This window comes from Callorhinus ursinus, unplaced genomic scaffold, assembly GCF_003265705.2.
Source record: "Callorhinus ursinus isolate GAN/ISIS: 27379988/994484 unplaced genomic scaffold, GSC_fseal_2.0 scaffold12, whole genome shotgun sequence".
Classification (NCBI taxonomy): Eukaryota; Metazoa; Chordata; class Mammalia; order Carnivora; family Otariidae; genus Callorhinus; species Callorhinus ursinus.
This window is the reverse complement of record NW_027397074.1, coordinates 80,303,300-80,375,388: the sequence shown is the minus strand read 5'-3', so window position 1 is coordinate 80,375,388 and position 72,089 is coordinate 80,303,300. Positions and strand designations below refer to the sequence as shown.

General features: G+C 38.4%; 4 protein-coding genes, 1 long non-coding RNA gene and 1 pseudogene across 6 annotated transcripts; 1 reads left to right on the top strand and 5 right to left on the bottom strand.

Annotated features, from left to right (window-relative positions):
• Nucleotides 1-17,340: 17,340 nt before the first annotated feature.
• Nucleotides 17,341-53,228, top strand: LOC112811060 (uncharacterized). Of its 2 annotated transcripts, XR_012380387.1 has the most exons (5): nucleotides 17,341-17,402; nucleotides 18,259-18,440; nucleotides 46,496-46,631; nucleotides 52,473-52,602; nucleotides 53,157-53,228. It is a non-coding gene; the product is annotated as an uncharacterized lncRNA (long non-coding RNA). The 2 variants fall into 2 exon arrangements; XR_003204958.2 differs by lacking the exons at nucleotides 46,496-46,631; nucleotides 52,473-52,602; nucleotides 53,157-53,228 and adding an exon at nucleotides 21,480-21,766.
• Nucleotides 19,495-20,426, bottom strand: LOC112811059 (olfactory receptor 2A2-like; annotated as a pseudogene).
• LOC112811056 (olfactory receptor 2A12-like) lies at nucleotides 29,431-30,361 on the bottom strand. The gene is given in 2 exon segments (XM_025854973.1): nucleotides 29,431-29,749; nucleotides 29,751-30,361. Coding segments are annotated over 2 exon segments (930 nt in total).
• On the bottom strand, nucleotides 43,086-44,018 carry LOC112811058 (olfactory receptor 2A12). The gene is given in 3 exon segments (XM_073898628.1): nucleotides 43,086-43,783; nucleotides 43,786-43,987; nucleotides 43,989-44,018. Coding segments are annotated over 3 exon segments (930 nt in total).
• A 5,966-nt stretch (nucleotides 53,229-59,194) lies between the features above and the next one.
• Nucleotides 59,195-60,142, bottom strand: LOC112810958 (olfactory receptor 2A25). Its single transcript, XM_025854836.2, has one exon. It carries the CDS (start codon nucleotides 60,125-60,127, stop codon nucleotides 59,195-59,197), a length of 933 nt encoding a protein of 310 aa, XP_025710621.2. The 5' UTR covers nucleotides 60,128-60,142.
• A 9,405-nt stretch (nucleotides 60,143-69,547) lies between these two features.
• On the bottom strand, nucleotides 69,548-70,480 carry LOC112810975 (olfactory receptor 2A5). The gene has a single exon (XM_025854870.2). The coding sequence runs from the start codon at nucleotides 70,478-70,480 to the stop codon at nucleotides 69,548-69,550; it is 933 nt and encodes a 310-aa protein (XP_025710655.1).
• Between the last annotated feature and the right edge of the window lie 1,609 nt (nucleotides 70,481-72,089).

The window sequence follows — 72,089 nt, the reverse complement described above, 5'->3', positions numbered from 1 at the left end:
TTGAACTCAATCACAAGAGGAAATTTGGAAGAAACTCAAATACTTGGAGGTTAAAGAGCATCCTACTAAAGAATGAATGGGTCAACCAGGAAATTAAAGAAGAATTTAAAAATTCATGGAAACAAAAATGAAAACACAACTTTTCAAAACCTTCAGGATACAGCAAAGGCAGTCCTAAGAGGGAAGTATAATGCAATACAAGCCGTTCTCAAAAAAATTAGAAAACTCTCAAATACACAAGCTAACCTTACAACTAAAGAAGCTGGAGAAAGAACAGCAAATAAAGCCTAATCCAAGCAGGAGAAGAGAAATAATAAAGATTAGATCAGAAATCAGTGAAATAGAAACCAAAAGAACAGAACAGATCAATGAAACTAGAAGCTGGTTCTTTGAAAGAATAAATAAGATCAATAAACCCCTAGCCAGACTTACCAAAAGAGAAAGGAACCAAATTAATAAAATCCTGAGTGAAAGAGGAGAGATCACAACACCAAGGAAATACAAACAATTTTAAGAACATATTATGAGCAACTATATGCCAACAAATTAGGCAACTTGGAAGAAATGAATGGAATCGTTCTGGAAACATAAACTACCAAAACTGAAACAGAAAGAAATAGAAAACCTAAACAGACCCATAACCAGCAAGGAAATTGAAGCAGTAATCAAAAATCTCCCAACAAACAAGAGTCCAGGGCAAGATGGCTTCCCAGGGGAACTCTACCAAACATTTAAAGAACTAATACCTGTTCTTCTAAAGCTGTTTCTAAAAATAGAAATGGAAGGAAAACTTCCAAACTCATTCTATGAGGTCAGCATTACCTTGACCCCAAAAACCAGACAAAGACCCCACCAAAAAGGAGCACTAAAGACCAATATCCCTGATGGACATGAATGCCAAACTCTTACCAAGATAATAGCCAATAGGATCCAACAGTACATTAAAAGGATTATTCATGGGGTGTCTAGGGGGCTCAGTCAGGTAAACATCTGCCTTTAGCTCAGGTCATGATCCCAGGGTCCTGGAATTGAGCCCTGCGTCAGGCTCCCTGCTCAGCAGGGAGTCTGCTTCTTCCTCTCCCTCTGTTGCTCCCCATTCTCATGCTAACTCACTCTCTTAAATAAATAAAACCTTAAAAAAACTAAAATAAATTAAAAATAAAAGGATTATTCACCACTACCAGTTGGGGTTTCTTCCTGGGCTGCAAGTGTGGTTCAACATTCACAAATCAATCAACATGATACCTCACCTTAAAAGAAAGGACAAGGACCCTATGATCCTCTCAATTGATGCAGAAAAAGCATCTGACAAAATACAGCATCCTTTCTTGATTAAAACTCTCCACAGTGTAGGGATAGCGGGAACATACCTCAGTATCATAAAAGCCCTCTATGAAAAGCACACAGCGAGTATCATTCTCAATGGGGAGAAACTGAGAACTTTTCCCCTAAGGTCAGGAACATGACAGGGATGCCCACTCTCACCACTATTGTTCAACATAGTAATAGAAAACCTAGCCTCACCAATGAGACGACAAAAAGAAATAAAAAGCATTCAAACTGGCAAAGAAGAAGAAGTCAAACTCTCACTTTCTGCTGGTGACATGATACTCTGGAAAACCCAAAAGACTCCACCCCAAAATTGCTAGAACTCACAGAATTCACCAATGTGGCAGGATACGAAAATCAATGCTCAGAAATCAGTTGCATTTCTATACACTAACAATGTAACTAAAGAAAGAGAAATTAAGGAATCAATCCCGTTTACAATTGCACCAAAAACCTTAAGATACCTAGGAATAAACCTACCCAAAGAGGTAAAGGATCTGTACTCTAAAAACTACAGAACACTTACGAAATTGAGGAAGACACGAAGAGATGGAAAAACATTCCATGGTCCTGTACTGGAAGAACAAATATTATTAAAATGTCTATGCTACCCAGAACAATCTACACATTCAATGTAACCCCTATCAAATGACCATCGACATTTTTCAGAGATGGAATGATCCTAAAATTTGTATGGAACCAGAAAAGACCCCAAATAGCCAGAGGAATGTTGAAAAGGAAAACCAAAGCTGGTGGCATCACAATGCCAGACTTCAAGCTATATTACAAAGTTGTAATCATCAAGAGAGTAGGATATTGGCACAAAAACAGACACAAAGATCAATGGAACAGAACAGAGACCCCAGAAATCGACCCTCAAACTCTATGGTCAACTAATCTTCGACAAATCAGGAAAGAACATCCAATGGAAAAAAGACAGTCTCTTCTATAAATGGTGCTGGGAAAATTGGACAGCCACATGAAGAAGAATGAACCTGGACCATTCTCTTACACCATACACTAAGATAAACTCAAAATGGATGAAAGACCTAATGTGAGACAGGAATCCATCAAAGTCCTAAAGAACACAGGCAGCAACTTCTTGCTAGGCATGTCTCTAAAGGCAAGGGAAACAAAAGCAAAAATGAACTATTGAGACTTCATCAAGATAAAAAGCTTCTGCACAGCAAAGGAAACAGTCAATAAAACTAAAAGTCACCCTATTGAATGGGAGAAGATATTTGCAAATGACATGTCAGGTAAAGGGCTGATATCCAAGACCTATAAAGAACTTACCAAACTCAACTCCCCCCAAAACCAAAAAATCCAGTCAAAAATGGGCAGAAGACAGGAACAGGCATTTCTCTAAAGAAGACATCCAAATGGCCAACAGACACATGAAAAAAATGCTCCACATCACTTGCCATCAGGGAAATACAAATCAAAACACAATGAGATACCACCTCACACCAGTCAGAATGGCTAAAATTAATAAGATAGGAAACAACAAATGTTGGCGAGGATGTGGAGAAAGGGGAACCCTCTTGCACTGTTGGTGGGAATGCAAGCTGGTGCAGCCACTCTGGAAAACAGTGTGGAGGTACCTCAAAAAAATTAAAAATAGAGCTACCCTATGACCCAGCAATTGCACTAGTGGGTATTTACCACAAAGACACAGATGTAGTGATCCAAAGGGGCACCTGCACCCTTTGGATCATAGCAGTAATGTCCACAATAGTCAAACTGTGGAAAGAGCCAAGATGTCCATCAACAAATGAATGGATAAAGAAGAGGTGGTGTATACACACACACACACACACACACACACACAATGGAATATTATTCAGCCATCAGAAAAGATAAATACTTACCATTTACATCGATGTGGATGGACTTGAAGGGTATTATGCTGAGTGAAATAAGTTAATCAGAGAAAGACAATTATCATATGGTTTCACTCAAATGTGGAATATAAGAAACAGGGCAGAGGATCATAAAGGAAGGGAGGAAAACTGAATGGGAAGTCATTAGAGAGGGAGACAAACCATGAGAGACGCTTAACTATAGGAAACAAACTGAGGAGTGCTAGAGGGGAGGTGCGTGGGAGGATAGGGTAATTGGGTGATGTGATGAATTATTGAACACTACATCTGAAATTAATATACTATATGTTGGCTAATTGAATTTAAATAAGAAAAAAATATTTTTGTGTAAAAATACAAAGGATAATCTTATTTTCCAAGAGATCCCAATTATAAGACTTTTACAATTGAGAAAGTTTTTGTTCCCAAACTTGAAACAAAAGCATTCTCATTTTTTTATGCCATGGTGGAGAATTTTCCAATAGCTTCTTTAATGTAATAATTGATCATTGACTTCTATATGGCATTGTTTGGCACTTGGTTAGCTGACATTTGATTATGCCCATAACAATGAATTGCTCTCTTAAATCAATGAAAATCATACATAGCATGTAGTTAGTTAACAGCCACAAATCAACCTGCTTAACATTTACTTCTCTGGTATATGAATCTATATATTTTTTAAGATTGTATTTACTTATTTGAGAGAGAGGGAATGAGAGATAGAGAGCACAAGAGGGAAGAGGGTCAGAGGGAGAAGCAGACTCCCTGCTGAGCAGGGAGCCCGATGCGGGACTCGATCCCAGGACTCCAGGATCATGACCTGAGCCAAAGGTAGTCGCTTAACCAACTGAGCCACCCAGGCGCCCTGAATCTATATTTCTGATTAACCTTATCTTTTGGACTCAGGATTATATTGCCCCTGTTCTTACCTACCTACTCATACAGACAGGGCAATAAAGCTGTAATTGTTCATTGGAACAGTTTGATGCTTGTGTAAATTACATGTATATATCCTTGCCAAACCCTCTTCAAACTTGTGCAATTTATTATTTTCTTCCTGCTTTACCTATTAATCAGCTTGAAAAGCATTTGTTATATGCTAAAGGATAATTTTCCAAAAATGTCACAGTATTTAGTGTTTTGAGCAAGCTAAAATTGTTTAAGTAATCAGAAGTGAGTTTTTAAGCTTTGAATGAGTGGGTCTTTGATGGATAGTATAAGGTTGTGATGCTTGTTTAAAGTGAAGTACACGTAAGCCTCACATTCACACAGGCTTTCTTACAAGAGGTATCTTCCAAACAATAAATCAAGAAAATGGAGGCCAAACATGGAGCTGAAATTTCACAGGGTGTAAGCAACAGGGGTTGCAGGTATGAGCTAATAAGAAAGCTGTGGTTTGGGGGGAGGAAATTTGAAGGAGGAAGTATATGTGCAAAAGGAGTCCCAAAAATACATATAGGAATTTCTTAGGCATTGCCCAGGTCCTCCTAAGTTGCAAAAAATGTGAATGGCCCAGCAAAAAAAAAAAAAAAACAAAAACAGTTGTTGGGAGGCTAAGAGCCAAAAAAAGATGAACAGAGATGAACAGGTATTCCACAGAAATAGCAAAGTGTTCATGAGATATTGGAGTTACAATCTAGCTAGAATGGAAAGATCTTCATAAAGACCTTGATATAGGCACAGAAATCATGCAATAAAACTGAGTACAATAAAACTGAGATATACCAGTTTTAACAAATGTAAAACCAATTCCCAAAAGGAATAAGGATATTTTCAACAGATTTCTTTTAGGGAGAAAAACAAAGCCTCAATAATCTTTATATGATAACATAACCTATAGCCTCCACAGTGATATCATTCAACATGTGAAAAAGCAGGAAAAGTTAATAAGAGATTAAAGATTCAGTAGAAGTGGTCCCCGATCTAGCACAGATATTGAAGTTACAAAGACTTCAAAATAACTATAATTTATGTCAAAGAATATAGGAATATTTTTGGTACATTTGCTTCATAACTTCATTATTTGCTTAGCATATCTTTTTGTTGAATATCAGGAGTTCTTCAGTACTGAAAGGGCTATCCATGAGCAAATACTGTGATAAACTTAACAGTATGACTGTTCATCAACACCAAGCACAGACCACCATAATAATTCATCATTATGGTCATTTTCCTCACAGAAAAAAATAGATAGGTCCTATTGATGAAGAAACGGACAGTTTTGCTTCTGTGAACTTCCCTCCCCTACCTGTAATCAATCCTACTTTTTTTCATTTACTTCTGGTTGGGGGTGAGGGGGAAGTAAGGGTGTGGATTTCATTTTTAACTTAATAAATCTAAATTTCTTCCCCACTATCCTCTCCCCAAGACCTTGACCTTTTGGCCCCAGTCTTCATTTTCAGCTTTGTCTCCTACTACTCAGTCAAACAATACATGACTTCAACTAAACTTACTACATCTCCCCATTCTTTCTCTATCCATATTTCATTCTGAATCTGGAAGATCCTGTTACAAATATACAAGAATTATAGCAATATACACAAGAACCCAACCCAATCCCCACATGATCAGGAAGGTTTAGGGAAGAAAGGTTTTTTTCTCAAAATTCCCTCTGGGAGATCAGAGGTCAGCAATCACTATTAACACAATAAAAAGAAGATGAAGATGTTCATTTATAGAGAGTGAACATTAATAGAATACCATAGGATAAAGTAAATCACTTAAGCGCTACCTTTTGTCCCCAAAATAATTGTAACAGCCCCAGATGTCCTAATAATTCTCTCTTAATGGTTAAATACAGTATAGAAGTACAGCATAAAGCCGTCTATCCACCCATCCATCCATTCATTCACTGAAGCAATATTTTAGGCACCATTCTAGGTTGTAGTGATACAATAATAAGCAAGAGAGATGAAGTGTTGTTCCTCCAGGAATTTACATTTTAATAGGGAAGATACACACTTGAACAATAGGTATAGGATAAAATAGAGCAGTGTAGGTGGATGGAGAACCATTTGTTCAAGGGTGATCAGAGCTGGCCTCTCTGAGAGGTGACATTTGGGCTAACCTCTCAATGAAGAGAGGTTTTTATTTTGTTGTATCAGTTATCAGACTAAAGAATTACTTCCTGCTACCCATATTCTTTTAAAACCATCCATTTCAGATTGTTTTCTCATATGGAAGATACTTTTTCTTAGATTCTTGGGGCTGCTCATTTTAATAAGCTATAGGAATGCAGAAAAAGAAGATTCATTAGAACTCTGAAGACACACATAAACTCAAAGTGAAGGGATGGAAGCAGATATTCCCTGCAAGTGGAAACCAAAACAAAGTAGCAAGTGGGGTAGCCATACCTATGTCAGACAAAATAGACTTTAAGCCAAAGATGCAAACAAGACACACAGAAGGTCATTATGATGAAAGTATCACTATAGTAAGAAGATAAAACATTAATATGTATATATTCACCTAATCTACCTAATATCATAGCACTGAAATATATTAAATACCAACAGATCTAAAGGGAGAGATAGACCACAGTACAATAGTAGAGGACTTCAGTACTCCACTGCTAGCAATGGATAGTTCATCCAGACCAAAAAAAAAAAAAAAAAAAAAAAGGGCAAGCAAAAAGGAAACATTGAAACTGAACCACACTTAAGAACAAATGGACCAAACGGATGTTTATAGAACATTTCATCCAACAGCAGCAGGATACACATTCTTCAAGTGCACCTGAAATATTCTGCAGGATACATCAAATGACAGAACACAGAACACAAAACAAATCTTAGCAAATTTAAATTTGAAATCATACCAACTTTCTGACCACAATGGTATAAAACTAGAAATCAACAAGAGGAAAAGTGGAAAATTCAAATATGTGGAAAGTAAGCACATTTCTAAATAACCAATGGGTCAAGGAAATCAAAGGGAAATAAAAACTATCTTAAAACAAATAGAAATGGAAATATGACATACCAAAACTTATGGGATGCAGAAAAAGTGATAAATACCTATGTTTAGAGATTAGAAAGATCTCAAATAAACAGCCTAACTTTATACCTCATGGAACTAGAAAAAGAACAGATTAAGCCCAAAGTTACCAAAAGGAAAGAAAGATGAGAGTAGAAATAAATGAAATAGAGATCAGAAAAACAACAAAAAGATCAATAGACATAAGGCTGGTTCTTTGAGAAGATTAACTGACAAAACTTTAAGCTAGACTAGTAAGTCTCACAATCAGAAATGAAAGAGGGTACATTACAGGCCTTCTCTCACCATTCAATGTAGTACTGGAAGTCCTATATAGAGCAATTGTGCAAGACAAAGAAAGAAAATGTGTCCAAACCAGAAAGAAGTAAAATTGTTGCTATTGTAGATAATACAATTTTGAATATGGAAAATTCAAAAACTCAACAAAAACTGTTGAGACTAATCAATGATTTCAATAAGGTTGCAAGGTACAAAAGTAACATGTAGAAATCAATTGCATTTCTATACACTAATGATGAAACATCTCAAAAATTAAACCATCCCATTTACAATAGCATGAAAAACAATCAAATACTTTGGAATGAATTTAACCAAGGAAATGAAAGTTCTGTATTATGACAACTATAAGATTTTGTTGAAAGAAATTGAGGAAGAGATACAAAAACATGGAAAGACATTCATGGATTGGGAGAATCATTGTTAAATAGTCCATGCTACCCAAGGCCATCTATAGTTTCAATGCAATTCCCCTCAAAATACCAATAGAAATAGAAATAGACAAAACGATCCTAAAATTCCTATGGAACTACAAAAGACCCAGAAATGCCAAAGCAATCCTGAGGAAAAAGACAAAGCTCTCCTTTCAAACTATTTTACAAATTTATAGTAATGAAAACAGTACGGTACTGGCACAAAACATAGACACATAGACCAACAGAACAGAATAGAGAGCACAGAATTAAACCCCAATATATATGGTCAACTAATATTTGACAAGGGAGAGAAGAACACCCAATAGGGAAAGGATGAGTTCTTCAATAGGTGGTATTAGGAAAAAGGGACATCCATATGTCAAAGAAAATTGGACACTTATCTTATATCAGTCAGAAAAATTAACTTGCGGTGGATCAAAGACTTAGATGTAAGACCTAATACTATAAAACTCCTAAAAGAAAATATGGGGAAGAAGCTCAACATTGGCCTTGGCAAGGATTTTTTTTTATTTGAGTATAGTTGACACACATTGTTTCATTAGTTTCTGGTGTACGACTTAATTGTTTGACGAGTTTATACATTATGCTATGTTAACAAATGTACCTACCATCTATCCCACTCCATCACTATTACAATATCCTTGACTATATTCCTTATATCCTTGACTATATTCCTTATGTCACATTCCCGTGACATACTCATTCCATAACTGGACCTGTATCTTCCTCTCCCCTTTTGCCATTTGGCAATAAGTTTTTGGATAGGATATCAAAAGCACAAACAGAAGCAAAAAAAAATAAAAAATAAATAAAAAAAATGGGACTACATCAAACTTAAATGCTCTGCACAGCAAAATAAACAATTAACAAAATGAAAAGGCAACCTATAGAATGGATGAACATTTTTGCAAACAGTGTATCAGACAAAAGGTTAATACAGAAAATATATAAAGAACTCATACAACAGAACAATGACAATGAAAGAATCCAATTTAAAAAATGGGAAGAACTAAATCGATGCTTTTCCAAAGAAGACATCTAAATGGCCAACAGGTACATGAAAACATGCTCAACATAACTAATTGCCAGGGAAATGCAAATCAAAACCACAATGAGATATCACTCATACCTTTTAGAATGGCTACCAAGAAGACAAGACAGGGGCACCTGGGTGGCTCAGTTGGTTAAGCATCTGCTTTCGGCTCAGGTCATGATCTCAGGGTCCTGGGATTGAGCCGCACATCGGGCTCCCTGCTCAACAGGGAGTCTGCTTCTCTCTCTCCCTCTGCCCTGCCCCCCCCATTTGTGTTCATGTTTTTTATATTACAACATATAAATATAACAAGTTAACATTGTACACCTTAAATTTACACAATGTTATCAGTCAAATGCATTTCAATTTTAAAAAATAATGAAAGAAAGGCAATTTATAGAAAAGAATATAACCTCATCAAAGAAGTTTCTGAGAATCAATCATTAAGAAGAACTGGAAGAAGCTTAATTCACTTCCTCCACCTCATTTAACAAGTTTATATTTCAGTCCCTACTGTGTGTCTAATATCATACAAAGTAATATCCAGATTACCAAAATTTAGAAAGGGTGTTTCTATTTCTGAAACTAATAATCCAGCTACGGAATTTTTTTAAAGATTTTTTTTATTTATTTGACAGAGCACGTGCAACTGAGTGCAGCAAGGGGGAGCAGCAGAGAGGGAGAAGCAGACTCCCCACTGAGCAGGGTGCCCGATGCGGGGCTCGATCCCAGGACCCTGGGATCATGACCTGAGCTGAAGGCAGACGCTTAATGACTGAGCTACCCAGGGACCCCTACGGAATATTTTCTAGATATATTATTTTTATCTTAAAAAATAATTTGTTATTTGGGTTTATCTCCTCTCTCCTTAGGATTCTTAGTAATTTAAATGAGAAAAGCTGCTCTTCACAAGACACTAGATACATTTTGTTTGCAGGATTATTGCTAAGTAGTAATCAAGTTGCCACCTTGCAGCTGACAAACATTAACTATAACGCCCATCAAAATGGTTGATTAGAATAGCATACCTGTGGTGCCATATTGGCCTTGAGATTCAATTTCTATCTGTGCTCCTTCTCCCAAACTCCTATACTTTTCTATCTCCAAGTCACTTTTTACATTTAAAAATGTATTCTGTGGGCCTTCCCTCCTTCCGCATTGATTCATGCATGCTTCCATTCAGAAATATTTATGAAGCCCTTACTGTAGGTTAAGCATTGTGAAAATTATTCAATCACTGAGAATAAAGATTGAACACGAAAGCAGACAGAAACGTTTTTAAAAATTTTTTAAAGGTTTTTAGAGTTTTTTTATTTAATATTTTTACATGAGTGGTTGGAATATTGACGTTTCTCCCAGTGTCAACGGGATTTTAAAAGTTCTGTACCATGACTAAATATTACATAGATAAAATAACATGGTAATCTGGTCTACTTCATTCTCACAGCCCCGGTGGATAAATATAAACATACTCAAAAACATTTATTGACAGGACATTATGTGTTTAAGCTTAGGTTCACTTCTAGGTGTATGGAGAGAGATGACTGAGAAGACAGGCAGGGGAGAAAGAAGCTACAGCTCCCCTCCTTTCAATTCCTTATGATTACTTCACAATGTCTGTGCGGGGGGGGCCTGAGGCAAGTCTATACAGGGGATGAAAGGGGGCAGATGACACAGGAAAGTAGAAATTTAGTGCTGAACAGCTATAGAGAGGTTAGAACCATAACTACTTCTGAAAAGTTAATAGGATTTAGATGGTTAATGTCAAACACAAAGCTAGATTTGAGGCACAATTTTAAAAGGCTCTTTATTCATAGACTTTTGGCAAGGCAACCCATCTGCTCTTGCTTTATGTCAGTAGGGGTTCAAATGAGTTAGCAAGGAGAGTAAGTTTTAGACAGTAAAAAGTGGAAACACTGTCTCTGGTTGGCAAGTGTTCTATTCTGGTGGTTTTGGGGGGAAGTCAAGGAGTCCACTGGGCTTCAGGGGCATTAGGCAGTCCTTGATTGGGTGTAAGGGGCTAAACACACAGTTTAAGGCCAAAGGCAGAGGATTACTCAAGGTTGGAGGGTCAGTATTTTCCATGGCCAGCAATTTCCTGGAACAAGTGGGTCAATGGGAAGCTTTTTTGGCTGTCAAGTGGTCATAACAGTCCTATTGCGGTTGCTGGCTGCCACAGCCAGCAGTCCATTGCTGGTAGAGAGGTGAGGGCCATTCCAGCATGGAAACTACATAACTTAAGTCCTCAGGTGAGGATGAGCAGGCAATGGTCTCGCCATTTATATAGTGAGAAGACCACCCTGGTGAAAGATCATGAGAAATGAAACCTGTGCTTCCAGAAGATGAATTCTGAATGTCCAGAATTGGAATTTGCGTTTGATAGAAGAGAACTTGGGGTATCATTTACAGGGTTTTGAAAACAGGTGTGAAGAAAGAACAAGAATTTAAAGAAGGTTTGGAGAGCACCTCGTTAATATGAAGGGACCAAGTGGCTTATAAGTGAGTCATGACTAAGCACAGGGATGTTACTTTGAAAATGATTCTGGCCTTGATGATCCACCTGTTCTTTGTGAGAAGGAAAAGCACACTTAATATTTAAAAACTGGAGGAAAACACTCACCTACACAATTTCTGAATACCAGAGACCAACAGAAAATTCTGCCCAATCTAATTAGTCGAAAATACAAAGCCAACTCTATGAAGAGTTTGTACAGGTTAAGAAAAATACTTAAGCATTACATGCTCACCCTAGGAGCCCATCTTCTAGAAACTTTTGGGGGACTCTTTGGATCAAAAAGTTAAAAAGCAGCTAAATAGGAGAAAGCCTTTAGAAAAGAAATTGCTGCTTCTATGCCTACAGATGTGGGGTTTATTCACCATGTGGGTCACTGGGTTTTATTTTCTTAAGTCCACAAATAAGCAGAGATTTTAACCAAATATTTCAAATTCGTGTTCTATTCACCATGTAAAAGGCACAAATGATCAACATTATCATCCATGCATTCTGTTCCCCTCAAGGAGAAATTCGAACCACAACTCTCTTAGTAAAGTTAAAAACCAAAACCATCATCTTGTGTGAAATAACTATTGTCTTCTCTAGTGGGCATCCTCCAAGCGCTGATACCTTTGAGCCCCCCAATTATAAAGAAGCCATAATTAGGGCAGCCTTTAGAATCACATAAACTATGTCCTATAATACAGGGAGACGTTGGAGGGGAGTTTCAAGCACTCTTCAGCCTCTCCCTCACCCCAGTGCAGACTCAGAGCTGGAGTGAAAGTTCAGCCAACTTGGGAAAGCTGAGGTTTTCAGTCGTTACACTACTCCAGAGATCATGATTGAGGTCACGGGTAACTTTCCAAAGTTTCTTACCAAATTTCCTTGGTCTGTGATGGCGGCTCCTTTTCTCAGGAGCGCCCTCACTTTCCAGCAAAGAATAATGATCTGCGCGCAGCACCCTCATGCAGCCCCCCTGCTCCGAAACCAGCCCTGGGGTAGGCATTTCTTCACTGCCCAGAGCAAAGGAGCTCAGCGCTCACAGAGATCTAACTGGCTATTTGATTAAAACAGGGATGTTTTTACCCTTAGAGGGTCCATTGGAATCACCTGGGAACTTCAGCCTCCTGATTCTGATGATGTGGGTCCGGGGTGGAGTCCTGACTTTGCGGTTTGTAAAAGCGCCCCATGTGAGGCTTATGACCAGGAGCTGGGGCTGGGAACACTGATAAAAACAACTCCCAAGATGTTAATGATGTCATGAGGGTTGGGGCTGAGAAAGAGGAGCCGTGTATTTGTAAAATTAAGCTTGTTTCCCAAATAACCTCTAGCCAGGAGAAACTTTGGGAGGATAGTTTTTGATCTCTCACCTAGAGGAATTAGAACATGGGGAGAAGGAACGCACATTACAGTCAAACTGCATTCATTTTCCTCTCCCCTTGTTTGTGGAACAAGGCCTGTGCGGAGGTGGGGGGAGGGCCGTGGGGGGAAGGCGGTGGGGGGAGGGAGTCTGGATGTCGGGGAGCACCAGTGGGAATTTGGGGCCAAGCCGGGCTCTCTGGGTCTCCTCACTCCTTCCCCTGGAGAAATGGGCTGCAGCTCAAATAGAAGAACGCCTCCACCTTTTCCTGAGAGTCTCAACCTTCAGCCAATCCTTTTCTCCAGCTTAAATGGATACAATCCATCCTCACAAAAGCACCCCTTGGTGTAGATTCAGAAGTGGCTTTTCAGGGTGAAAACCCGATCCTCACAGGGAACTTTCCCTGCATCCCTCCCCCAACATCCTTTTAACAGTATCTACTCAGCAGCCTCCCCTCCAATGGGATTGTCTCCCAACCTCGTGGGTTGGGATTATGAGTCTCTCTGAGTACATCCCCTGTCTCAGGGGGAGGAGAGCTTTGGGATTTGGAGAAGGAAAGAAAAGGTGTGGCTGGTCTGAAGGTCATGATCAAAAAGGAATTTTCCATTTATGTAGTTTATCTCATGTGTTATTCCTTGATTGGCACCATCTGCTCCACCAGGAAATTTAGCAACGCAGACTGTCAGACCTCAGTCTAGATTTACAGAATCAGAAACTCCAGGGGTGGAGCCCAGCCATTTGAGTTTTAACAAACCTTCCAGGGGATTGTGGAGCTCGCTAAGATTTGAGAAGAACCACAGGCTGTCTCAGGTTTTCTCTGGGCTTTTCCTTTTCGACCTTTGGTTACTTTGTTTAAAAAAAAAGAAAAAAAAAAAAAGGAACTGGACGAAAGGGGGGATGGGAAAGAAGGGAAGAGCAGGGGAGAGAGAGAGGAGGGAGAGTGACTTTGAGCTCATCTCAGGATTCTATTTCAAACAAGCTGCGCTAAGAGAGGTTGCTGCGTAAACCAAATTCAGTGCTGCCTCCTGCTGGTAAAAACATTTTGTAGGAAAAAAGGAGCCCGGATACAATATGGAAATGTCTGGTTAAAGATTACAGGCAACTAATGAATCACTGAACACTACATCAAAAACTAATGATGTACTATATGTTGACTAATTGAACATAATAAAAAAATAAAATATTTATTGGAAGGTTAAAAAAATAAAGACTATTAGGCTAGTCACAAAATGGATTAAAGATGAGGCAAGTCCCAAAACTGACAGTCAGCTGAGTGGGTAACACTGCATGCCCAAAAAGGCTCTTGAAATATCATGAACGTGTGTTAGAAAACTCAGAATTATCAGGTGCTCTAATTACTTTTCAGGTGGGTCTGTGAATGGCATCTTGCAAAAATGTTCTGTCTCATAGCAGGTTTGGGAGAACTGTTTTCTCAGTTTCTGATCTCTTCTTACTAATTTTCTTTTTCTCTTTTTCATTTTTAGTAAATAATTTAAACTTTCCAAATCTCAGTTGCTTCATCTGTTAAGTAGGGAAAATGATTTTGAACCCAAATGAAAGAATAAATCTAAGAAAAAAATTATCTTTTTAGAGTCTTCCGAGATCTCTGACTCACTAATCAACATTATGCATTAAAAGGGAAAGGTAATATGAGCTATTTTCTATTCTCGGATTCCAATAGGAGCTGTAACACCAAGGCCATGGTAGATGTATTTATTCTGTCATTTATCAATCATACACTTAAGATAGTTCCTGCTCTGTATTATGCATGCCCTATGCATTTATAAAAACTCAGTCCACGTGATTACTCTGTGAGGTAGGTACAATTATCTCCATTTTACAGATGATAGAATGGAGACAGAGAGGTTAAAGAACTAGCCCAGGGTCAACAGCTGGTAAGTGGCAGAGTCTGGATTTGGACTCAAGAAGGCTTCTTCTAAGACCCTGTTCTATAAGCTGCTCACTAGTTGATGTGCTGTCATTCTGCTTGATTCTCCAGCAATCAGGTTGACCTTGTCAGGGGTCAAAGGACCTTAGATAACCTTAAAGAAGTTGAACTTGAAAGAGCCCCAGTGGGAGGGAATGAAACACCTAGTTCAGGTAACTGAAGCTAGGTCATTTCCTTGTATTGCAGTGTGTGCTGACTGCCCCCTCTGATGCTTGTCCATCTATATTACAGCCCTCAGTCCCTGGCTGAACCTTTTCCATCAGATCTGAGCATAGGCACTGTGCTTCACCCTTGTTATTCCTCTTCTGACAAAGGAGGGTTCATATGTTGCTCATCCCCTTAGCAGGTTCTCTACGTTATTCCTAAGGCGAAAAAAACGTAACCTCACAGGATGGAAGATATTACTGCCTTGATGTTTTGAGAGCCCCTGACATTTTCTTGAGGCTTTAAAAAAAGTCACTGTCTCAGGGAGTAGGAGAATGAAAGAATCCATGTTGGGGACTTTGAGGGCTAAGAATAATGATCAGGTGTGCTAGTGATAAGTAGTTAAGTACAAGACTGCCGCTGACAAAACTGTTTTTTCAAGTTTGAGGGGCCCCACGGTGGGATCCTGCTGTTTGAAGCAAAGCTCAAGAGGAAAAGCCTTCCTTCCGAGCAGTGGGACACCACATGATTCTGATAATACCGTGTCCACAATTGGGAACAGTCTTCAGTCTTCATGCCTGACCAGTGGTCTCTGGATACCGTGCATATGAGCGTCATTTTCTCAGGGTGTCTTTGTGTCCAGCCCTGTGCTGATGCAGTGTCCTGCTGGCAGGCCTTGATCTTCTGGGGCAGAAGTATTATTCCTATTTTAATGGCGAGGGCTCTGTATTTTAAGTACTTGCGCCAGCCACACAGTAAGTAGGGGAAATGAGATTTGTTCCCGTCTCCTTGACTCCAATCTAGTGGTGGTGTCTGCTCTTTTAACCTCATGTATCTCTGAATTCTTGACCTCTGCTAACCTCTGGGGTATCTTATTGCTTTCCTCTAATTCCAGTGTTGTGTCCAGGTGTGTGTGTGTTTTCCCTCCTCCACGGCTTTCTCTCGTGAGAAGGAGAGATACCAGTGAGCTTGCAGGGCACAGCTTGTCCCTGCTGTGACTCAGCAGAAACTTCGTAACTTTTGGAAGACCCTCTGATCACTAGAAGGCTGCTACTGCTGGTCTTTTCCTCTGATAGAAGGTTCTAGAGGCTTTCGTATAATGCAGCATACAGTACAGGACTCATGATGACATCAGAACAGCAAAAACATAGCTCAGACCCCTCCAAAGTGTATAGCTAAGTACAGGGTAAAAATGAAATTCTACTCTAAAAATGATACCCTAAAAATGATTTTGAACCAGGTAATAGTTTAGAAACAGTTTTTTACTGCCTTATTTTAAGAGCTTTAAATAATTTTATTTCTGTTTTTCCATTCTTTTAAACTTTTACGTAAAAGTGCATCGTGTTTAATATGACAACCATATCACTTTTCCTATTTTCAAGGATATATAGAAAATAAATATTTGATTCACTTGAATAACTTTATAGTTTACAGTTTGCTTATATTGCTGAATATATATAAACTCATTCCAAATATACAGCCTGACATCTTAGAATCTGAGGTATTGACTTTGGGCAACAGTTAAGCCAATTTTTAAATTCTCATTGGAAACACTGAATTGAAACGCTGTAATCTTCTGAAGAACTAACTTCTACTTCATGTTTCAGCAAAGACTTAATTGTTGTTTCAAGAATTTCTAACTCTAAAAATGGTGGCAATTTATATTCCAAGGAAATACGATTATCTAGCTCAGAAAAGGGAAGAAGCATAGAATTGCCTTTATTTTTATAGTTATGATCATGTATTGACAGCACATGTGAACAATTTAGACATAAAATTATGATGGAAAAAACTGGCAACAAAGAGGCAGTGGACGTAGATAATAGTCCTCTGCCAAGTAAAGTGAATTCTATTTATGTGTTTATTTACTTAGGCATATTAGATGTCTTGAGCAGCAATCTGGACTTCACCTTTTTCTTTTTGTTTTTTTTCTCAGCATATATATTTGCTTACATTGTTGAATACTATATATTATATGCTTTGAGTAACATATATATATTTTTTAATGGTGTACTATGTATTTTTAAATGAAAGTTAATTACACTTAATTTTGTACATATGCTAGAATTTTATAACTCTTGAGGTTAATGAAGTTTTCATGACTTGTCAAAAAATAGAGAATAATTAACGTCATGATACATTTTAAGATAAAACTAAAAAGCTTCTGCACAGCAAAGGAAACCATCAGCAAAATGAAAAGACAACCTACTAAATGGGAGAAAATATTTGGAAATCATTTATCCAATAAGGGTTAATATCCAAACTATATAAAGAACTCATATAACTCAGTGGCAAAAAACCAAATGATCTATTTTAAAAATGGGCAGAAGATCTGAATGGACACTTTTCCAAAGAAGACATCCGGATGGCCAACAGGTACATGAAAAGGTGCTTTACATCACATGTCATCATCAAAATCACAATGAGATATTACCTCACACCTGTTAGAATGGCTATCATCAAAAACACAAGTGATTACAAGTGTTGGTAGGATGTCGGGAGAAGAGGACCCTCGTGCATGTAAGTTGGTGCAGCCACTACAGAAAACAGTTATGGAAGTTCCTCAAAAAATTAAAAATAGAACTACTATTTGATTCAGCAATTTCATTCCTGGGTATTCACCCAAAGGAAATGAAAACACTAACTCAAAAAGATCTCTGTAACCCCATGACACTGCACCACTATAGCTAAGACAAGGAAACAAAGTAAGTGACCATCCGTGGAAGAATAAAAATGTGGTATATATACGATGAAATATTAATCAGACATTAAAAGGATGGAAACTTTGCCATCTGTGACAACCTGGATGGACCCTGAGGGCATTAGGCTAGTGAAATAAGTCACACAGAAATAAGACAGAGAAAGACAAATACCATAGGATCTCACTTATATGTGGAACCAAAAAGGGAGGGAGAGAGAGAGAGAGAGAGAGAAGGAAGAAAGGGAGGGAGGGGGTAAGGAGAGAGAGAGAGAGAGGGAGGGAGAGAGGAAGGAAGGAAGGAAGGAAGGAAAGAAGGAAGGAAGGAAAGAGAAAAAAAGAAAAACTAGCTCATAGATACAAAGAATGAATTGATGATAACCAGAGGCCAGTGTGTGGGGAGTGAGTGAAATGGGTGAAAAGGGTCAAGAGGTACAAAGTTCCAGTTATAAAATAAATAAGTCATGGAGATGTATGCACAGCAAAGTGACTATAGTTAATAATACTGTATTGCATGATTGAAAGTGGCTCTTAAGAATAAAAAGTGGAGAGTGACTCTAAAAATAAAAAAAAGTGGCTCTTAAGAGAGTAGATCTTAAAAGTTTTCATTACATGAAAAAAAAATTTTAACTATGGTGACCAGTGTTAACTATACTTATTGTGGTGATCATTTTGCAGTATCTACAAATATTGAATCATAAAAAAAAGCAGCTCTTACTTATTTTATCACCATTAGCATCGTGAAGACAGTTGTTCAATTCTGGTAAATTCAGAGGAATTTCCACTACCATGAAAGAAAGATGATGTTAGCTAATCATAATTGTCTCATGGTGTTTGGTGCTACCCCAGACCATCTTCAGGTAAGTAGATTCAAACATTACAAAAGATATTGGTGGAAACTATCTGAAGAACTTTAACAGGTAATTCAATTTTATTAGAAATTATTTTTTAAATGAAATTATTATAACCCAATAGTAAATGTAATGTTTGAGCAGTGCTCAAGACTCTGACCTCTAGAACCATTTAAACATTTACTAATGAATTTCCTTCATTTCACCAAATCCTAAACATTTAATATATTTTAGGATTTTTTAACATAGCTTCTCATTGCACTAGAGCCTTCCATAACTTTTCCCCCTTGCTTCTAAATTATTCCATCAAGGAATTTAGAATTTCTCTAAACTCTTACTTCATTGGCCTCACAATTGGAGAGATAGAGTCATATAATTCTGCAATATTTTCTGTATTGAAATTTCAGATCTACTTTGGAAGTTCTGTCTTATGGTATTAATCCTACTGTATTGTTTCTGGCTACCACAAGGTGATTAAAAAGTCACATATGTCTAAATACATAAGCCAGAGAAATGCACTGAGGTAATTTTTTACATTTAATTGTTTTCTCCTTACACTAATATTCCTGGCTTCAAAAAATAAAGAACACTTAATATTTTTTAAAAGAAATAGGGGTGCCTGGGTGGCTCAGTTGGTTGGGTGACCAACTTGTGGTTTTAGCTCAGGTCATGATCTCATGGATCATGAGATTGGGCCAGTGTCAGGCTCTGCACTCAGTGGGGAGTCTGCTTGAGATTGTCTCCCTCTGCCCCGTCCCCTGCTTTCCCCCCACCTCTCTCAAATAAATAAATAAATAAATAAATAAATAAATAAATAAATAAATAAATCTTTTTTAAAAAAGACTAAATATTCTGATAATTTAGATGTCCCAAATCCTAATGTGGTCCCTCAATTTTAGAAGATCCACTTTTCATGGAACTTTGCCCTATTTTTAAAGCTAAAAGATGGACAGTAACCATTTTTAATTCAAACTTCTAAGCGGGAACTTCTTCTGTGTTTTTGCTTCAGCAAACCACATAAATTTAAAAGGAAACCCTACTCAAACAACATTCTATCTGTGCTTCACATGGGTCTTTTCTGCAGTACTCTATACAAAGAAGCCTTCACCTGAGCATTCCTCAGGCTGTAGATGAGGGGACTCAGCATTGGATTAAAGAGACTGTGAAATAGAGACAGTATTTTCTCCAGCTCTTCTCATTGATTGGAGTCTGGGACCATATAAACCACCATGGCTATGCCAAAAAAGAGCCCCACCACACAAAGGTGGGAGGAGCAGGTGGAGAAGGCCTTTCTTTGGCCCTCCTTTGACTGGATCTTTAGGATGGCCCAGAGGATGCACATGTAGGAGACTAGCATTAAGCAGAGTGGCCCGACTAAGACAAACATACAGGCAGGCAAGGATAACCACGTGGTTGATTCACGTATCAGCACAGGGCCAGTTTGAGGACAGACAGAATTTCACAGAAGAGGTGGTTCACTTCCCTGGGTCCACAGAAGGGCAACCTTAGAAGGAGAATTGCATGTACCAGAGACAGAATAAATCCACATGACAATTAAGTGACAGCCAGAACCAAGCACACTCTCCAGTTCATGATCACAGTGTCCTGGAGAGGACGACAGATTGCCACAAACCTATCATAGGACATCACCACCAAAATCAGGCACTCTGTAGCAGCAAAACCCAAATACAAAAATGTCTGCATTATGCATGGGACAAAGGAGATGGTTCTCTTCTGAGTCACTAAGTTTGCCAACATCTAGGGGACATTATTGGGCGCATAGGACATGTCAATGACAGCCAGGTGTGAGAGGAAGAAGTATATGGGGGTGTGCAGTCTCAGGTCCAGACAGATGAGTCCAAAGATCAGGCCATTTGCCAACAGACTGAAGATACAGAACAGGGAGAAGATCCAGAAGAGGAATCCTTCCATCTCTGCACTGAGCTGGAGTCCCACCAAGATGAATTCTGTGACCCATGACTGGTTGCTTCCCATTTCTTAATGACAGTTTATCAAGGACTGAAGTGTGAGAAAAGGTAGAGCTGGAGAATCGACAAAAATTAGAGTTACTTATCTCAAAATGAGCTCAGAGAAAGGTTGTATCTTTGGCCTCACTTGCCACATCCCGCTATTCCCAAAATTGGTTACCTTCTTGATTTGAACTTTTGATGAGGACTACGTTTAAACTCACAGAAAAGTGTCAAGAATTATACCAAAAAAACCCATGTTCCTTTACACAGATTCAACATATTTTAATATTTCTTTCATATTTACCTTTTTCTCTTTTTCTCTACATCTATGCTACCTTTTCTGAGTGTAGGATGAATTCAGGAATTTTTTAAATACTGGGAATTATTGTATATCCCTATAGAGCATACTAGGGTTAGAGAATTGTAAATTCTCAATCTAGTATATATTGGGCCAGAAAATGCATCTGGGTCATTCAAAAATATTAGTGTGGTTATAAACCGTGTGCATCACCACCCTCATTGTATAATCCTGATGGGGTGTTGCCATGGGGTCATAGTCCTCCTCATTTGAACCATTTTATTGTAGGTACCACTAGGTACTACAAAGAGAAAGAAGGCAGCCTACTTGATCTTCTCTAGGCCCCATTGGGAGGCTAATGATAAAGCAGCCTGTAAAAAGGGTCTTTTCTACTCTTGTGAATCAGAGCAGATGCATATGAAGAAGCTCTTCAGGTACCTATTAAATGTATGGGCTTGGTCCATATTAACAGTTAAGAGGTAGATCCTCACTATGAAGATCTGGATAACCCTCAAGATAAAATCAAAGATAAAAAGGGGGTTATACCAAATGTCGTGTATTTGAACGGAGATTCTCTTTCCCAAATAGGAAGTCTTGTGGGTATGTAATATGTCCTGAACATCTTTATATCTCAAAATAGCAGGTAAAGCTCTCGATGAAACAGGCACTCAGGAAATGTTTGTTAGATGGATCGTTGTCATTTTAGTTCAAAAATGGATGTGCTAAGTGTCTTCTATTTGCCAGTTTCATTTGACAAAGACATGGTTTCTCCTTCCTTAGAGAACTTCACAGAATATGATCACTGGAAAATTAAAGAGAGACAAAATCACAGATTCTTTCACTTCCATGAGTATGATTGCATTTGGGAAGCTTCTACGTAAATGTGTCTTAAGGTTCGGACATGGATTTTTTTCTACAATTAAAGACTATGCCTACGTTATGTAAAGTGGAAGACAGCAACATCAGTATTGCAGAATTCTAGGGGCACAGTGGGATACAATAAGCAACGTCTGAACCACATTTACTCTGTGAACAGAAAGGATAAAAATACTGTTGAAGGCACTGAATCCATCGCTCTTCAGTGGGAACATTTGTTTAATAACTTTTTAGCCTAGTTATTTTTGTGTCTGAATTAGTATATCTTTTCATTCTCATTTTCATTACCCTATTACCATCTTGCTGTTAAAAAAATGAACAACATAAAAATAAGACTGAAACTACGTCAATACTGTTAGGCAGTGGGGCTCCTGGGTGACTCGATCAGTTAAGCATCCGACTCTTGTTTTTGGCTCAGGTCATGATCTCAGGGTCCTGACATGGAACAGCACTGGGCTATGTGCTGGTAGTGGAGCCTGCTTGAAATTCTCTCTTTCCCTCCCCACCCCCCCCCCAAAAAAGAAAAAATTAAGCAAATACAGTACTGGCATAGAGAAGAAAATGTCATGGCAGTGATACCTAAAATTTCATCTCCCCAGTGGAGTAAATGAAACAATAACAGCTCAAATTAGGAAAGCTTTGCTCAGTCAGTAGGAGCAGCTCTCTCTGGGCTGTCCTGGACTCCAGAATGTTTTTTGATCAAGGAAGCTATACCTATTTCTCCAACTCTCATCAGGAACATTGGCACTCCTTTTATCCTACTTTGTGATAGGAAGGACATGTATATAAATTCAGTGATTTTTTCTTATTTTATTATGTTATGTTAATCACCATACATTACATCATTGGTTTTTGATGTAGTGTTCCATGATTCATTGTTTGTGTATAACACCCAGTGCTCCATTCAATAAAAATTCAGTGATTTTTAAGTCTGAAAATCATCACAACAGAGTGAGAACCTGGGATGGTTCCACAAAGGATAACTATATGGCAAACTTACATCTTCCAGTGTTTCAGCAAAGACTTACTGTAACTGTTACTAGAATATTCTTTTCCAATAAGACAGATTGCTCTGCATATGAAGATCTTCTGGGCGCCTGGGTGGCTCAGTTGATTAGGTGACCATCTCTTGATTTACATTCAGGTCATGATCTGGGTGTACCAGGATCAATCCCCTCCCTGGGCTTGCTCTCTCTCTCTCTCTCTTACTCTGTCTCTAAAACCAATAAATAGACACTTAAAAAAAAAAAAAGATCTTCATTTAAGCTAGGTGATATATAAAGTCTTTTTATTAATTTGGCCATTTGGGAACCTTGTTCAGAGAAAATGGCTGCATAAGGCTTCTCATTGTCTGAGCCACCTCACACTGCCCTGAGACAGCTGTGCTAACTCTGCCCACCACCACTCAGTTACATTAGGAGGAAATGGTGAGAGATCCTGGGGGAGTTCAAGGATGCCTGCCCACCACCCAGTGGGCAGATGGTCCCTAAGGTACAGGAGGGAGACATCCAGGTGCCTATTGTGTCTACCTACAGTGCACAGTGTGAGTCGGGAGGGAAGTTCACCCAGGAATATCATTTTTGTCCACATAGCCTGCCCTTTATCAACTACCTATACTGAAAATCATCTCCCAGCATAAATTAATAATCTCTTCTGCATAAGGACATGTTAGCACTGAGTTTTCTCACAAGGAGCAACTTTAAACTCTAGAGGGTTGAGAAATATACCTCTAAAACGGATGTAGGGTCCTGTTCCCTTCATAGCTTTCAGAGGATTGAATCCCAGATACAGAAGGAGTCACTCACTAGACTTCTGAAGTTTCTTCAAAGAACCTCAGGAGCATAGCTTTTATTTTAGAGTCAGATGAATTAAAAACATTCTTGAGTTTCTATTGAGAATTCAAATTCCCAGAAAGATCATACAATATTAGACCTATTTATGTTCTTCCTAAGATCAGGGAGGGAAATCCCTGAATTTTCTCTCTGGGGGAGAGGTTGGTTGTGTCTGATGGTCCTTGGAGGAAAATTCTGGTGAGGAAACAGGGTGGATATTGGCATCACACTGTGTGTACACCAACTTCCAACTATCTCAAGGGTTATAAGATGAGACAAATATCACAAATTACTATACCAAAACTCTCAAATTGATTACAGTTTTATGAAGTCATGCTTCTTTACAATCCCCATCAAAGCATCTGAGGGACTGGGATTTTTAGATGCTTGAGAAGTGGATTCCCGTGGAACCTGTTATGGCAACTCTGAGAGAGAATAGATCCCCAAGCCAAGATGTATCTCTATCTGCAGCAAGGATTGGTAAATACAAATGAGGAAGGTTTCTACTATTCATAAGCAACAATTATTGAGCCCTTATCTTGTTTCAGAAAATGTGCCAAATGCTCTATACTGACTACATGGTTTAATCTGATCAGCATTACCATTTGATGAATGTGGAGACTAAGTTTGAATATACTAAGTTATTGGTTCTTTAAGTGTGGTCCAGAGGCTGGGGAGAATGTCTGAGAATCTCTCAAAGGGGCCATACGATCAAAACTATTTTCATAATTATATTTAGACTTTTGGTCTTTTTCACCCTCCCTCTCTCATGAGTGCCCCATGGAGTTTTCCAGAGGTAACATGACATGTGATATTGCATCAGACAGAGTACAGCAAAAATATAAAATTCAGCTTTCCTTGCTTAAGACAACATATAAGATTGTTCAAAATGTAAAATGGGGGCACCCGGGGGCCTCAGTTGGTTAAGTGTCTGAATCTTGAATTCAGCTCAGGTCATAATCTCAGGGTGGTGAGATCCAGCCCCGTGTCACACTTCGCACTCAGCGTCGAGTCGTCTTAGGATTCTTCAACTCCCTCTTCCTCTGCCCTTTCCCTGCTCTGGTGCCATTCTGTCACTCTCTCTCTCTCTCTCTCTCTCTCTCTCTTTCATATTTTTAAAATGTAAAACATACCTACTCTCTTCACTGTTTTGTAAGATGTCTTCACAGCAGAGCCCAGACTAGCACTTGATTAAAAAAGAGTGGGGCAGCTACCTAGGGGGCCATCTTGAGAATCCTGCCACCTGCAGTCTTTTCTCTTAACTAAGGAGCAGCCCTTGGATCCCGTGTTTTTCCTCAGACACATGCTATCCTGTCACTGCTCTTCATCATCTGCCACATGTGCCTCCAGGACTCCTACCCCTAATTATCAAAGTAATTCTGAGTCCCAACTCAGAGGGACACAATTTCCAGTTCTGTGGCTCACTCTAACTGTTAGGATCAGAATATTTTAAAGTTCCTTTTAATTCCTAACTTATATAAATTTAACTGAGTTAACCCTTTTTTATTGCACAGTCCACACACCTGGACCTCAGCCTAGGTGCTCCTACAGCAAAATGACCATATTTTTCTAAGCCTCTACATTTAAAGAGCACTTAGGTAGCAGGTACAGCAATGTTTTACTTAATAGGATAGATACAGCAAGAGCATGAATATGCCCCGTATTTGGAGGAGCCAGTGGAGACTAGGGATAGACTCAAAGAAACAGTGATATCCTAGAAAGCCATGGCATACATTTTCACTTTTTGTACTAATTTGATTACTTGCTCCCCTTGGAGCTATGTTGTTTGTACCTTGTAATAACCTTGAGCAGAGCTATTTAGCATAGAAATGAGCTGATGGTTAGCCAACTCTAGTGCTTCCCCACACCAGCCATTTTCCTTTGGTATTACAACTTGAGGAGGCTTTAACGTGATCTCCCAGTACATTTGGTCATCAGTATCAGCATTGACGTATCATTTATTTCCATAAGGTGGTTGAATTTTATCAATAATGCCAATGGTACCCCACAGCAGAGTACAGTCATGGTACAATTCAGTTTCAATACAAAACAAATCAGTAAGAATTACAGAAGTATTTGCTGTGACATTCCAATAGATTTGGCCCTTGTCCATACACCAGATTATTACAATGACAGGTGTCCTTACAATTAGCCATGGTTCACTGATTTCTGAGTTCCAATCATTTGAAGACAAAACCAGTTACCCTACCTCAGTTTAAAGGCTTGTGCTGAAGTTAGTTTTTATTGTGTGTCATTATATATCAGTGAGGACATGGTGTTATTCAGAGCAGTTCCTTTTCCTCCCAGCTGATGACCTTCAAGCATCTTAAAAACTCATGGGTTTTGATAGGGATTGCATTGAAAGTGTAACTTGCTCTGGGCAGCATAAACATTTTAACAATGTTTATTCTTCCAATCCATGAGCATGGAATGTTTTTCCATCTCTTCCTATCTTCCTCAATTTCTTTTGTAAGTGTTCTATAGTTTCTAGAGTATAGATTCTTTACCTCTTTGCATAGGTTTATTCCTAGGTATCTTATGGTTTGGGGATCTGTTGTAAATGGAATGGATTCCTTAATTACTCTTCCTTCAGTTACATTATTAGTGTATAGAACTGCAACTGATTTCCATGCATTGATTTTGTATCCTGTCAAGTTGCTGAATTGCTGTATGAGTTCTAATAACTTGGGGTGGGGTCTTTTGGGTTTTCCACATCAAGTATTATGTCATCTGTGAAGAGAGAGAGTTTTACTTCTTCTTTGCCAGTTTGAATGCCTTTTATTTCTTTTTGTTGTCTGATTGCTGAGGGTAGGATTTCTATTACTATGTTGAACAATAATGGTGAGAGTGGGCATCTTTGTCATGTTCCTGACCTTAAGGGAAAAGCTCTCAGTTTTTCCCCATTGAGAATGATATTCTCTGTGGGCTTTTCATAGATGGCTTTTATGATATTGAGGTATGTTCCCTCTATCCCTACACTTTGAAGAGTTTTAATCAGGAAAGAAAAGACCCCGGATTGCCATGGGAATGTTGAAAAAGAAAATCAAAGTTGGGAGCATCACAATGCCTTACTTCAAGCTATATAACAAAGCCATAGTCATCAAGACAGTATAGTATTGGTACAAATACAGAAACATATATCAATGGAACAGAATAGAGACCCCAGAAATGGACCATCAACTCTATGGTCAACTAATCTTTGACAAAGCAGGAAAGAACGTCCAATGGAAAAAAGACAGTCTCTTCAATAAATGGTGCTGGGAAAACTGGACGACCACAGGCAGAAGAATAAAACTAGACCATTCTCTTACACCATACACAAAGATAAATTCAAAATGGATGAAAGACTTCAATGTGAGACAGGAATCCATCAAAATCCTAGAGAAGAACACAGGCAGCAACCTCCTTGACATTGGCCCCTGCAACTTCTTTGAAGACGCGTCTCTAAAGGCAAAGGAAACAAAAGCAAAAATGAACTTTTGGGACTTCCTTAAGATAAAAAGTTTCTGCACAGCAAACAGTCAACAAAACTAAGAGGCAATCCATGGAATGGGAGAAGATATTTGCAAATGACATGTCAGATAAAGGGCTGATACCCAAGATCAAGATCTATAAAGAACTTATCAAACTCAACACCCCAAAAAACAAATAATCCAGTCAAGAAATGAGCAGAAGACATGAACAGACACTTCTCCAAAGAAGACATACAAATGGCTAACAGACACATGAAAAAATGTTCAACATCACTAGCCATCAGGAAATACAACTCAAAACCACAATGATATACCACCTTACGCCAATTAGAATGGCCAAAATTAACAAGACAGGAAACAAATGTTGGCAAGATTGCGGAGAAAGGGGAACCCTCTTACACTGTTGGTGGGAATGCAAGCTGGTGCAGCCACTCTGGAAAACAGTATGGACGTTCCTCAAGAAGTTAAAAATAGAGCTACCTTGTGACTCAGGAATTGCACTACTAGGTATTTACCTCAAAGATACAGATGTAGTAAAAAGAAGGGGAACATGCACCCCAATATTCATAGCAGCAATGTCCACGGTAGCCAAACTGTGGAAAGAACTTAGATACCCTTCAACAGACAAATGGATAAAGAGGTGGTCCATATATACAATGGAATATTACTCAGCCATCAGAAAGGATGAATACCCACCTTTTGCATCGACATGGATGGAACTGGAGGGGATTATGCTAAGTGAAATAAGTCAAGCAGAGAAAGACAATTATCATATGTTTTCAGTCAGATGTGGAACATAAGGAATAGAACAGAGGACCACAGGGGAAGGGAGGGAAAACTGGGAAGAAATCAGAGAGGGAGACAAATCTGAAAGCCTCTGTACTCCAGAAAACAAACTGAGGGTTACAGAAGGGAGGGGCTGGGGGTATGGGATAACTGGGTGATGGGTATTAAGGAGGGTATGTGTTGGGGTGAGCACTGGGTGTTATACACAACTAATGAATCGTTGAACACTACATCAAAAACTTATGATGTACTATATGCTGGCTAACTGACTATAATAATAATAAAAAAACTCATTGGCTTTGTGGCTCTTTGAAAATGCTGTCAATAGGGCCTGGAGTCTCTATCACCACAGCATGGTTGTGGATGCCTCATGAACCTTCCCTTTTCAGCAGTTGTACTGAAAAGCCCCATTACTGTTTTCACCCTTGGTAATTACAATTTGGTGACAAAGGATTGGGTTTTGTTTGTTTGTTTTACTTTATTATCATAGTTGGGGGCAGTGTATTTTAGAAATTTACTTTGAGATCTGAAGAGATTATCTAGTTTATCAGTCAAGGTTTAAAAGGTATTTATTTTCATTTTGTTTTTGTTTTTAGAGATCAGAGATTCAACATTTCATGACTTTGAAGTTTACAACTGTAAGCTGTTCATTTGAAAATGGTTTATTATAATTCTTTTTTAATACCAGGAGATTGGCAGACCTGAGAGGAAATCCATCCCAGTTGTATGAATGTCAGAATTGGGCATGTTGATTTTTGAGAAAGAAAGGGCTAACAGCAGGACATACTATTATATAGCATTCTATAGCTCAAGGCAGAAGAGAAGCCAGATGGATTTATTTATTTTTTTAAAGATTTTATTTATTTATTTGACAGAGAGAGAGAAAGCACAAGTAGAGGGGCAACAAAGGGAGAGGGAGAAGCAGGCTGCCTGCTCAGCAGGGAGCCCAACCTGGGGCTTGATCCCAGGACCCTGGGATCATGACCTGAGCCGAAGGCAGATGCTTAATGACTGAGCCACCCAGGCGCCCCATGAAGCCAGACGGATTTAAAGGAGATTATTGGAAGTAAGGTAACTTCGCACTCTGAAGATCACAGAAATTCTCGGCTTTAGAATTCTCCTGGACCATCAGTCTCCATGATGCCCTTTCTCTACATAGCAAAGATTTGCCTATTATAGGAACTCCAGCTTGTTCTTATACAACCCTTTATTGGGTGTTTTCTGTGGAAATGCCTATGAAGGCAATGATGTAAACCTTCCCTTAATCCTGTCTTCTGTCTCCTGAGCACCCTGGTGTCTTTCCTACACGGCCTTGCAAGGCGTGCATGCCTCCTTCTCCAGGACCTGTGAGGACAACAAACTTTGTGTTTCCCTGACATTTCCCTGTGTCTCCTCATGTGGACATACCCAACTCACCGTTGCATTTAAAAAATATAAAACACTTCATCTGTGATTTGCATTTCTTGTTTCTTCAAGGTGACTTTGGTCAGAAGGATTAATCTTGAAAAGGCCTAATATTTATCAATTCTTCACATTCTGTGTCTTGTGCTTCTTGAATCATCTCTAAGAATCTTTGCATACATACAGTCATGAAGGTATTCATCTATTTTATTTTCTAAAGTCTACATGGCTTCAGGTTGTATGTTTAGGTCTAAGATATTCTATCTTAATGTGGCATTTATTATAGCATAAGGTGAAAAAATGCCACCTACCATATTTCATGGGGAGCAGAGTGCCCCTCACTATGTTGATTTTTGTTATCCTTCACATGTGCCTCTGCTTATACAGGGCTCTCCTCAGGGCACCCTTGACCTCTGCATTCCTCAGGCTATAGATCAGTGGGTTCAGCATAGGGTTGAAAAGGCTATAAAACAGGGAAAGGATCTTCTGCTGCTCCTCAGGGTGGTGGGATTTGGGGGCCATGTACATGACAATGGCACTGCCAAAGAAGAGCCCCACCACACAGAGGTGGGAGGAACAGGTGGAGAAGGCCTTTCTGCGGCCCTCCCCGGACCGGATCCTCAGGATGGCAAACAGGATGGGTATATAGGACACCAGCACCAAGCAGAGGGGCCCCAGTAAGATAAACACAGGCCACAAAGATGACCACTTGGTTGAGCCTCGTGTCAGCACAGGCCAGCTTGAGGACGGACAGGATTTCACAGAAGAAGTGGTTGATTTCATGAGGCCCACAGAAGGGCAGCCTCAGGATGAGAATTAAATGGACCAGAGCCAAGAGGGAGATAAACACCCAGCAAGTCACAGCCAGGACCATGCACATTCTCCAGTTCATGATGAGCGTGTAATGTAGGGGATGGCAGATTGCCACAAACCGGTCATAGGACATCATGACCAAAATCAGGCACTCTATATGAGCAAAAGCCAGATACAAAAAAGTCTGCGTAATGCAAGGAACAAAGGAGATGGTTCTTTTCAGATTCACAAGATTTGCCAGGATCTTGGGGACATTGTTGGAAGCATAGGCCATGTCAACAATGGCCAGGTGAGAGAGGAAGAAGTACATGGGGGTGTGCAGTCTAGAGTCTAAGCAGATAAGCCCTAGGATGACTTCATTCCCTAGAAGGGTGAGCATATAGAAGAGGCAGAAAAGTCCAAAGAGAAAGAGCTCCAGTGCTGGATCGACCTGGAATCCCAGCAGAGTGACTTCTGTGATCCATGTCTGGTTGCCTCCCATGCTCCTATGCCAGAGACTGACAAGTCCACATTCACAACAGGAAGGTCAGAGCTCTAGGGTAATCACGACTCAAAATAGCACTAAATGTTACAGAATGAACATTTAGAAATATATTACCATGGATCGATATTCTGTCATTTATTTTTAGATGTCTCTAAAAAACTCAGTGTGCTAATATAAATCAGAAAAAAATTCCCCTTCCATCAATGGAGTGATAGGCTATATCTGTATATAATTTACTGCAAATAAAATATGTTACAAGATAATATTACACATTATTATATACAGTACCTAATAGCATACACATACATACATGCACACATATGTTGTTTTGGAGAATTAAAGTGCTCTGGCTTCCTTTCAAGGGTGTGAGTCTTGATTATTAAGGTAGTTAGAAGAGAGATGCCCTGACAGAATGTATGGAACAGAAGGTAGTTTTGTTTCCTAAGCTTGCTTGTCTCCTTGGTCCAAGATAGGAGGTGATAAGGGCCCTCTGTTCTTTATAGGTTGCTTACTTAACAATTTCCCTTCTCAGATGCTTTTCTACCTATTTGTTTCAGATTTGAAGTGCCTTCTAAATAAAGTCTCATTTTATAGTGTCTTTATAACTTTGTAAGCCCCTCATTTTCAGCTACTAAGCCTCTGTACAAGCTTCTTCTAGTACTTCTTTTCCACTTCCGGCGTTTCCAGTTTTATCCTGAGAGTTTTATCGACTTTTTATCAGCACCGGATACCGAAATTTAGGCATAGGTAAAAGAATTCTTTGGCCCCATGCAATGAACACGTGTATATATCCTAAATTCAGGTAAACAGGAGGACATTTCTGCAACTTTCTCAACTATGAATCTCAAAAGGGAAAATGAGTTAACATTAACAGCTATAGTGTAACTGTATTTTCTTTGGGTGTTTTCTCTTTTTCCTTTTATAACATAATACACAGAAAAATCTGTGTGTGTGACAGAATTGTCATCATGGTATCTTCCCAGCTTTGGTAACTCCTATGGCCATCAACTCCCCTCAGACCTTCTTCACCTGCTACCATGCTGACTGCCCCCTGCTGTTCTGATGGATTCTGAGCAGGTCACAGGGAGTGGGAACAGGTGGGGCATTGGTTGGATATTTTTTTCTAGGAAGCTCTTCCTGGGAGGTGGCTGGGTCTATCCAGGGGGAAAAATGGTCATGGAACAGCCAGATGGTGACATTATGCCTCGAAACCATGTAAACTGGTGCTTGCTGTCCCTTTACCCTCTCTTCACATTGTTCCCAGAAACAACCTGAGAACTATCTTTACTTTCAAATTAGGCTGTAGTTTCAAATCCAACAAAATATTTTACAAATAATTTCATTTTTTTCTTTGTAAAAACTTGAATCCTCAAATTCATATTTTAAAATCAGGATTATATTATAGAGACTATTTTTAACTAACATTTCCCTTAATATAATGAACATTTTTCTTGTATTAAAGGTAATATTTTACAGGTATTATTTAAAGCTAATGCAATATTCTATTATATTACAATTTATTTAATTTCTCATTGTTGAAAAATTTGGGGTTCTTATTTCTCTTATTAGCATCAAGATAAATATTCTTTCAAACTGAAGTTTGGTCTATGTTCATAATTATTTAGGATATATTCTAAAAGTCAAATTGCAGATGCTAAAATATATAGACATTTCAAAGCTTGTGATACCTATGGCCAGCTTCCCTGCAGGAAAAATGTACCAATGTCCCCCTCTTATCAACTTTGAAAATGGAGTATGTGAGTAGTTTTTTACAATTTAAATTTCTATTTCAATAATTCTTTAACACATATTCCTTGAGTGCATCATCTGTTCCAGCCTCTCTTTTAAACTCTGGAAGAACAGCAGAGGGAAAGTAGATGCATTCTGAAGGGGATACAGATAGTGAAGAAGTTGGGTGGTGTATTTGTCATCTACTCTTCATGTTTCCATTTAGGGGAGAAATCTCTCTCCCCCTGGATGGAAACACGGGAGGATACCTGCCGCTCTCCTGCTCTCTTATTTATAGGATTTGTAGAACAGGAAACTGGAAATGAGGACGCCCCTTCTCTGCTCTCTTTTTGGGTCATATGCATTTCTATTCTTTCAGGCTAAAGCCTACAGGAGCACGTACTGTCCCATTTAGGGAGTGGAGGTGGGGGCTAATGGTTGTGATTTTAATTTGGAGAGACATTTTGTTAAAGCTATAGATCATGTTTTCCAATAAACCTCACTAAGAAAGCATATATTTTTAATTCCTACCTGATTCCTGGGTCTATTTCTCTATTTCTTTAGACTAGGAGCAAGGAGACATCATGGTTGATTACCATCCATAAAACAACAGGAGCAAAGTAGTAAAATATTTGTTGATAGTGGAAAGTAAAATGACGAAAATGAACAGGGTAATATGATTGAAAGTGACTTGGTGTGAAGGGAGGTCCTTTAGATGGGATTGTCAGGAAAAATCTAACAAGGAGACACATGGGTAGAGTCCAAATGATGAAGGGGAGTCCACTCTAACTATTGCCAAAGTAGACTGCTCCTTGCTCAGGGAACAGTAAAGACAAAATCCCTGGCAGGAAGGACTTAGTGAGGTCTGGGAACAGAAAAAGTCCAATGTACCCGAACTATAGTGACTAACAGGTTGTAAATATTCATTATAACCCTGCTTATATTTTAAAAATTTTGGAACTGATATAAAGGTTATAAGTTGGAGATGGATTAAGATATTTGGCTACTTTTATAACATACAATGCAATGCAACCATTAAAAAGGTTGATATAAATCTTTATATAGTGAAATGAAAAAATTTTCCACATAAAGTAAAAAAATGTGCATATATGATCCAACTTATATTTTAACATAAAAATATTTATACACATGTCTTTTGTGCCTACATACATATATGTATAAAAATTCTTTGCTTTAACCATGAAACTGTTTATATTGATTATCTGTTGATATTGATTAACTATTATATTGATGATATGATTTTTCTTTTATATAAATTGTTTGCTTATTTGCTCATTTCCTTAATAAACTTTATGCATTACCAGGAGTAAAAAAAAAAAACAAAATATTTTCATTTTGGAAAAATCTACAATGTAATATACAACTAAAGGTGCACATTATTCCTACTCATCTTCAGAGTAATCCTCACCAAATTTTAACAGGAATCTCAAATCAAAGCAGATTTTCTTACAGCTTCATATGGGAGAAATCAATCACTACCATTATGAAAAATAGTTAACCTTTGACAGGAAAGGGGAAATTGAAATCTCAATCTCATTTTTCTTTATACAGATTTTTTTCCCCCTGAACTATCCTAACAGAAAAAGATCAAGATCTTCTACTGACTAAAAATAGAAATAGATCATAAATTAGGTTGAAAATTATTGCAACACTCACCAAAATGTGAACAAGACACAGGCAGAGCTGTGATGTTGCAGCGGTCAAAGAAAGTGGCCTTTGTCATTCAGAGAAGCACAATGAGATGCCCTTTTAATTTCCTCATCTGCAAGGTAGCTTTTAGGGGTTTGTAGTTAAAAACCCAAACACTGAAAACAACAATGAAACCAGTCCCTGTAAGCAGAATCAGAAGTGACAGAGAATTTACCAGTCAGCTAGGAATCTTCCCATCAGTATCTTAGAAAAAGTCACATAGGATCAGCCTGTTTACTAGTGGGAACTTTTTATCCCAAGCCAGTTCATGAAGGCCTCCTCTTTCCCTGGATACTGCTCAAATGTTGCGTACTAATATTTGCCTCTGTGAATTCCCTTTGTTTATAATCATGTGGTTGACCAACATGCTTACTAGCAGACACGTTTGTGCAGAGTGCAATGAAATTGCAATTTGCTCTCATGTGAACTTATGTGTCTATGTCTGTGAATTTGGTGTTTCTCTTAAAAGGAAGTGGTTGTCTTAAGCCAACTTCCTATCTTCTGTGTGGACATTCACTGGAGGTCCCAAGAAATAGCAGCAAATTATGATCAGTAAAATACCTTACAAAGTCACTCAAATATTGCTGATTTTATATGGGCTTATCTACTTTTGACTTACTGACTTATTTTTAAATTCATGCAAACGGAGAACAAAGGATGTATACTGAACTACCGATTAGCAGATATGAAATAGGAAACTGTCCAGCTGTCTGGACAATACAAATTATGTCTGAACAGAATATGGCATTTTGTGGACAGACCAAATATTGTGTTAATGGGTCCCAGGAAATCAAGCCAAATAGGAGGGCTCAGAGAGCTCTTAATGCCCTAGTCCTCTGGGAATATGGACATTTTGTAAATTTTTAAGGCTCTTCTGAAATAAACACATTCTATTCCAACACCATGGGAAGCAAGGCACAAGTAATGACAGAAAATGAGATCATGCTTTCAGAGAAAGTCTTGTATGAACGTCTTTAGAGCTAATAAAGACACAGGAAGCCAAAAGACTAAATTTTGTTCCAAAGATCGCCTTTGGATGAGTCCTACGAGATCTCCTGGAGGTGAATGTGATAACAAGCTTGAGGAGGACGGGCAGGCAGGCTGAGCACAGAGCCCATGGCCAGGGAAGCCTGTCTGGGCCTGGATGGGATCCTGAGAGTGGATCCAAGGGCAATCCCAGGGGGCTCATCTGTGATGTGTCCCTGTGTTCCTCCTGCACCCAGACCAGTGACCTAGGACAGCAGACACTTGGATCCTTCAGCTATCAGGCCGGGCTTTAGCTTCCCTTTCCCAAATGATTAGAATTGTTTAACTCATCAAAGTTCATACTTAAAACAAGCTGGAATGATAGAGTTTTATGTGTAATTTTTTTCCCTAAGATATTTTGAGAGAAACCAGTAACTAATTTCCAAAATGGCAGGAATGAAGGAGGCAAATAGAATTCTTAGTGAAACAACTCGTTTCGCCAAATGTGAGCTACTAACAAACTATAGGTCCTACTGGATGCCAATCTCACCTTTGTGCAGTCTTGTAGGAAGGTCACAAGGAGACCACTCTATAGCACACACTAATTGTCCATCAGTTCATTTGTTGAGAACAAGGAAAGTAGAAAAATACGAGATAAGGTGAAAGCATTATTTCCTTTTAAATATTGGCATGGTTTTGCATTTTGAATTTCACAGTTCAAGAAGCCAGATTTGCTTTTTTCCTCTGAGAAAAAGCCTGGGGCAGATAACAAAAAAGAGAGAGAGATCTCAAATTACTTAAGTGTCCGCTCCAGCTACATATTAAAGAAAAGTCTTCAGTGCACAGAATAAGGGATGTTTCATGGATACATTTCTCCGTTCTTCCATAGCATGAAAATTCACAGGGACTGAAAGCAGCAAGATCCCTGAACCAGGATGAAAACAGCATGGTTAACAGTGTTAACAGTGCTGGTCAGAGCATCGTTCCAATCTCCATTCTGCAAGGTGAATGGTAGGACCTGGAGCCACTTACTCTAGTCACCACCTCATTGTTTTCATCCATAAAATAGTGACAACAGGTGTCTAAAAGGGCTGATGTGAAGGATAATGACCACTAAACCGGCATATAGTAGGAGTTATATAAATGTTAATTGTTAACAGTATTAATAAGACCACAAATTTCAAGAAAGAGTCCAAATCATTAGGATTAGAGATCTAACAAAATCATGGCATTGTAAACCTTTTCACATTTATTTTGTCTTTTCTTCAGGTTATTTTTTGACTTTAAATAGAAAACACACCAAATAAATAAATAAATAATAAATAAATAATTTAATAATAAACAAATAACACACCATTTTACTTTCATTTCTGTTAATGTTTTTATATGCTGATTTTTAAAAATTAATTTTCAAAAGGATTTTAAAGAAATGGAAAAATCCTTTAAAGGAAACTCACTCCTGGATTGAAGAGGAAAACACAGGTTTTAAAACCCAAAAATCTCTTGACAGGAAAGAAGGCTGTACTTTGGATATTTAGCACCGACCTACAGTGAGAGGTTCTATTGATCACTATGAGTTAAAGCCCTGGGCGGTCAAAGACGGTGTTCTGGGGCAGCACACATTTGTCCAATTTCCACACTTACTCAGAAATTACTTATCATCTCCAATACTTGCTTTAAGACTCAGCTTGATCTTAATGAGTAGCAGAGTGTAACAAACAAACATGGATTCTGAGCCCAACTGCCTGGGTTCAAACCCCGACTTTGCCACATAGTAGTTTTGTGACCTCTCTGAGCTTCTCTGGTCCTCAGCTCCACCGGCTACAAAATGGGGTGAACAATAAACCTCATGAGTTAACTCACATAAGACACTTAATAAGTTCTTAACAATATATTAGGGATTTGAAAACCATCACACAGAGTAACTTCTGGATTCGATAATCATAAGGAAACATGTTAAGAATCACAATACTCCTCTGCTAAAACAAGGAACAAAAAGAGAAATCTGTACACCAACAGACCTGGGTTTCCCCTGTAAGAGAATACCATCTCTCTCCCAGGCAAGTGACAAGTGGGTCCTGTTGGGACAGACAATGTTTCTGAGCATCTGCTGGGGCAGGCAGTTAACAAGGCAGGGAAGGAAGATAGGTCTTAGGGCAAGTAACCACTTAACCTCCGACTTCAGAATTTTTTATTTGTAGGAAGAGGCACCTGGGTCACGTGACCCCCTAAAGTTCTTCGTAAGCCTTTCATCAGTCAGATCATATCCTACTGGATGGTTAGCTGATGCCTCTTCTCTGACACAGTCATGACAAAGCCAAGAGCTGCCACATAAGAACGATGAGGAGAATATGGACCGAGGGTCTTAGAGGGTCAGAGGCATCATGGCTACACCATGGGAATTAGTAGTGGTACCTAAAGATCCCCATCAGGGCCCTAGTTATGAAGATAGGCTTAGGGCCACACATGAAAAGCATTTAGTCACTAATGCCCAGAGCCAGTGATTTCATTCCCAAACCCCTTTTCCCATTTCTCACCTGCAAACCCCTTCCTACGGCTCATGAACCACGTTTACTTAACAGTGGTATAATCTGTGTTCTTTTCATCAAATATGGCCTTGGGTTTAGAAGAAATCTCACAGGGAAGGACTGGGAATGAGTCTCTTGTCTAAAGAGACCTCATCAGGAGGTGAAGCCCGCATTCACAGTTCTCATGGCAGAACCTGATGATGGATTGGCTTCTGCAAGCGAGGGCTTTGTTCTGTCATCATTTGAACCCAGCTCCATCCCCACAGACACAAATAATGATGCAGGGGACAGAACCCTGTGGCATTACCTCCACTCACATTCTCCTCAGAGAGATTTAAAGAGTTTGCTACTTTCCTATCAGCAGGTGAACCAATAAATGCATTTCCCACTTGTATTCATTTTGATCTTTCAGTGTCCCACGGGAATTTTAATGTGCATTTGTTTGGGATTTGTGTTTGCTTGGGATTGGGTGAGACCAGGATGTCTCTAAACTATGCAAGACCCTGACACAGAAAATAAAAAATTCAAGATCATGTCATAAATTAATTTCTCTCCATATGTATTTTACCAACCTTAAAACTGCTCCACTCTGTAATTCTTCCTGTTTATAGAAGAGAGGCTGTGATTTCTTGATGTCTCATGGTAGAGGCACCATGGACCCTCTTAATACATCATCCAGGGAAACAGGTTTCTGCCAGTGGAGAAATATTGTTGCCAGGAAATCACTGCACATTTCTCACTTACTAGTATTCTTGACTTGGCAGTTTAGATATACTTCTCCCTTAATTTTCTTTAGTTTGGTCTCCATTTCAAACTTCTCAAGATTTCTGAATCACATTTTTATTTCTTCATCCTGGGTTAAGGCCCACAGTTAAAACGCATCTCAATAAAATCTTTGAAAAGAAAAAAAAAAGGGTGGAGGGTGTCTGGGTGGCTCAGTCAGTTAAGCGTCTGCCTTCGGCTCAGGTCATGATCCTGGGGTCCTGGGATTGAGCCCCGCATCAGGCTCCCTGCTCAGCAAGGAGTCTGCTTCTCTCTGTTCCTCTGCTCCTCCTTCCCACCACCCCACTTGTGCTCTCTCTCTCTCTCTCTCTCTCAAATAAATAAATAAAATCTTTTAAAAAAATGAATCTCTCTCCCTGCCACTTCATGTGCTAAGTGATGTTTGATGATTGTAAAGTCCTACTTCTAACTTCCAGAGTGTCCATGTAGAGTCTTATTTCTTAAACTTTGGTAGAAAAGGCACTTCAAAATAAAAGTAGTATATTTAATCTATTGGAAAGCAGAAAAAATATATTTAAGGGGGAGGATATTGGTGTTATTTCTTTTCTTAAAATAATCTGGGTTGGATAGAGCCTCACTCACGTACCTTCTCATTCTTCAAGACACCACTTTATTCAAGTACTACTCCTCCATAGCTCCCACTCTTGAAATGCTTTTCCTTGTTCCAAGTCAATTTTGTCCTTGTAGTACCCATTTGACTTCAAATATAATAACAATCCTTCAAAGCCCTCAGGGTGCTCTCTTCAACTATCCAAACCCAAATTGGTCTCCCTTCTCCGGAAGACTAAAAGCACTTATCATAACATATTTCAAAGTTGTGTTTAAATAATTTTATAATTTTCTTATTTTTTTATTGTTTGTAGTTCCTGTATTTTACAAGGAAAACAAGATTATTACAGAAAAATAAATTTCACTTGCCAATACCCAGATAGAACCAAGGATAATATGTTGGTGCATGCTCATTCAAACATACATATTTAGCGGTGCCTGGGTGGCTCAGTCAGTTAAACGTCCATCTTACTCTTAACTTCAGCTCAGGTAAATATCTCAGGGTTGTGAGACTGAGCCCTACATTGAGCTCCATGCAGGATGTGAAGCCTGCTTAAGGTTCTCTCTCTCCCTCTCTCTCTGCCCCTCCCTGCCTCTCCCTCTTAAAAAAAAAATATGTATATTTACCACTTTTATTTCTTTTGGTTGAATGATGATATTTAACACAGCATATTGTGGATACAAAGAAATGTCATGATTTGTCTCTAATTTTTTGTTCTCTAATCTTTGAAGTGGAGAAAGCAAAAGCATTTCTTGTGAAGAGTCTTAGACTTCTTTTATCATCAATATTCATATTGATTAATATTTTGGTAAGAATAAATGTTATAAAGCATACTTGCTCTATCATTAGTGATGGACCTTTATTAAAGAATGTCAATTTAGAGAGAGGTGTTTGCAGATCACAAATACAATACCTACAGCTGCACCTAAGTATCATTTTAATATTTTGCCATCTCTGAGACAGAAAATCCTCCTTCAGAGATCTTGAGTCTTGTCTTTCTTTCCGTCCACATAGCACATAGAATTTCAACATGGTATTTGAAGAAGATAAAATAGTATAAGTGGTGAGAAATGAGAAGTGGTTATGATTGTTTTTACCACTTCTGTCATGATAAACCTTTCTAAGTGTATGAGCAATTGAAGGAGGTGCTCCATAAAAACAAGGAGAGTAAACCAAGAAAGAGAAGGACATGAGATTAATGAAATAAGGACTATAACACAGGGTAAAGGCAGATGAAATTGCCAGGAAGCAACCAGTCCAGATAGAAGGAGAACGGAAATCTCCTGAAGGATGGATATATTAGTTGAGGTGCCTGATGGGGGTTACAAGATTGTGAAAACCTTAGGAAGAGGGAGTAAGAGTCTAAGTGGAGGGAAAAACAAGGTAATTTGTTAACATCACCTTTATCCCTTGTACCTAGAAGCATTTAGTTGTTATATACTTCCTGCTTAGAAATTGGGTGAGGGAAAATATTGGCCTAATAAAGAGTTTTCTATACAAACTTTTGCCACAGCTGATGTGCTGTGGATGAATGGGCTTCAAGGGTGGTGTTGTTTCTCTTTCTTCCACCCATAGACTTTTCCAGAAATTGTGTCTCCATGGTTGCGCTGATCAATGGGACAGCAACATTGCATTGTACCCTGCTCAGGATCAGAGAGTGGGTGCTTACCAACACTACCTTCCCTAATCAGATGTTTATTATAGACCAATAATGGTCAGACACTAAGGGATACAACTGATCGAGATAAATCTGCATTTCCTTTGCTCACATCCTAGTGGTAAACAGGAGGGCTGCACTCATGTTATCTTCTTTCTTAAAAGTCTTCATGCTTCTTTACCAGCCTCTCTCCACCCACTTTTAGGGAGAAAAAAACGGAATTATTTTTGTTGTAAAAAGGAAATGAGCTCCATATGTGAAAAATAAAGCAATCCTGAAAAGTACAAAGAAAAAATCTAAAATTACTCCATATCAAAGCACTCTGAAATGACTACTATAGCTCAGTATCCCAGAGATTTCTTCAAGTAAATCGGATTCAGGGCTAATAAAATGTAATCACATGATATTTTAGGAAAGTATTTTGACTTTTTATTTTGCGTAAAAAAATATTGTCCCCAAATGAAAATAAGCAATTCAGAAAAATACATTACCCACACATTTGGTTAGTGGACTCCCACATATCTCTGTGTGCTTAGAGAAATATAAGGAGGGAAGGATAAACAGATAACATTTTAATGAAAATTGATTCATACTTCTCATGCTATTTTTAAGTATATATATTTTTTAATCTAGCAGAAGGAAAAGTACCTACTATGTAACCAGATTATTCTACTTCAGAGTCCTTTTTAATCTTATAAGATTCTTAATACAATCTCTTTGACATAACAATAATTTTCATTATATTTAGAGGTTGTAGCCTCTAATTTAGGTTTTAAACATTATGCCTTATTGTGAGAAAGTATCATTTGGATTCCTAAAGCTAAAGATGAGAAAATTAGCACACTTAATTTGCTACTTAAGATTCAAGAAGTCTTGCTTCACAACTTGAACCACTTAGCAGATACTGTTGGTTGTCTGCCCTATGGTCATTACCCCTTCCTTGCTGAGCTACTACTGATATTCTTGAGGTATTAAGTAGTAAACTTACCAGAGAAAGTGGCTCTCACTCTGAGCCATAGGGGATTAAACCATAATGGATCTAAGTCAAACTCTCAATTTCATCCTCTTTGTCAGAGACTGTTTAGAGATGACCATTTGGCCCAGTTTTTGCCAGTGGAATACCAGGAAACATCTGCCAAGGGGGAGTAATTCCAGAAAAGATCTTCCTTCTTGATAAAGAGGGAAAGACAGACAAAAAGTTTCTCTTTGCTTCTTAATCAGTTTTAAATATTGATATGTCAGAAAATTCTACCACCAAAACATCTGAAAATGGCTCATCTACCATATGTCCAGGAAAGAAAAAATCTTCATTCTGCTTTTATTCCCTAAGGTCTGTTTATTCTGTAAAGTGATTTGGGTACAAAGATAAGCTGGAGTGATGTGGTAGAAAGTCACCTAGTCCAGACAGGTGAGACTCGGAAATACGCTGGGTCTCTGCAAAACCTTTCCTTTCCCCACAGAACTGCCATGCCCCATCCCTAATATAGCAAGTGTCATTTTATAAAGTCATGAATCTGCTTCTATGCTTTGTATTCTGTTCAGTTTATTTATTGGTCAATGCCTGGATGAACGACACACTGTTTTACTTACTGGCACTTTATATTACACTTTATTATCTGGAGAATTAAATACTCCCCACCTTGTCCTTTATCTTTTTTAATAGTGTTTGGCCCTTTGCATTTTAGAACCAGCTTGTGAAGTTCTGCACGTGCCCACAGCACTGGAATATTGTGGGATATTGATTAGGATTACATGAAATATATTAATCAGTTTGAGGAGATTGAATCTCTGTAATATTATGTTTCCCAATCCAAGAAGTCAGCATATCACATGTTGTATTATCTGTGTATTTAGTTGTCATAGGGACTCAATAAATTTTTCTAACTCTATCTTTATAGTTTTTGTATAGGGTTTGTTAAATTTATTCCTAAGCATTTTAAAAGTAAGGGCTGTAGCCTATACCAGCATTTTGTAAAATTTCATTTTAATTATTTGTTATATAAAAATGCATAATTGATGTTCATATTGATTTTGTATCAAGCTACTTTGCTAAACTTTCTTACAATTTGGATTTCCTACATATGTAATCCTGTTATTTTGTATATAATCACAATTCATTTATTCCTTCTCAAATGTGTGTGTGTGTGCACAAGTGCGTATGTTTCTTTTTCTTCTCTAACTGTACTCTTCAGGGTCTCCAGCAAAAAGGTCAAAACAAGGAAAACAAGTGGTGAGAGTCTACATCTTTGTCTTACTTTTTAGCTTACTGGGAAAGGTGTTAGCATTTCACCAATAAGTATTATATCTATTATACGTGTTCTTTTGCTTTTTGGTAGATCCTCTTAGGAATACTTACTGTTATACTAGGTTGTAAAGAGTTTTATCATGAACTGATGTTGAATTTTGTCAAACACTCTCTTGGATCTACTGATATATAGATCCTTTAATTTGTTAATGTGGCAAATTATTTTCATTGTTTTAATGTTAAATAATTCTTGCATTTGGAGGATAAAACTTTATCAAAATGTAATATTGTTTTGTGGACTTATTTTACTAATATTTTAAGATATTTGCCTCTCTGTTCATGAATAGGATTAGACTGTGATTTTCTGTTTCATAATGTTTATCTCAGGTTTTGTATCAATGGCTTAAAGTGTAAGAGTATTTATATTCTCATTTTGTAAGAAATCCAAAGATAAAAGAGTACTGGGTTTGTTAAATCAAAGGATTCAAAAGGGCATTCAAGGACCCAGAACCATGTGGAAAAGCTCACAGTCCTGGAATACTCCAAACCATCCCTCACACTGATGACTGCTTCCTCAGAAATCTCCTCAGGGCACCCTTCACCTCTGCATTCCTCAGGCTGTAGATCAGTGGGTTTAGCATAGGGTTGAAAAGGCTATAAAACAATGATAGAATCTTTCTTTGTTCCTGAGAATGGCTGGATTTAGGGGCCATATACATGACAATGGCACTGTCAAAGAAGAGCCCCACCACACAGAGGTGGGAGGAACAGGTGGAGAAGGCCTTCCTGCGGCCCTCCCCGGACCGGATCCTCAGGATGGCAAACAGGATGTGCATATAGGACACCAGCACCAAGCAGAGGGGCCCTACTAAAACAAACACAGAGCCCACAAAGAGAACAATTTGGTCGAGTCTAGTGTCAGCACAGGCCATTTTGAATACTGACATGATTTGACAGGAAAAGTGGTTGATTTTTTGTGGCCCACAAAAGGGCAACCTCAGAATGAGAGTAATATGGATCAGAGCTAAGAAGAAGCTGAATATCCAGCAAGTGGCAGCCAAGATAGTGCATATCCTCCAGCTCCTGATGACAGTGTAATGTAGGGGATGGCAGATAGCCACATACCGATCACAGGACATTACTACCAAACTCATACACTCTGTGATAGCATATGCCAAATACAAAAAGTTCTGAAGTAAACATGGAACAAAGGAGATGGTTTTCGTCTGCATTATAAGATTTGCCAGCATCTTGGGACAATGCTTGAGGCATAGGACATGTCAACAATGGCCAGGTGTGAAAGGAAGAAGTACATGGGGTTGTGTGGTCTGGAGTCCAGCCGGATGAGCCCCAGGATAAGCCGGTTCCCCATCAGGATGAGGCTATAGAATAGCAAGAAGAACCCAAAGTGGAAAACTTCAAGTTTAGGGTCAACCTGGAATCCCAGCAGGATGACCTTCTGTGATCTATATCTGATTGCTTCCCATGTTCTTTTGACAGATAGGTACAATGCTGCACTTAGCACAGGAGTTTTGGAGCTGAGTGGTAGAAAAGGAAAAAGGAATGATACATTCATACAGAATAAGAATTTATGCAGAGGCCACAAGTCAGTAATTCATGGATCCAATCTAGTCCAAAGTCTATGATGTTGATCTGTACATTTGGCTTTTAGAGATATCTAATAAATTTAGTTATTGACCGATATTAACAATTAGTAGACTTCACATAAAAATTGGGGTCTCTGGCTACTTTTCAAAAATAGAAGAAATGTCATTTCTTGAAATTCACTGTAAGCAATAATCAGCTGAAGCTAATAAGGAAATAGTCAGATTCTCTTTCACTTACCTCTGCTTCCACTAATTTCTATTTTCTCCCAGAAATATTATTAACAGTAATAATTGACACTAACAATTTTATCATTGTATTACACTATTGGTTGTATATTAGTTAAGAAGAAAGATCTGTGCTCAAGAGGAATTCCTAACACGTGGAGTTGAGAAATCAAAATATAAAATACCAACCCCCAAATAGCCAGAGTTTAAAATGAGATCATTTTTGCAACACCAGAAATGAATCAGAAACATGTATGCTCCAAGTTTGAACGCAGAATGTGATACCTGGAGCTCAGCTCTTACGGAGTCAAGGCAAGTTTTGGGAGATGGGATATACTAATATGATTGCTTGAAACGGAGGGCTTGGGTATAAAAGGAGGTATAAAACAACTATTGGGCTGCTGGATAAGGTGACTACAAAGAAGTCAGCATGCTTCCTGGCTTTCTCATTAGATCACCAGAGTCTGAGACACTCTTGTATTATATATTACATATTATATATTATATACACAGGGCCCATAGAGCTGAGTGAAGAACAACAAAATTCCAAAATCAGAAAACAAGAAAGGGTGGAAAAAGCAAATAAAAAGAAAAACAATTCTAAAAACAAAAAATCTTTCACTCAGAATATGTGCCTAAACATATTTTGGGGAAAATAAGTTCTGCTAATGAGGAAAAACAAAGTAAACAATTAGCTTTGAATTCATTCAGGATGTAATAAACATATAGCACAATCTTCCAAAGACTAAGGATGGTTAGGATGCTCCTATAAATTAATAAATTTATAATAAATAAATTAATTAATTAATAATAATTACTGAAATGCTTGATAAATTAAGAAAAATGAACAAGGTAGCCATAAAAAATGACTATATAAAATAGATCAAGCACAGACATTTGAAATAAGACATAAAGCTACATAATTTTATAACCAATAAGGAAGATAGTTTCCAGACCTCACATTAAAGAGAGAAAAGTGTATTGGAAGGTCACATTTAAGAACCCACGCAGATGTTAATGCAAACAAAGGGCTACCATTTTCAAAGTGCAATCTTGAGACATGAATAACAGATTGAGTGCCTAAACTTAGACATGATAAAGTTTCCAGAGCAAAAGAAATGGAGAGAATAGTGAAGAAACAGTATTTGAAGAGATTTCAGCAAAAATGTTTCAGAATTCAAAATAGACCTGAGTCCTTAAATGGTTAAAAAAAAATGCATTCCACTTAAGGAGCACAAAAAAATAAACATAAATGTACACTCAAGCAAAATGGAGTATTTGCCATTGCTGAAGAATATATGAATCTTTGGATTAAAAATGTATCCTGATGACAGAATAGGATAAATAAAAATTCTCAATGAATGTAAATTCTTAACAATTATCCCTTCGACTGTTGTCTTTCCTCTATCCTCTACATTTCACTGTGTCTAGACCTTGTGGGTCTTTTATTCAAAGTGTAATCAATCAACTTATGTCCCTTAATTACCCTTTCAGATGTTTTTCTTTTTTTCTCTTCACCATGTGATAGATTTTTTCATGACTATATTGTAATTGTACATTTATTCTATGACTAACACCAGGTTAACATTTATCCCATCTGCCTGATTTTTTTTTTTAATTTTAATGACTTTATTTTTTTCCTTCCTAAGAGTTTAAAGTTGATTCTTCCTATACACATTGTTCTTGGTTCATTAGGGTGCTCTTTCTGTTTCATACGTAGGATTTGTGATTTTTTTTTTAAGTGGGCTCCATGCTGGGCATGGAGCCCAACGCAGGGTCCAAACTCACAGCCTGAGATCAAGATCTAAGCTGGGGCACCTGGGTGGCTCAGTTGGTTAAGTGTCTGACTTCGGCTCAGGTCGTGATCTCAGGGTCTCGGGATCCAGCTTGTGTGGGACTCCGTGCTTAGTGGGGAATCTGCGCCTTCCTCCTACTCATGCTCTCTCTCTCTCTCTCTCAAATAAACAAAATCTTTAAAAAAAAAAAAAAAGACCTGAGCTGAGATCAAGAGTTGGATGCTTAACTGACTGAGCCACCCAGGCACCCTGACTTTGTGATTCTTTAATAGAAGTTAATTTCATTTGTCTCTTCAGTAATTTTTGTTAGACTGTTTTATCATTTACTTTTTCCAGGATTAAGAGGAAATATTAAGAGTTACCAAATATAAAAACAATGAAATACATAGGAACAATCATTCAAGTGCCAGTGACTTCTCATCAGCAAGAAAGGGTCTGAAGACACAACCTACTACCTTAATTTGCCAAAGAGGTAAGCTGTTGTTCTAAAATGTACCTTTAAGGGGCGCCTGGGTGGCTCAGTCGTTAAGTGTCCGCCTTCGGCTCAGGTCATGATCCCAGGGTCCCGGGATGGAGCCCTGCATCAGGCTCCCTGCTCAGTGGGAGTCTGCTTCTCCCTCTCCCGCTCCCCCTGCTTGTGTTCCCTCTCTCGCTGTGTCTCTCTCTGTCAAATAAATAAATAAAATCTTTTAAAAAAATAAAATAAATAAAATGTACCTTCAAGAACTCTCTTGAATGAATGACAGCAAAGACATTATTGGACATACAGATAAGGAGGGTATTGACACCTACAGATCCTCAGTACACTATTAAAGTATATTCCTCAATAAGAATAAGAGTGAATCAGAGGTTCTTTTTTAAAATACACAAATAATATTGACACAAATAATTTTGACACATCACTTGAAAAAATATGCTGGTAAATTTTATGGCCTATGGATTATAAAATAATTATTTTGGTATTTTAAAGGGGTGAGATAAAATCTAAAAATAGTAGGTAAACAAGGAAGTGATGTTTGATAGGTAATGAGTACTAAATTTCCTTGATGAGAATTGAAACCCCAAATGACTTTAAATTTATTAGAATAATTTACTAAACTTGGATATTACCCATTAATGAAAATCATCAAAAACAGACATAAAATCTATAGTTTTCAAAATTATAAGGCAAATAAAAGAACTAAAAGCATTATCAATCCAGCAGCAGGCAGAAGGGGAAAAAAAAGAAATAAAAAAGCAAATAAGATTTGATAAACAGAAAATACAAAATAAGCTGGCATTAATAAATCTATATATATATTACTGCATTATACGTAAATATAAGTCACTAAAAGACAGAGTTAATCATATTAGAGGAAAACCAGAAAATCAAGTTACAAAATCTTAAAAGAATCATACCTAAACCACCCAAACATAAATCCAAACCCTTGTCTTTCTGTCTCTGTCTCTGTCTGTCTCTCTCTCACACACACACAAAGTTTAAAAAGAAATATTGAAAAAACATGTTCTTGGCACATAGAAACTAGTAGTGGCCATAGTAATATCATTCCAAAGCATCCATCGGCACAGAGGAGATACTGTACAATACTAATGGGGAAAAAATCCACCAACAAGATAAAATTCAGGATCTATTTCCTAAAAAAGGACTTGGCAAACTTCAAATAGAAAGGAACTTTAATCTGAGAAAGTATTTACAAAACCTATAGAAACATTATATTTAATTAATGAAATATTAAAAGCTTTTTCTGAGCTAGGAGACAAGCCTACTGTGCTCTTATAACATTATGTCTATTTAACATTGACTCAGTAACTAGCGAGAATATAGGAAGAATAAAATAAAAGGCATAAGAATTAAAATGGAGTCTATAAAATGTCATTATTCACAAAAACACAATTATGTATGTAGAAATTTTTAAAAAAATTATAGATAGGGTGCCTGGGTGGCTGAGTCAGTAAGGCGTCTGCCTTCAGCTCATGTCATGATCTAAGGGTCCTGGGATGGAGCCCCTGCTTCAGGCTCCCTGCTCAGCGGGAGTCTGCTTCTCCCTCTCCTCTGCCCCTGTACCCTGCTCATGTTCTTGCTCTCTCTCTCTCACATGCTTTCTCTCTCTCAAATAAATAAATAAAATCTTTTAAAAAAATTATAGATAAACTCTTGAAATCAATGAGTGATTTTATAAAAACTCAGGATTCAAGGTCAATGGACAAAATGAAGGATATTTATATGTGCGTGTGTTTACAGATTAGATGATTTATAAAGTTCTAGATCTCTCCAGATTATCTATACTTTCAATGAACTTCAAATCAGAATCCCAGCAGGTTTTTTAATGTGTGGAAGTTAATAATCTTATTCTAAATGTTACATGAAAATGCAAATGTCAAGGATAGCCATGAAAATCTTGAGAAGAATGAAAAAGGAGTTATTCCATTGCCAACCCTTATCGTAAAGCCACAGTAATTAAGTCAGTGTGGTATTGGGGCGGAGATAAACTGTCGGACCAAAGGAACAACTTGATTAACTCAGAAATTCAGAAACACATGCAAGCACTTGTGCATCCCCACTCAAGCGCAAATATTTCTTACATAGAATTCAAACAAAGAAAAGATCATCTCATTATGTCATATTACACACACTGACCTGGATTCTCCTATTTCTTTTTGCATTTTTTAGATTTAAGATTAACACATTTTCACTTTAGTTACATTGTTAAAAAAAAAAAAACACTTCTCAAAAGTGACTTAAAAAGAGAGCATTTAAATTTTTTAAATTTTATAGCCCAAATGTTTTCACTGAATATGGTGCCAGATACAAAACAGAGGTGAAATAGAGAAGCTCTGTAGTAGTGGTTCTTACCATATTTCCACCAGCTATACTTTCCTCCTAACTTTAAGCGAAACTAGTGATCACATAATCCCATTTAGGATCAAAGTGTTCCCCTAGGATGAGGACTATCATCCCTGAAGAGCAAGCTTGGAACACCAAATAAGAAAAAGCTAATCAGGAACCTCTATGAAGCTTCACAGATAAACAAAAAATAATAATGGAATTTTATCCATTATTTGGATAATGGATAATCCATTATCCATAGGATTTCTCCCTGCTACTGATTAAGACCTCCCTCCTGGGCAGCGTATAAATGGAGCCCTAGTGTCCTCACTTCCCTGGTTGGAAGATATTTCTAAGATGTGGTAGGAGCAGATTGTGCAGCCGGGGAAGAAATGACAGGTCAAGGAAAATTGTGGAAGACCTCTGGCTCATCTTCTTCAATAGTAAAAAGAGGCAAACGGATTAGATGGCTCTTATGCCCCTTTCAGTTAGATACCACGAGTCACAGACGTCTAATTCCACCTGGCTCTTCCCATAGGTGTGACTGAGGAGGGCTTGTGACAGCATAGTGGTCAGTAATACTGGTGTTACTGAGATCCCCAGCATAATGGGAGAAAGAGGTCTCACAAAAGTGGCTTTTTCTTCTTTTTAAACCTGATGATTTCTGCCATCCTTCTGTCTTGTTCTTCTGTTACTCATCAACCAGTTTATCTACGGTGATTTGTAAAAGGGGGATGCTATTTCTGGTTTATCCCTTAAACTCGGCTTGAATGTACAGGAAAACTCACAGAGATGGGCAAATGAGTCACCTACTCCCTGAAGCGGGTTTGGTGGATGATGAGTCCCAGATATCCTTTCTAGCTTGACCAAGAGGACAGTACTCAGGGGCGCTCGGGAGGTATCTAGATGGGAGGGCTTTATACTCTGATCACCTAAAACAAACCCATTCCCCGGAGGCATACCTGTGGCAACCAAGGAACACATTACAAAGTGTCTTCCCACCATTCTGTGTCTTCCCTACAGAGCAGTGTAAAACCTGTGCAGTTCTCCAGCTCTGTTATCCGTGTGTGTGTTTGTGTGTGTGTGTGTGTGTGTGTGTGCACCTGCTTATGCAGAAAAGTGAGAACTCGGGAAGAATGGCATGAGTGATACTACTCAGGAGGATGTTGGCATGAAAATGTAGCTGATACAAGTCATGCTTGATGGCTTATGTCACATAGTACAAGCCTCAAGTATTCAGACTTTTTAGGTACTTGATTTTCAAGTGTGCCTGCTTCCATGTCTCCTCTTGGAGTGGTTTAAATGTCATGATGTAAGTGTGCCCCCCATGGGGCTTATTAAGGCAGCACCTCAAAGGACTCCATCCTCCCTAGGGAGTGAACAATCTCTGTCTGCTGAAAAGTATTCCTGTAAAGTGAATTATCAAAAGTTTCCATCACAAATATTTATCTTTACATGAAAACTCAGAGAATGAACCTTATTCCCTCAGTGCTTTCCTGTCTTCCTTTGATTACAAACCACCCCCTAAATACTTGTTCACTTTTTTAACCTTTCTTTTTCCATCCTACACTTAGAGAGGTAATTTTAATGCCTCTGTTCTACGTCTTTAGGTGTTAGACTGAATTTAAATGGTGGATGGCCTTGCCCACCTCCACACATCTGAAGAAAAACACATAACCCTGATGACTCAGGCCCCTTTAAAGTCATGACTATTCACATCAGCTTGGCCCTCGAAGCCACCAGAACGCATGCTGCTTCCCTAGTCTCCTAAGAGGATTTTCCCCCCATATTTTCTCTCTTTAAACCTCCCAGGAGTCCTCCCACCCACAGTCCCAGCTACTGACAGTCACTGAGAACGCAGAAGTTATCAGGTGCTAATTCACAATCTTAACGGAAACATTGACCAGGATCCTGGATCTGCATTCATTCCCAACTCCTTTGCTGTCACTGTGAAGTTACTGGCCTTGACCCTCATGAAGGACAGCCTGCCACTTAGCTTGTGAATCCCATCCCTCCTGCCCACTCAAGAACTTCTCTCCAGCAATTTGTCTCAAATGTCTTTGCCCCTATTCCCTTGAACACATCCAGTCAGCACGTGAAACTCTTTTTCTCAAAGACACTAATTATCTTGATTTTGCTAAACCCAGTGACCAGTAGTTCTCTGTCCTTATCTGACTTGACCTGCCAGTACCATTGAACCCAGTCACCAGTGCTCTCTCTTTGAAACACTCCTTTCCCTCGACTCTCATGATGGTCTGCTCTCCCTATGTCCTTCTACCTTCCTGGCGGCTCCTTCTCTGTCTCCTTGGTGGGTTTCTCCTCCTTTCCCCACCCTCTGAACACTGGCATTTTTCAAGGTTTATTCTTTGTATCTATTTTCTGTCCACTGTCTATGGGGCCTCATCAGTCCCAAGGATTTCACTGCATTTTCCATGCTGATAACACTCCAATTAGTGTGTGCCACCAGGCCTCTTCCCAAATGCAGTGTTCCAGACTGAATGTCAGCCTAGTGCACATCAGCGTGGATCAGCAGTGCCCACTGGCCTCTCATCTCAAGAGAGTAAATCCAACATCTTTAAAGAGACTTACAAGACTCCAGTTATAAGCTTCCCTGTCATGCCTTTCCTCTGTTGTTGAGAGAGTACCTGCTTTATGTAGAGACTGATCCATAGTGAACATTTAGAAATGCACTTCTAGACCCCTATGCCCTCTGTTCTCTCTTCCCTTCTTCTAGCTGTCTTTGGTGATTGCTATCAGTTTATATATATTTTTGTATTGCTAATTAAACCTTGAAAACATACATTGTATGCTCAGATGTTGATAAAATTTAGTCTTAATTCCACAATTTGGATGACAGTGTAAGAGTACAGGACCTAAGGTCTACCTGGGCTCTAAGCCCAACATCAACATTAATTTTTTTTTAAGATTTATTTATTTATTCTAGAGAGAGAGAGTGAGCAAGTGGGGGGAGGGGCAGAGGGAGCGGGAGAGAAGCAGACTCCCCACTGAGCATGGAGCCTAAGGCAGGCCTCAATGGAGGGCTTGACACGTGGGCTCCATGCGGGGCTCCAGGCTGGGCTCAATCCCAGGACCCTGAGATCATGACCTAGCTGAAATCAAGAGCTGACCACTTAACCCACTGAGCCATCCAGGTGCCCCCAAATCCAACATCAACATTTGTACACCAACTGCTCTTTGTTTTCCGTAGATCTTATGATGTTTTGTTCCCCATTCCTTCATTACTGGCCCCTTTTTGTTAAAATTTTATAGTGCCCTATTTAATTCTCTTGTTTCTTTATACACACACACACACACACACACACACACAAATATATATTTTTGAGCTATTTTCTTAGGGGCTACCCCTGGGGATTATGATTAGCATTTTAATTTATAATAATATGGTTTAGGTTAATATCAACTTAATTTCAATAGATTACCAATTATTTGCTCTTTTATTGCTTCAACCATATTCTCTCCCTCCAGAGGCTGCAGAGATGTTGGTTTCCACGATGATTGTGGGGCTACTGGTTTTTGAGGATATCCACAAAGCTGGGGAGTTGGTGATGGAAACACAGCAAGTTGAACCACCCCAAAGCTCATGGTTCATAGCAAGGTCAGCAGTTTTTCTTGCACGCACACTCCCCAGATTGTTGCCTTTCCCCGCCCCGAGTTCTGAAAGAGTTGATTTCTACAAATTTGTCAGTGTACTTTTTTCTTTATGGAGCAGAGGATTTTTGGAGATCCTTACTACATTATTTCTATTGACCACTGCCTACATTTTTTTGAAGAAAAAGCATATTTCCTGTCTTCACAGATAGCATACAGCTGCTCTTCACATCATATAAGCTTAGATAAATGTAAAGAAACTTTTCTAGCCCTTCCTATCTCTAACTCTTATCTGTTTAGAAGCCTTATAACTAGGTTTCTGATGATTTCTCCAAACTTAATGCACTTGGTGTTTAAAACATGAAGTTAGGGAAGAGTTAGCATGGATGAGATTCCTTTTTTGCTCTTTTGAATTCAATCTGCTAATCGTCAACCTGGTGTAGTGATTGAAGAATATATATATATATATATCACATACATCCATACTGTCCATAATGGTATTTATTTTCATGCAGCATCAATTAATTTTTAAGGTAAATTTTGCTTATATGGTTCTTTCAGAGGGTCTCAGAAAAATGCAATGCTTGGCAAATTTATGGATAATCTTGATGTGATCATTGTGCTTTCATAAAGTGAACATTAACCTGAAGATATCTAAGATAAGATTTTTGTGTAATGATACTAGAGATGTTATTTTTTTTCCAAAAGACCTCAATAAAAGACTTTCACAATTAAGAAAAAAAAATTTTTTTTTGTTCCCAAACTTGAAATAAACTCTTTGTCATGGTGAAGAATCTTCCAGTAGCTGCTTAAATGGTATCTTTGATAACTGACTTGAACCTAAACATGCTTGACTCTCTGCTAATTAATATTCATTTGATTCTCTATTTCACCTCTCTATTAGTTTGCTAGGGCTGCCATAACAAATTACCACAGTCTGGGATGCATAAACAATAGAAGTTTATTTTCTCACAGTCCTACGGGTTAGTATTCTGAGATTTCGGTGTGGACTGGACTGGTTCCTTCCAACGTCCCTCTTCTTGGTTTGTAGGTGGTTCTCTTCTTGTGTCTTCACATGTTTATATCTGTGTCCTAATCTCTTCTTATGAGGAGACCAGCTGTATTGGTTAGAGCTACTCTAAATACCTCATGTTGGTATAATTACCTCTATGAAACCCCATCTCCAAAAAGTCCCTCTTTGAGGTATTACAGCACCATGATTTCAACATATAAATTTTGAGTGAACACAGTTCAGTCCAACCCAGCTAATTACTTGCTTGTCAGACAATGAAACCTTATCACATGGTATCTATGATTAACAACCACAAGTCAACTTCCTTAACATTTGCTTCTCAGGCACGTGACTTGAGATTTCAGAATAATCATATCTTTTGGAATACAGTTCAGGATTATATTGCCTCAGTTCTTACCTACCTATTAAGAGAGACCTCAGTATAAAAACAAAACTGGAGCAGTTTGCCATTTGGATGAATTACATATAAATGCCCTTTCTAAGCCCTCTTCAAACTGGCAACATTATTTTCATGCTGCTTTAATCATTAATGAGATCAATTTTTCACAAAATTTTTATTTGATAATATTTAATGCTTTGTTGAGCAAGGCAAAGTTGCTAAGATAATTAGAAGTGAGTTTAGGCTTCAGATGAGGGTGTTTAGGAAGTATACCAATAGTACAGGGTTGTGCTCCTTGAGAAAAAGACATATAAAGTGAGCTCACAATCACAGAGGCTTTCTTCCAGAAGATATTCCCAAACAGTGACCATAAAAATAGAGTCCAGGCAGAAAGTTGCAGTCTTGTTGGGTGCAAGCAACAGAAATTGGAGTTACAGAAAAATAAAAGAACTGGGAATTGAGTTGGCGTGGGGATGTGGAAGAGGAAGGAACTGTATGAGGGGAGTGGGGAGTTTTCTTAGGCATTTCTTAGTCCTAAGTACATGGATGTTGAAACCTAAAGGAGACCAATGGCTGAGGTGCCAAAAGATGAGGAAAGCTGAGAGGAGCTGAAAGGAGCTGAACAGAAACTTCAGAAGTTGCAAAATGTTCCAGGGGATTTTGGAGTTACAATCTAGCCAGGATGGAGATCTCTTCATAAAGACCTTGGTGGTAGGCACAGAAATGATGCCTGAGCAGTAGGGGTAATGCTGAAATTGGTTAGTTTTAACTAACCTAAAATGGAAAACCAAGAGAAACAAGGTGATCCTCAACAAATTTCACTGCTTTTTCAGGGAAAAACAAAAACATATCAATAATCTTTATAGGAGTCTGACAAAATTTACAGTTTCTAAAATGCATCATTTAACACGTGAAAAAGCAAGGAAAAGTTATAAATAATCAAGAAGTAAAAGAGTCAACAGTACAGGTCCCAGATATAACAGATACTAAATTTACAAATAAAAACTTAAATAACTATAATTTGTCAAAGAAAAGGAAAATGAAGATATAAAGAATAAAAAATGTCATATTTCAGTGAAGCATCAGAATCTACAAAAAGAATCAAATATTCATTCTGAAACAGTAATATATAATAAATTGAAAAAACAATGCATGAATTTAACAGATGACTGCCCCGGCAGAGAGCAGGACAATGTCTCATATTAAGATTAACAGAAAACTATCAAACAAAAACACAAAAAGAAAAATAATGGAAAAATGAAGTTGAGTCTGAAAGATATAAAGGAGTGTGGTAAAAAAAATTCTAACATATACTCAAGAGGAAAGAAAAATATAATGGGGAAAAAAGCAAATTTTAGAGAAATTATTTTGGAGCATTTCCCAATCATGGTGAAAGTGTGCTCCCATGAATGCATAAATCTCAGCAAGCCACAAGCAGGTTAAACTGATATAAAAGATAACTGGAAATTCTATAGTAACATTTTTGAAAACCAAAGATAAAGTAAATATTCTTAATATTTAGAGAAAAAAAATTATTCCCATTATGATCCAGGAGCGTTCCTGCAGCTAGATAAAAGGTATTTCTTTAGGATTTCTTGCAGTGTAGACCTATTGGCAATAAAGACTCAAATTCATTTGTTTGCTTGTTGGTTTTATTTTTGTTTTTGTCTGGGAACGTGTTTATTTCATCTCAGTTTTGGAAGGGTACTCTTCTGTATATAAAATTTTTGATTGACACCTGCTTTTAAACGCTTTAAAGATATTCTCCCACTGTCCTATGACTTTTGTAGATTCAACTGAGACTTCTCAGTTAGCTGCTTATTACTGTATTCCCGATGGTAATGGAGGAAGGGTCCAGTTTCATGAAGGCGTCTTTATTCTGATTTCCTGCCTTACATACGGGAAGGCTGTATCTCTCATGGGCTTGCAGTCATTGCAATCTGGAATCCTGGGGATTGAAAGGGACCTGAAAGCCAGGCGCTGGCTTACAGTCTCACCACTCAGTTGGTGATTGTGCCTCATCTTTGTCCTTTGAGAATTTTATTTATGCTTTTGCAAGCCCAGCTGTGCACTTAAAAATTAGGGTTTTTAAAAATATTTTATCCAGTATTTTTAGGTGCTTTATCATAACATGATTTTCAAGATAGGCACTCTGCTATATTGCTTATTGTTTCTATTTTAGAAATCCTAAAACTAGTCTATATAGAAAGGAAGCCAAATAATTGCTATTTCTCTTTGCAAGTAAGCTACTCAGTGCAAACAGAGCTACACTATCATTACCCAAGGTCACTTTCAGCACCTACTCATAAAGCTTTGTTTCTCAACTAAACATTATTCTTTACTCTTCCACATTTCCCATTGCAGTTTCCTGCTTAAGTGTTGTTCGATGGTACCTTCATCATCTCCTATTTCCAATGTCATTTCTTCTTCTATTTGCAAATTATTTGATGCATAACTCGATTCCTGTCTTCTTATGTTTTCCAATTATTCCAGTCCACAATTCTTTTTGTCTCTACATGATCAGATTATTTATAAACCTGCATTTAACTGTTTCTCAGACTTTCTATTTTTAAAATTATGCTTTTCAAAAAACTTTGTATTTCTTCATTATATAAACAACACAGATTCCTCAGTTGGATTTGAAAATACAGATAAGGAAATAGAAGAAAAATCCTTTCTTTATTATCAATGTGAGTTTTCCCTCAAAAACTGGATATTATTGGGGCGCCTGGGTGTCTCAGTTGGTTAAGCTTCTGCCTTTGGCTCAGGTCATGATCCTAGGGTCCTAGGGTTGAGCCTTGCATTGGGCTCCTTGTTCAGTGGAAAATTGGCTTCTCCTTCTCCCTCTGCCTCTCCCCCTGCTCATGCTTTCTCTCTCTCTCTTTTAAACAAATATTTTTTAAAAATATTGGATTATGCATATGGCATTAGTAATCTTCCTTTTTTCATGTAATTTGAATTTTAAATATATTACAAGTCAACAAATATACAATAAAAGCTGACCCTGATTTTTAAGAAGATATTCTTTAGTACGCATGTTCCATTTAAATATATATTTTACCTATATTCTAATATCAGAAATCTTGGAGGTTTTCAATCACAGTTAGAGGGTTATTAGATATGATGAGAATAAATCTGAAAGCACATGAGTATTTCTCTACATTTCCCATTAGTATCTCCGGCTGGAGACAGAGAGAATCATGGGGAGGGGCAGAGGGAGAGGGAGAGAGAGAATCTCAAGCAGGCTCCACACTTAGCACAGAGCCTAATGCAGGGCTCCATCCCATGACCCTGAGATCATGATCTAAGCCCAAATCAAGAATCAGATGCTTAACCAACTGAGCCACCCTACCCATGTATTTTTTAAATATTTATTATTTCTTTAGAGAATTGAGATTACAAAAGAAAGACTTGAGACATTTCACACTTCCTAAATTATTTGAAATCTTGGCATTTCCCGTCATATAAAAGGCTACATTTTGCAAAATTCCCGCTTTTCTAGTATAGAAGACCTCATTTTCCATGGTTTCATTTATAAGTCATAGTCCTTGTTCTTTAAAGATATGATGAATGTGTGTAGTGGCTAATACTAATAATTACCATTTATTGAGCTCTTATATGATTCATGGATTCTGCTAAACATTTTGCACATAGTGTTTCCTGTTACAAACCTATGTGATTAGTGAACTCAATTTTATACACAACAAAATCTAAATTCCAAAGAATTTCAGTATATTGCAAAAGTTTGCACATCTAGCAATTGGCAGAACTTTGTAAAAACCCAGCTTTATCTGAACGCACAATCCTGTGTTTTCAACCTTTGTTTGGCCATGGAGTAATGTCTGTATAACAGATATCCTTAAAAAAGGGCTGCTTTGTAAGACGGAAGTCCATATAGTTTCCTCTTTAAAAGTGTTCACCAAAAAAATGACCTTAAAAGTTTTATATTTGCCTTTTATACAATTAAAGTATATGACAGATTTGAGAAAAGAATTGAAAAACAAGAAAAGTCTCCTTATATAGTCTTTTCCACTCCTTCTTAACTGTTTTCTCTCACTTCATAACTAAGTTCTGGAATTTCAGTTTGAGTAAGATGGTTATTTAACTTACTTCAAATCTCTTAATTTAAAATCAAATTATTCCTAATAATTTATAGCTCAAGTATCATTCATCAACTAGTCATCACAAAAAAATTACAGTCTGTTCTCATTTGCTAGGAATTTTTCTTCAAGTGTCGGTCACTTCCCATCAGAGACAAATGACCCAACTATTCTGCTCTCTTCTCCTCCCAGATCACCACCTCCGTTCCCCAAGCAGAGAAAACAAGTAACAGAGAAAGCTCCAGTGTGCATATATTTACTCGCCAGACTTCCTTTGGGGTTTTTTGTTATTGGTAGCGGCATCGTAGTCACATTTTTCATTCTCTTTCCCTTGAAGCCATGGCTCTTGCTCTTCCCCTACGTGTTGATTACGCCTTAGAAAACATTGCTATCACAGGAATTTATACAGGAATTGCATTTCTGAACCTGATTTTTAAGAAGATATTCTTTAGTATGCATGTTCCATTTAAATATATATTTTACCTATATTCTAATATCGGAAATCTTGGAAGTTTTCAATCAGTTAGAGGGTTATTAGATATGATGAGAATAAATCTGAAAGCACATGAGTATTTCTCTACATTTCCCATTAGTTTCTCTGGCTGGAGACAGAGATACTTATGGGGAGTGGGAGAGGGAGAGAGAGAATCCCAATGTAGACCTATTTTTGAAGGAGATGACAGCTGCTGAATTTCAAATATTGAAATTATTAACGTTATCAATCTCTCCCAATTGCTGTATCTTAAACATTCTGCCAATTCCTTGCTTTATTTTACAAAATGTTGTCTACTAGTCCCGATTACAGAAAAATATACAAACTTATTCCTTTTATTCAGAATATTTCACATAATTATATTAAAAGTGTTTCCACTGTGCAGCTTAGTGGGGTTATTTTCATTTTCTTGTGCTGCATTGACTTTCAATGTCAGAGGGAGGAAAGTAGAATGATCTTTCTTGGGAGAGAGTGCTAGGAAAATCTGAAGATGAAAAGGATGCCCTAGGGGATATTTATGAATCCTGGTAAATATTGGATGAGATGATTTCTCAGGTCCCTTTAAACTCAGTTATTTTATCATTCTACAGGTTTTCATGACATTCTCTCTTTTTCAAGCATCCTCTTCAGAGCAGCTTTGACTTCTTTATTCCTCAGACTATAGATCAGGGGGTTGAGCATGGGATTGAAAAGGCTGTGAAACAGGAGGAGATATTTCTTCTGCTCCTTGGGGTTCCCATATCTGGGCCCAACATACATTATAATGGCTGTGCCATAAAAGAGTCCAACCACACAGAGATGGGATGAACAGGTGGAGAAGGCTTTCTGGCGCCCCTCCTCTGACTGAATCTTTAGGATGGCACATAGAATATGGATGTAAGATATCACAATTGAGGAGAATGGTCCCACCAGCACAGATGCTGCCCCAGCCAAAACCATAATCTCATTAATGTGGGTATCTACACAGGCAAGCTTGAGGACAGCTATAATTTCACAGAAAAAATGGTTAACTTTCTGGGGTCCACAGAAGGGCAATGGTATGAGTAACACTAGATGTACTAGGGCCAGGGAGACTCCTAAAATCCAGGAAGTCAATGCCAGGGTGATGCAGACCCTCCAGCTCATGATGGCAGAATATCGGAGGGGGTGGCAGATGGCCACAAACCGATCATAGGACATCACCACCAGAAGAAGACATTCAGTATGAGCAAAAGTCAAGAAAAGAAAGGTCTGTGTCAAGCAGCCAGCAAAGGAGATGGGCTTGTCTGGATTCAGGAGGTTCACCAGCATCTGGGGCACGGTGTTGCAGGCATAGGCTATGTCGACGATGGCCAGGTGGGAGAGGAAGAAGTACATGGGGGTGTGCAGTCGGGAGTCCTGCCAGATGAGCCCCAGGATGAGCCCGTTCCCCAACAGGGTGAAGACAAAGAAGAGGGAGAAGAGCCCAAAGAGAAACATCTGAATCCCTGGGCTGAGGGGAAATCCCAGTAGGATGAACTCTGTGACAGAGGTCTGATTTCCCCCCATTTCCCTGTGAAAGAGATAATGGAGCTCACCAAGTCTGAATGCCTGAGGGAAGTGTTTAAACATGATAGGTCTGTGTGTGTCATCATTTATTTCCTAAGAAAACATCTTCAATGAGATTTTTGTCCCATTTGTCACTTACTAAGTGAAAACTATGCATTCCAAATGACACAGAAGGAAAATTTTTTTACTGCAATAAGCTAAATCCTAGCATTCTATTACAGTCTTCAGTAAATCTTATGTTTATTGACCAACTTTCACCACAGTTCAAAATGTTAATAATACTTAAATTGCCTTCATAGGACTGGGCACTTCCTTCAGTTTGTAATGATTCTATCAAAGGTTTGCCCGTGTGTGTTCCTGGATGGCGATATACATATATCCGTATGTGCGAATGTGTGCTGCTATCTCAAGTGTCTATAATATGAGGCTGGGAAGAAGGGTAAAGTGCATGTCAGTGATTCTTCCATCAGGTTTTCTCATGAATTTGTTCCTTCAATATATTCATTATTTGTAAGCCTTGTGATCTTTACTGAGAGCATAATCTTGAAGGAAATAAGAGAATGGAAGGCTTTTTGTCACAAATTTGGCTAGATTTCAAATGGAGACCTTTGTCTTTTGACTTTCGCACCTACAGATGTTCTATTTTGATTGAGCTATCTCATCAGGATGCTACACCTGTCAGCCCTCTTAGACTCTGTTATATTTAAATTCTGTATCTATCTACCTGCCTACCTACCCATCTACTTTTTCCCAAATATTTTGCCATCTCCTACAGTAAGAAATACTACTAGGTACATACATGCATTAGTATATATATCCTTGAGTCCTTATTATGTGCAATGTATTTTCTATATTATTCTATTCTATTTAATTAGTAAAAATGTTGGTTGAATGATTTCAGGGTGGGTCATGGCCTGGCACTTAACAAGTACTGATCCCTATCCAAGTCTAGAGCAAGAGCCCTAACTATGGACTCATATTCATAAAATCATTAGCATATTTTATAGCTTAACTCTATGTAAAAAAATTATTTATCATGAATCTTTAGGTTTTTGTGGCTTATCAAATTTTATTTTTTTAATAAAGATTTTTATTTATTTATTCATGAGAGACAGAGAGAGAGAGAGAGAGAGGCAGAGGGAGAAGCAGGCTCCCCGCTGAGCAGGGAGCCCGCTGCGGGACTCGATCCCGGGACTCCAGGATCATGACCTGAGCCGAAGGCAGTCGCTCAACCAACTGAGCCACCCAGGCGCCCCGTGGCTTATCAAATTTTAAAAGAATCTTTCCGTGACAGAGTGGGTACTCTGAAGTTTGAATCATTGTAGCTTTTAAGCCATTGCTTCTGTTTTGCCTCACTCCGTATCTTTCTTTAGTCCAGACTCCATCTGAATTTCACTAAAATAAGAATCCTAGAGGAATTCAGAATTGAGTTCCTATCAGTTTCCCATTCATCTTTTCTGTTAAGTTAGTATTTAAAAGATTTCATAGACAAAAGCAACTAACCTTTTGCCCTGTTTCAAAGGCAGAATCAGAATGCACAGTAGAAATTATTGAAGGATGATTTTATCTTAGTTCAAAAAATAGCTGTAACAATTGGAATCACCTCCTTGAAAACTGGTTGTTTTATTGGAGTTGAACTTTAGGTCAGCGAATGTTTTAAATCAGAAATTGACTAACCATCTATTTAAGACAGGATTCCTGTGTTGCACCGGAAGAATGCCAAGGTCCCTTCCAACTATAGGATTCACTGGCCCTAAGTGTATAGAAAAGTGTTAGTCATATTCAGTTCAACTTTCTTGCAATATCTGGAGCCAATGAAGATCACAATGCTATCTCTAAACTTTCATATGATGAAGGCATACAATAAACCAAAGTGGAAGGACCAATGAGTACCTCATCTTCCTCCTACCTGCAAAGAGCTAAAAGACAAAATACAAAATCCACAGATATTTACTAAACATATTCTATGTCCTGCTTCATGTCTCAGCTGAGGGTATATAAGACAGTTCATATCTGCTGGTGTATACAACCTGGTTGGAATGACAGCACTGTTAAAAGGATTCACAAAGATGATAATTCTTATATTTAAATAAATCACCACAAGAAATTTCATATTTTAAAAATAAAACTTTCAGGACCCCCCTCTTCTGTAACAGATTCCTTTTTTGGTCAGTCAAGCCCATTATTTCATGAAAACACCATGAGGCAATCAAAAGGTTTGCAAGCAAACCTCTTCAAATAGCTGTGTTATAATTTAAACAAGAAACTCAACACTAAATTCAGGAGAGTAAATGATACATATTAGGTGTATCTAAAAAGGGATGATAACTTTTAAATTATCCTGTTAGCTAAATTTGGCATTGACAGACACTAACAATTAATTTTGTATTGTGATTGTTCATTACAGCCTGTCTGATGTTGTACAGTGAACAAAGACTAGATAATAACACTTATCTCAGATTTACAGCTAAAAATGAGGAGACCAACTGGATAGAAGTTGGGTGAAGTGCAAATATACCAATAAAGTAAACGTCATCTGTACGTTAGTGTTGAAATTACTTTCTTCCAATGATCTCTTGGAAGAAAAACTTTCTCAACAGAGGCAACAGGATTTCTTTCAGAAGAGAGCATTCTATTCTCTGCTCAGCTCACTCACCTCTCAAGATGCTTCTGAGTGTTTGGTGTTGGGGGAGAGATGAAGACCCATCCTGCACACCGCCATCTGTTCCTGGGGAAGAGGGGCTCTCACTGTACTTAGCTCTGGTTTTCTTAGAGGGACATTCATGACAAAATGCTGCTGCTGATGATTTCTTCACTCACTATGGAGTCCATGATCCTAAATGTAAGAAGCATTAGAATGTCTTCCAGGCTCCTTCATATAGTACAATTAACAGACCCTTGGATTTATTTCGGTTTCCAAAACTCCAACACCCCCCCCCACCCACTAGCCCCCCAAACAGATTACGTGGTATTTAGGGCAGATGAAACTCATATATTTTTCCCATGCTCTCTGGTGTTGGCTAAGTTTTATACCATACCTGACCCAGCTGACCATGCATCCTATTTTTTTCATCAGGTCACCACAAGAAGTACAATTTATAAAGTAAGACCAGGTAGCAGGACCTATAGAACCTATGGGGAACATGGTAAAGAGTCAGGAAATAGGATAAGGTATCCCAATGGGACTTGTTAAATCCTGTTTTGTAAAATTTAACTGGTGTGCAGAAAGGGAAGGAAAATTCTAAGCAGGAAACAATCTCTATTTTTTAGTTTGCAGAGATTGTGAGCTCAAGGGGGTGGAAAGACCAAGGCTTCCCTAGGTCTGTAGCTACTATATTTTCTCTTCCTAAAATGTCAGAATACAACGGAGTCCATTTGATGGTGACTTTGTGACTTAAATTTCTTCTGTTCTTTTATCTAAATCAATTCTTATACTCAAATATATAAGAAGTAGAATTTTTTAAGTTAAAGTTATTTTAGTGTACATGCCAACCAAGAAAATTATGGATAGACCAATTGTTTTTTTACCCTGAGAGCACAGACCTGCAGTAGATCTGAAATGGGCTTTTCTCCATCACACTTGTTCAGGGAGAGGCTTATTGGTGACTGTCGTCCAGATTTGTACCCTGACATGTCAGAAAGATGCTACCCTCTCATACTGATAATGTCCAACGTCCTCTGGTGCCCACAGAGAAAGAGTCACCTGTATGTTGTTCATGGTCCAATTTATTAAACATACAAACTTACCATATTTCCTTCTTTTCTAATTCTACTAGCATTTAAGGCTCCTATTTTTCTCAAAAAATTTTTTTGCCTAATATTCTATTTTATCTGAAAAATATTTTTTGTTTGATATTGAAAATGCTGTGCTCACTTTACTAATTATTTAAGATTTTTGTATTTATTTCACCTTTTGAGATTTATTCAATAAATTACTTTTCTTCTACTATCCTTTTCTAGTTTTGTCGTCAATGTTGTATTAGCCTTGTAAAATGAATTGGATAGTTGTCCCTCTTTTTCTGTTCTCAAAAAGGTTTTACATAATAAGAAAATTAGCGATTTCTTGAAGATTGGTAAAATTTGCCTTTAAAACTGTTTGACTGGGGCGCCTGGGTGGCTCAGTCGTTAAGCGTCTGCCTTCGGCTCAGGTCATGATCCCAGAGTCCTAGGATCGAGCCCCGCATCGGGCTCCCTGCTCCACGGGAAGCCTGCTTCTCCCTCTCCCACTCCCCCTGCTTGTGTTCCTTCTCTCGCTATCTCTCTCTGTCAAATAAATAAATAAAAATAAAAAATAAAAAAAAATATATAAAACTGTTTGACTTAGTGTTCACTGATTGTAGGATAATTTTGGTCATTGATTCAATTTTTTTGAATATTTATTGTTCAGATTTTCTATTTCTACATAAGGAAGTTTTAGTAATATTTCTAATTTTAAAATTTATTGAAATAAATTTTGTTCATAGAATTCTGTTTTTAAATCTCTACTTTTTTGGTTATATAATGTATTACTCCTAACATTGTATATGTAGACCTTTTCTCTTTTTTTTCCCCTCACAGTCTTATCTATTCTATTGGTATTTGTAAAAAGAACTAGGTTTATATTTTAATGATCTTCAAAATTATTTATTTTCATCATTAAGGTTTGTGCTTATATAAACTATATCCTATGTTTATTTTAATTCTTTTTTTTTAAAGATTTTATTTATTTATTTGAGAGAGAGTGAGTGAGAGAGAGAGAGCATGAGATGGGGGAGGGTTAGAGGGAGAAGCAGACTCCCCACTGAGCAGGGAGCCCGATGCGGAGCTCAATCCTAGGACTCCAGGATCATGGCCTGAGCCGAAGGCAGACGCATAAACGACTGAGCCAGCCAGGTGCCCCTATTTATTTTAATTCTTGATCATCTTCCTGAGTTGACCGTTGAACTTACTTTTTGTGTCCTATTTTTTTAATAAATGTAACCTGAGATATAAATTTGCTTTATTTTTTTTTTTTACCACTTTAGCTATACATCTCAAGTGTGGTATTTAGAACTTTCATCATTAACTTCATTTCTAAAACACAAATGAGGTTTCCAAATATTTGAATTACTTTTTATTATTAATTTTAAATGTATTATCACTGTGGTAAAATAATGAATCCTTGTGATATTTTTCTTTGAAAATTGGAGAGGTTTTGTTGCTTTGTATATATTCAGATTTTGCAATTTTTATATAATTTGCATGTAATATATATTCTCTATTTCTTTTTTTTAAGATTTTGTTTATTTTGAGAGAGAGAGCAAGTACGAATGGGGGAGGGGCACAGGCAGAGGGAAAGAGAGAATCTCAAGCCAACTCCATGCTGAGCCCGGAGTCCAACACGGGGCTCAATTTCACGACACTGAAATCATGACCTGAGCCAAAATCAGGTTATTTAAGTAGCATGGGGACAGGACCCATGAGCAGTAAAAGCTTCACTTTTTGCTGTATGAAGCTGGTGGCTATGTGCTTAGTGCTCAAGGGGACATGAAGGGAGTATTAGATCATAAACGTTTCCTCAAATTTCTACTCGTAAAACTACTTTTGCAAGGTTTCTCTGGTGCTTATCATTCAGCTGTATATTAACTAGCGGTGAGATGTACAGGCAGTCATGAGACCCTTGAAGAATGTAGCAACCAGTACGTATTTGATCCTTATCAGAACTATGCAGGCTCTATATATAGGTCAGCCTTCTGGGCTAACGGTGAACATTTTTCTGTTTCTATGCTCATCACTCCTCAAAACTGTGCTTTTTCTGCCTCTTCAGGTAAAGATCACCCCATCTGACACCCTCACTAGCATATTTTGTGATAATTAATTCATATATCAGGACCCACAGCACAGAGGCTGCCCCAGTGGTCTGGCCCACGTTGAAAAGTAAACCTAAGTCCTGCACTTGCAGGAAACACCTACAGAGGAATCCCAACATGCACCAATCACAATCCAACTCAGCCTCAGCTAGCTTACTTTATTCTAGAACATCAGACCTGCTGGCCCTATCAGGAAATCCCCAACCTCCTAGCTAGCTGTGCCCATTTCCAAGGTGCCTCTTCTAATGCTCCTATGAAACTGGCTCTTGCCTCAAATCCTTTGGGAACAGTCCTCTGTGGCGAGTGAGGCACTGCACTGCTGGGGTCAGGACTACTGGGGCCAGGGCAGCCAAGCTGCACAGACACTGAGCTGACCCAGTTGGCAACAGAATTCAGGAGCTTTGTGCACCAGAACAGTGGTCCTTGTCTGTGGCTAGAAGTCCATGGCATCACTGCAGGGTGGGTAGACTTCGAAGTCACTACAATCACCTAATGAGGTAAGGTTTCAGAGGCAGCAAAGATGATCTACCTTTAAATTTTTTTAAAAAGATTTTGTTTATTTATTTGAGAGAGAGAGCACAAGTCGGGGGTGGTGTAGGGAAAGGGAGAAGCAGACTCCCCACTGAGCAGGGAGCCTGATGTGGGGCTCGATCTTGATCCCAGCACCCTGGGATCATGACCTGAGCCAAAGGCAGATGCTTAACCAACCGAGCCACCCAAGCACCCCTTTAAATTTTTAACACACACGTTAATTCTAAATTTTTCTAATGAAGTCTACAATTTTTCAAGATTTTCATCTTCTTGCAAAAGATGCACATCTTCATCTTCATGATGAGGGACTCCTTTTGATTTAATGACTCATTGGTATTATTAATCAAACTTTCATTGCTGATAAGCATTTCCTTTTCCCTTTTTTCATATAAAAAGCTGTTTTGTCTACATTAACAGCTACATTTACTAACATGTTTTAGCAACTTGGGTGCTTGGCATGTTTTCCTTACATCATATACTTTCACTTCAAAAAAGATCCAAGTACATCGGTTTAGAGTTCTTCCAATGAAGGCCTGTGGGAGATACATTTTGCTAGGCTTTATCTCATAAGATTTCCTCTCATTTGGTTCTCTTATTCCTGAATGAATTTTTGGCTAAGTGTAAAATCGTACAGTGAGGTCTCCCCCCATCATTTTGAATGTTCTCTTCTGGCATCTGTTTTGCTGAGGAGAAGTCCGCTGTTACTTCACCATGTCTACATTCCAGTGTCATTGGGAAAAGATGCGATAACATCTGGGAAGCACCCAGCAGACTCCTGTCACCCTCAGCCCTCTGGAAACTGTGACTAACATTAAAAGAATATATATAAAAAGAAGTCATAACAACAAAATATAATCTGTTTATTAAAGTCCTGTAACTCAAATATTGAAACAATTAAGAGTAGTCTCTCATACACTCAGGCATTTTCTTTAATTTCTTAACAAAATACAGTTTTTGGTTTTGTTTTCTCTTTTTGAATCAGGGCTTCTCCTGAGACCTGCTGGAGGACATCTCTTTATAACTCATCTATCCCAGTTATCTTGGCAAAAGCTTGGTCTTTCTGGTCTATGTTGTCTCAAGTATTTTTTGAACTGACATAAAAGTGAATGCAATCCCCTGGTTTTTCTAATGGGGTCTTGTAGAAACCTTCTGAATCCAAACCTATGGCTTATATTTTCTGTGAGACACATTATCCTATATTTGCCTCTTCTTCTTCCCTCTTTGGATTTTAACCTTAATTTAAGGTATACATATTTTAGTGAATAATAATTTTCTAAGTATAGTTAAAACATCATTTTTAGAAAATATTGCTTGTTTTTTTTTCCTACTTTTAAAATAGGTCCCACAGTAGCACCATAGTGCTTATTGTTACATTTAGAGCTAATATTTTTTAATTCAAATTATTTTTTTTCGTGGGGGGAGAGGGGAGGAAGGTCAGGGGGTAGTGAGGGAGGGAGCAGAAGAAGCAGAGCGGTACTGAGCAAGCAATGTCCTGATACTGTGGAGATATGGAGACTCAGATAATGGCCAGAGACAAAATGTTTTGCCTAAGTTAACTAATGAGTAGAATAGTCAAGGAGATGAATAGTCAGCAACCAGCCTTTTTGAGAAGCAAGAGGAAAATCATGCATTAGGAGAGAGATGGAAGGCAAAGGTTTCCCTGGTGCATCTTAATTTCATGGAAGAAGAAAAACGGGGACTGATATTGATACATGAGAGGATGTGAAATAGAAAGATCTACAGAACGTGGATAATAATATATAATCACATATATCATACACATGAATGGCACACGAGCCTACTAGAGAGGAAGAGAATTCAAAAGATGACATACTTAACATGTTAAAGAAATCACTGTTGTCATACTCTTTCGGCCACTTAGTTCCCAAACTTGTGTTAAAAAGAAAAAAAAAATTACTCTTCCTCATCTTTCTGACCACTTGGGCCCAAAATAAGTGATCAATATTGCCTGGAACAGATGCTCTTGGAATTTTGTTGAGGTTCCTACAAGTCTTTACCGGACTTTGTCATGTTAGTGGTTCTAAACATGAGTCTACATCATTATGTTAAGCTATTGGCCTCCCTTCATGTCTTCCTTTTACATGATTTTCTTACTCTTGTGATATATTTTTTAAAAATTTTATTTATTTAAGAGAGAGCGAGAGAGAGAGCGAACACAGAGGGTGAGAGCACAGAGGGAGAGGGAGAAGCAGACTCCCCACTGAGCAGGGAGCCTGATGCAGGGCTTGATCCCAGGACCCTGAGATCATGACCTGAGCCAAAGGCAGACACTTAACTGACTGAGCCACCCAGGTCCCCCTACTCTTGTGATATTTTATGCCATCATCCTAACAGTCAATTATTACCTACACCTGGCTTTGTAATCTGAATGCTGGAAAAGGAAACTCTCCCAAATAACTGACTCTCATATTTATTCTAAACACAAACTCACTTAAATTAAATGGAGCAGAATTAAATAAAAAGAAACAAAGATCCTGATATTTATCTGCTTCTCATATACATACAAAAAATCCATAAAATTAAACTTTACTTTTCACGGAAATAGATTCCTTGTGCTCAGATTTAGATAACTTTTCAGAACTAATGTCATCATCCTTAGACTTGAAATTCCTTGGTGCATATCCAAGGAGGGGACTGCATAACAAGGTCAGTATTTATCCTCTTATTAGAGGTGCACTATTGTACAGAATATAATATGGCATTATTAGCATATACTTACAGCAATAAAGGAGATGGAAATCTTAAGGGAGATGCGAAAGAAAAAAAGCCTCAAAAGAAAAGAAACTGGATCTTAGGTAGTGCTGGGAACTGGCCAGAGGAGTCCATGACTCTGCTCAGTGCTTCACCAGTACACAATTCTTCTTGTATGGCCTGTGCTTTGTGGTCTGGAAGTACCCCATGTTAAGGGACAGAATCTGATCAATATATATTTTTAATATTGAAAATCTGAGACATTAGATTCTTAAAGCATTTCTATTACCTTTCCTCCAAATCTCATAGAAAACAAGTCTTCCACCTTTAAGACGGTCCCTGGCATCCCTCACATTGACCTCTCCTTCCACAGCGCTCTCCTCAGGGCACCCTTGACCTCTGCGTTCCTCAGGCTGTAGATCAGTGGGTTCAGCATAGGGTTGAAAAGGCTATAAAACAGGGAAAGGATCTTCTGCTGCTCCTCAGGGTGGTGGGATTTGGGGGCCATGTACATGACAATGGCACTGCCAAAGAAGAGCCCCACCACACAGAAGTGGGAGGAACAGGTGGAGAAGGCCTTTCTGCGGCTCTCCCCGGACCGGATCCTCAGGATGGCAAACAGGATGTGCATATAGGACACCAGCACCAAGCAGAGGGGCCCCAGTAAGATAAACACACAGGCTACAAAGATGACCACTTGGTTGAGCCTCGTGTCAGCACAGGCCAGCTTGAGGACGGACAGGATTTCACAGAAGAAGTGGTTGATTTCATGAGGCCCACAGAAGGGCAGCCTCAGGATGAGAACCACATGGACCAGGGCCAGCAGGGAGCCACATGCCCAGGAAATGACAGCCTGAATGGTGCACACTCTCCAGCTCATGATGACAGAGTAATGTAGGGGGTGGCAGATCGCCACGTACCGATCATAGGACATCATTACTAAGATGAGACACTCAGTGTGAGCAAAAGCCATGTATAAAAACATCTGCATTATGCATGGGACAAAGGAGATAGTTTTTTCCTTGTTCAGGAGGTTTGCCAGCATCTTTGGGACATTATTTGAAGCATAGGCTATGTCAACGATGGCCAGGTGGGAGAGGAAGAAGTACATGAGGGTGTGCAGTCGGGAGTCCAGCCAGATGAGCCCCAGGATGATGCTGTTCCCCAGCAGGGTGAAGGCATAGAACAGGGAAAAGAGCCCAAAGAGGAACCCCTGCAGCTTTAGGCTGAGCGGGAATCCCAGGAGAATGAATTCTGTGACCCATGTTTGATTTTCCGTCATTCCCTGGCAACAGTATCTGTATCAGTTGCTGCTGCTGCAGTAGGCTGTGTGCTGAGGAGCAAACGCAGGTCTGGGTTAGTTCTCAAACAGAAAGAGGAGGTTTAAAGTATATCCTGTGTGTTACCTCAGCTGGTAATCCTTTTCAGAGCCATTATGTCAAATCATTTAATCCACAGTAAAGCAGAAAGAAAATTATTCAAGTAGTGTAAGTGAGCACAAGGTTGCATGTACTATTTTGATGTCTACAGAATTTTATTTAACTTTGATCACAAGACCCTTATTTTTACTATCATGAGGGCAGTCACATAATAATTTATTTTCCAGAATGACTAACTATTTCATTTCGGGGAAAGTCCCATAGCCATATTCTCATATATGTTTACTTTCTAATTGATTTAGTTTTCAAATTTTGTTCCCACTTTCTATCATTTGTTTTGCTCTTATTTTATAACTTGCAGAGTACATTGCACATAGCAGGTGCTCAATAAATGGTAGAGTAAATGAATGAATGAATTAAGGAATAAGATTTATAAACGTAACCTCAAAGAGGTCTGTTTCCCACTCTGTTCACTAGCTTTAGGGCTTTAGCAAATGAAGTTGGCACTTTTTTACTTTCTGATGCTACATAGGGAAATCTGACTGTTGCCCTTTTAAGCACGAGCAGAGCAACATCACTAATCTGGTCAGCATTCATAGAAGTAATTTATGGTATAGGGTCAGGGCAAGTGGTTATCATGTGAAGACTTAACTATATAATGTTTCTATTCCTGCCAAACCCCACCCTCTTGCAGAACTGATTCCCTGGTTCTGTGTAGATGCTATTTCTGGACCCCCCGCATTTGGACAGTACCTAATATAGCACCCATTTGTTGGATGGATGGATGGATGGATGGATGGATGGATAGATGGAAGGCATTACATTAGGAATAACATCCAAAGTGCCTAGCCCAGAATTTAATCAAGTCTTTGACTCTTCTTTCATTTTTTCTGGCTACCATTCCACCAACCATATGGCCACAGGGATGACAGAAAGGGAATCCTGAAATGTTCCATAGAACTGATTATATATACCTATTATATGACAATTCATGATATACTTGATCATTCTCAATGTGCAGCTTATGATTCCAGCTCTGAAAATTTCAACCCTAACTTAAGACCAGAAAGCTGCCTGCCCGTAAGTTGACCTTGTACCTCTTGTTCAGGATGCTAATTTCTGAAGCTCTTCCTTCCTCCAGACCCCACCTTCTTTCAACTACCACGCTTTGAAAAAGGCCCCTTACTCACTGTGATACCAGCCTTTGTCTTATCTTAGAAATAGGATTAGATTTAGAAGAAACTGCACAGAAGTCAGCAGAGATTTTGAAGGTGAGAGCTGATGATCTTGCACCCTCCAACTGTCTCTGAAAGAGGGACTTTGAGGTGCAGGGCTTGTCCCTGTTCCCTTGACACAGGCTGATGTAGGTACTGGGGCCTGCTCACCGTGAACACCAACAGTAAAGGTTTTATAGCAAGCTCATCTTCACCCAAGCCCACCCAGATTGTCTCTGAGTATCCCTGGGGAGAGATGAGACAAGGACATACATCTCTACCAGGAGAACTAAATTTG

What these genes read in the sequence shown, in the direction of transcription:
- LOC112810958 (XM_025854836.2), bottom strand. Translation starts at nt 60,127, where the DNA reads ATGGGGGGAAATCAGACCTCTGTCACAGAGTTCATCCTACTGGGATTT.
- LOC112810975 (XM_025854870.2), bottom strand. Translation starts at nt 70,480, where the DNA reads ATGACGGAAAATCAAACATGGGTCACAGAATTCATTCTCCTGGGATTC.